This window comes from Crinia signifera, chromosome 8 (genome assembly GCF_055691185.1).
Source record: "Crinia signifera chromosome 8, ASM5569118v1, whole genome shotgun sequence".
In the NCBI taxonomy this organism is placed as follows: domain Eukaryota; kingdom Metazoa; phylum Chordata; class Amphibia; order Anura; family Myobatrachidae; genus Crinia; species Crinia signifera.
Genome location: NC_139224.1, coordinates 52,246,984 through 52,319,072, shown reverse-complemented (window position 1 = coordinate 52,319,072; position 72,089 = coordinate 52,246,984). Strand labels below are relative to the sequence as shown.

Sequence of the window (72,089 nt, the reverse complement as noted above, 5' to 3'; positions counted from 1 at the left end):
GGTGATCAATAAAATTCTTTAACATTATACACCTTCATGTCCTCAATTATCATCAGTTACACAGATTTTAGTCTTTAGAGCACTGCTGAAGCACATTTATATACCTACCTTTAATAGCGCAGGTCTCCAATTTCTACTTATTGTCAATAATATTGAGAGGGTGGCCTCCCTCTTTCTGGAGCCCAGCAGCTGCAATCCTATACCATTAAGTGAGCGCAACCCCCCCTCCCCCCCCCCAACCCTCTACAAGTATAGGTTTGAAAAATGACATGTAGGAACTAATTGGCTGGTTGTTTATTACTCTCCACTTTATCATTTTTTGAAGCTTGATACATCTGGCCCTATGGGCCTGATACAGCTTGGATCCAGTGGCGTATTTATAATGGGAGCAATATGCGCGGTGCACTTAGGCCCTTAAGTCCCTCTCTGCATCTTCTCTTATGTAAGCCTTAAGTAAAGCAAATGCACCCCGTCTGCATTTGTGATGCTGTCACGGTGTGTCCGTCTGCGACTGCAGTCTGCGTAAGGCTAACCTTACTCGGGTGTGCAGTCATAGGATGGTTTGTGCTGTCCTTTACCTGGCCACTCCTAGTGGGAGTCTGGCTGCATGAAGGATGTGAGATGGTGACATTTAAATGCAGCGGCAACAGATATTTGTACCCTTCACCAGCAATTGAATTCCCCCGAAATATTTATGGCTCCTATTCTTTCTTAAGGCCCATACACACTGGGAAACTTTGAGCTGAAAGTCGCTGAAAACAGCATGTTTGAGCAGCTTTCAGCTCAAAGCCGCCCAGTGTGTCTGCCCCGGCGATGAGTGGTGGAAATCTGTTCTTCTGCTGGTTATACAGTACTAGCAGACGAGTGGCTTTGAGGATGGCTTTACATAGCTCTGTGCTATGTAAAGCCCCCCCCCCCCCCCCCCTGCTGTTGTCGCCACTGGTATATTTTGCGCCACGCCAATAGTCCATCAAAGATACAGCCAATGTTGTCTTCAGTCCTTCCTTTATCTCTCAATGTACTTTCATTGCAACAATATCACTTTAGAGAGATACATACTGTATATGGCTTACACAGGTTCTTTGCCTAATTAAAACCTGGTGAAATGTAGACTTCAAGTCCACCAGCCACAAAATCTGTCATTTATATGGGTCATTTATTAGAGAAATAATTGGGCAACATACTGGAGCGGAACGGGCTTCCCAGAAACCCCACTAAGCATTACATTACGTTGTGAGCCTTTATTCCCCATAGAAACGGATTCCTTCTAAAATGCGAGCGCTTAGAGAAGAAAATATTGAGGTCAAAATAGTCAAAATGTTTATAAATGTGTGATCATAGCCGTCATATTGGCTTTACTTGAATGGTAGCATTAAAGATAAATCACTTTCAATAAAATGTAAAATCAACTTTCGCACTGCAATTTGCATGTTGTGTTAAATATGTAATGAGAGCAGGAACGGCAGAGATATTTATATACGTTTTCCTGAGCACGTATTGTTTGATGCACAGATCAGTCACATCGCTGCCTGTGCAAATCAAACATCTGCTTCAGAATCTCCTCTCCCCTCCAGACATTGTAGAAATGATTTGTCTCCAAATCTATGTAATGCTAAGATGGTGACTGGAGGTTCTCTGAACACTGTCAAAATAAATATCAGTCGTGAACTAGCTACAATAATCACAGTCAAATCTAGACCACTGTCAGATTACCAGTGCTATAGGCCTGAAACTGATAACTGGAATTGGTCTGATGAGCTGGTTTGTCACGCTTCAATTTAACTCATTAATAATAGACAAATGCCTTGCCACCTCAAACCTAATGAATTGAAGCTACCTTTCCTTTATGTAAGCTTCCCTTTTTTTTTTTGCTGACCATCACTCTTCCAACAAGCTTTCTTCATATGATCAAACGCTATAGGTGACATGTATCAAAACTGGGGACCAGGAAACAGTAAGGGAGTGCTGACATACATAGCTACAAGTTGGATTCAAATTGCGATTTATTTCAAGGCCATTTTATAAATGAAAGCAAATGTCTTATGGTTTTCGAAGCGTAAAGAGCATCCAGTATCTCTGGGTTGCATTTTGTTTTGTGATCATACATATGCTTAGTCTCCTGGAAAAGTCCAGGAGATGTTGACATTTCAGGGTGTTCTCGCAAGGGCTTGGTGATACCCCAACAGCAATGAGGCTAATTGCATGCTTCTGATATTGACAGGAGGATTGGCAGATAATGTAGAAAATATCATTCTTGCATGTCTTTGTGCATTTGAGGGCATATATTTGACAAAGGAGGCCAGGAGCTGCCACCTAATATACAGGTTGAGTATCCCCTATCTGAAATGCTCGGGACCACAAGCATTCCGGATAGGGGAATTTTTCGGTTTTTGGAATAATTTTTTTAAGGCATACTGACCTGTCCCCTGATGGTGTCTGGTGGTCCCTCGGCGTCCACGCATTGCGCAGGTGTGCGCGCAATCATTGCGTCCACGCATTGCGCAGGAATGCATTGCGCAGGTGTGCGCGCGCACCGGTGACGTCACCGGCGCGCACACTCGCGCAATGCATTCCTGGGACCGCTGGAGACCCTGGAGAAGATGCCGGAGGCCTGCTGTGGACGCCCTGGGACTTGGTAAGTATGAAAAGAGGGTTAGGGGGGGGAAAAAAATTATTTTAATGATTCCAAAAACCACGGTTTTTGGAATAATTCGGATAATGGATGCCCGATACTACCCACATTCATCAGTTTAGTCCATGAGGAGGGTGGGGTATGTCCTGAAATGTCAAAGAATGGTATGTGCAAGAGGTCCCAATATTGATTATTACCCCGTCCAATCAGCTTAGGAGAGGGGGCTGGCTTGTGTGTGTGCGCAGGCTGAAGCAGCAAACCTGCCTATAACCAATAGTGTTTCACCCTCACATAATAAAAACCTGGCATCAGGGTCAGGCTGAAACACTGTGTTATAGGCAGGGCTTCCTTGTCCTTTGACCCCTGGTGCTGTAAAATGATCAGCTGCTTTGCAGCATCACTTTACTGTATCGGGGTCACATCGCAGCAGAAAGCCCGGAGACTGACACCCCTCACCAGAGAAGCGATTCCCGGACCTGGGGAGGTGAGTATGATTTTTTTTTTATTGTTTATTTTTTGTATTTTTTTGTACACTGTAAGCACCATGTTTGTCCGTCAAACATACTCACTGATCACCCTGACCCGGTTCCAGCACAGCGTTTTCTGCCCTGTAATTCGCCAGCTGAGGTCAGCGTTATTATCACAGAGCCAAATGCGATTTTTTTCACACTTTTTTTTTGTAAATTTGGCCAGATCCCTTTTCCCATGGGAAAAACACCCCTTTTCACATTATCTTAGTAAAAATAATGTTGGTAAATGGGGCCCTTAAGGTCAATATTCTGCTGCTGTTTAATTGACAGAATAAGACACCTGCATTTAAACACACAGCCACCAGATGGCAGTGCTTGAAAACTGAAAAAAATGCAAACCCATAGCATACCTCCCAACTGTTGAATTCTAAAATTCGTGACCTGCCGTGCCGAAGGCACTTGTGAGATCACACTGCGACCCATGGAAGGGATGGCGGGACTGTCTTCAACTAGTGGGATTGTCCCACTGTAATCGGGACAGTTGGGAGGTACGGTATGTGCATAGTGCAAATGTTCTTCTGTGACATCAATTTAAATCAGTGTGCAATCACCACATGACTCAGGATATATATGTGTGTGTGTATGTGTAATATATATACAGATGGGGCCGGGCTCTTCTTTGCTGGCGAATCGCCAGAACGTCACCGCTGGCGATCCGCCAGCAGCCCGGCTCGCCATCTGACTGAGACGCGCGTGCATCTCACGCGCGGCTCAATCTCCGTCGGCGGGGCGATGGGAACCCTGTCCGTCTCCGCTTCAGGGAGACGGACAGGATTAGGGGGGGTGCTGGAAGGCGGCGGGGACCCCGGGTGACCGCCGACAAGCCAGCGGTGACCCGGAGGAAGCCTCTCGTGTGCGCGTGTCCCCTTCCTGCTATAAAGATGGCGGCTGGCGGGGATGGCGGCTGGCGTCGCCATCGCCATCCCCTGCAAAGATGAGCCATGCCCCATCTGTACATACACATATATATATATACATACATATTGTGTATGTATATATGGATGTGTGTATATATATAATATGTGTATGTATATGTATGTATATGATTGTACAGTGGCGTAACTCCAAATTGGGCAGCCCCCCACCCCCCCACAACTAAAGTTTGGGCGTTTCCCCCTCACCTCCACCGGAGCCTCCTGGTCTATTGCTGCCCGCCGGGACCAGCAGATCATTCACCTTTTGAATAGACCACACCCACTTTATGAGGCCACGCCAATAAAGGCGCACGCATTTCCATTTGGGGGGGGGGGGGTCTCCAGGAATTACTGAAGAGTGAGGTTGCAACCCTATGTGCCACAGTGTAGATGTAAGCCCCAGGAGTGAAGGGGTTAATGCCAGTGCGACCCGGCATGTGGGGGGTTAACCCAGCGGCCCCATCAGCCTGTGACTGACAGGGCCAGAGCAGTTCCAATTGGCCTGGAGGGAGGAAGAGGCGGATGGGAGGAAGAGGTAGGGACTCACGTGGTGTGCTGAAGCCTGGCGTGGAAGGAGCGAGCCGGGAAGGCGTGGAGGAGAGTGAGCCCAGCAGCAGCGTGCGATGCCCGGCGTGTAGCAGAAGTGCCGCGGCTGAACTGAGAAGAGGCCGGAGAAGCGGGAGACGTCAGCGGTGACCCCCCCGCCGACCCGGAGCACCAGAGGCAGAAGACGCGGCGGAGAGAGACTGCCGCAGCAGCCGAGAGGGAGCGCGGAGAGGCTTGTGACCCCCCGCTGACCTCCCTGCCGGTCAGCCGCGCCGGCCACGCACTGAGGGGGCTGGAGAGGGAAGAATCCCTCAGCGCCCAGCACCCACCAGCCGCATCCGTAGCACGGCAAGGCTGTGACCCCCGCCGACCTCCCTGCTTACAAGTGACACAAGCAGCACAGAGAGAGAGAGAGAGACAGCCTGAGAGGGAGAGCTCCAGCATGACAGGCACCCATCTGAGTGGAAGAGGGGAGAGATCCAGCCGTCCCCAGCAGCTGTATCAACCCTGCAGCCCACTCCTAGGGTGTCAGCCCACTGCACAGCAGCAGAAGCAGCCGACCGCCTGCCAGGCCTCAGTGTGACCTACCTAACCGTGAGTCTGCCCGTGGGGCAACTAATGCTAAAGTTCCCTGATGCAAAGAGGGGGGAACCAGTGTAAGGAGACCTCTCCCCGCAGTATTGACCATATAGCCTGTCAGACTTTCCATCCCGTTAATTCTACTTAGAGGGAACTGCCTTGCTGTTAAATACCTGCACCGTGGTTGGGGAAGCATTCCCAGTGAGATTTCACTTATCCCTCTGCCCCGGTAAGGAAACAAGCCACTATAAGGGCCACGGAGGCCTCCTTGCCATATTGCTAACTAAGTTTCGCAGTGAAGGAGAGGGACTTTGCTTAAAACAGTACTGCCACCCAGTGGTTCATGCACCAAATTGCATCTGCCTATAGAATATACAGGAACAGAAATGAATTACTCTAAGTCCTATGCATAGGCCCTTCCTCGGGACTGACCAGTCTTAAGTATAGGAAGAGTACCCGGGTACCCAGAGCAGGTAGTGCACTGATCCGATGGTAATTTGTTAATACGACTTATTGGTACAACAGTTTGTGGTAAGATTCACTCGTATTCGTCCTGTCACTGTATGCTGTGTAAACCGTGGGCCCGTACGCTAGTCCAGCGGAGAGTAGTATTGGTTCCTTAATTCGCAATGACAGGCTGGGTACGGAGTGACTTAGAGTTACCGGTAGCTCTATAGGCCTTGTATGGTATCGAATGCGATACTGCTGCTTCTGCCTTGTATAAGTTATATTGCATTTATTGTATGGCTATATGGTGAAATTACTGTTATCTTATTCCGTAAAAGAGGTTGATGCTTTAACTGACCGTTTTAGAATAAAAGGTCAAACCATTCCTGTTGTCAAGTGTTCTGTGTCCATTCCTGCATCAAGAGAAGACTCCAGACTGAAATCCGTGAGTTAGGGGAAGCACGACCCCCACCGCATCCATAAGGTAACCCTAGTCTTCGGGTGTTACAGTCTTCTGGTGTCACGAACAGGATATAGTCGACGCGGAGTATAATCCGATCCCAGGATCAACGCACCACAGGCCGGGGGTGGGCAGGCACCCGTTGTGCCCACCAACGCCGAACAACAGGTTGCCGCCCCAGTGGTAATACCTGCACCAGCAACGACACCTCATGCTCCCATCACACTACCCTACTACTTCAGGGCCCCCTGGATGCTGACCTACAGTGGGGACCCCAACAAGGGCGCCACATTCACGGCATTCAAGAACCAGATGAAGTCCATGGCCCAGCTCTACACCCCGAGCGAAGAACAGAGGGTAAAGATCCTAGTCAGCCAACTCACGGGCTCCGCCCTCAGTGAGGTCGAATCATGGGATGACGACCACAAGAAAGACACCGACCAGATCTTGAATCGGTTGGCCACGATCTTCGAGACCGCCACCCTCCCGGAGTTAAAGATGCAACTCTACGGTCGAAAACAACGACCGGGCGAAACCCTCCGGGATTTCGCCCTAAGCCTACAGAAGACCCTGAAGCTCTTACAAGCGGCTGACAAAGATGAGGTGCGTAACAGCGATGAGGCGCTCACTCTCCAGTTCGTGGAGGGAGCATCGAACCCCAACATCAGGACCCAGTTGCGAATCCTAAAGATGCAGATGTCGGGGAAGTCCTTTGCCGACTTTAAGAACGCCGCCATCCTGACCATTGGGAATCACGCCGACCCCGAAGTAGAATATCCGGAGATGGCGGGGTTTCGAGGACCCGTGGCCACGAGCTCTGAACAAGTCGGCCGACTGAAAGACTGGACCATCCAGAGTGGCCAACCGCCAGCGGGAAATCCAGACCAATCCCTCCAGCGCCAGGTGGAAGACCTGGCCCTCAGGATGGCTGCAATGCAGCGAGACATGCGCCAGCTGACATGGCAAACCGCGTCAAACAGCGGGGAGGCCAGATGGAGGACGGAAAGACAGCAGTCGAACCGGAATCAATGGGACCCACCCCAAGAATATGGGAGGCGAGCCTCCGACCAATTCGACCATCAGGGCCAACCCATCTGTCGACGCTGTCAGGAAGCAGGACACGTCGAGAGAAGCTGTCCCTTGTCCGACCATTTAAACTCCAATGCCCCGAGGGAGAGGGCCGAACCTCGGGGAGAACACCGGGAGTAGACTCAGACCTGGAGGAGTGGTGGGCCCAATACGTAGGACAATGCCCGAGGATCAAAGTGTTGATCAACGGGATAGAGACAGTGGCCATGATCGACACCGGGTCGCAAGTATCTATGATACAATTACCCACTCTCCAAAAATATTGGGGAAAAGAAGTACCATTTAGACAGCCCCCCACGCAAGTAAAAGTGGTCGCTGCCAACGGCCGAGAGGTCACCTGCAACGGGTACTGGGAAGCCGACCTGAAGATCGGACGAACACACTTACCCAAACAGGGGTATTTAGTGATCACCTGTGGGGAAGGAAGGGTTTCCCCCATCATCCTGGGCATGAACATACTAAGAAATTGCCCTGAAGAGCTGATTGCGGCACTAAAGCAGGAACAGGTTAACCAAGATCAGGCTCCGGAGGTAACCCTGCAACACATCATCAGCGTCCAGAGGAGTCAGGTGGAGAAGAAAGTGCTGACCACACGGACCCAAGGAACAGTCAAGTGGTTTAATATCCGAAGGGGATATGGCTTCGTTAACCGGAATGACACGAAAGATGATGATTTTGTCCATCGGATGGCCATAAAGAAGAACCACCCGCAGAGGTTCCTGCACAGTATCGGAGAGGGCGAGACGGTGGAATTCGATGTGGTAGAAGGAGAAAAGGGTGCCAAAGCGGTGAACGTAACTGGTCCAGGTGGGGTGCCGGTAAAAGGAAACCAGTTTTTCCCCGACAGGCGTCTTTCCCGCAGGCGTTTTTACCGGTGCCGAGGTGGGCGCTGCCACACCAACGCCGATGCTCCCTCCCGCTGGCCTCTACACCCCCGGAGGGAGAGGTGGAGGATAGCGGGGAGCAGATAGAGGCACCAATTTCCACCAGTCCAGTACCAAGGCATCCACCCTCAGGAGAGAACACTGCCCCCGCCAATAGAGAAGAGAAGCCGGCCGCCGAAAAGGAATGGACACCCCTCCCGAAGTACTAAGGGTACGCTACCAGCCCGATACCTACAACAAATTCCCAAGCCCTAAGGGCCTGTCATTATTGTATATAAATATGCTCTACTATTATTTATGATGCCGCTCTTAATTTACAGTTGTTGTGATGTTACACAATTGTGTGAGAAAGAGACTTTACTTATTCAAGACTTTGAAAGGTTCGGACTTAGGGCTCCCATAGCGTGGCATGAGGACACGACCACAAAAAAGTAGGGATGGATGTAAGCCCCAGGAGTGAAGGGGTTAATGCCAGCGCGACCCGGCGCGTGGGGGGTTAACCCAGCGGCCCCATCAGCCTGTGACTGACAGGGCCAGAGCAGTTCCGATTGGCCTGGAGGGAGGAAGAGGCGGATGGGAGGAAGAGGTAGGGACTCACGTGGTGTGCTGAAGCCTGGCGTGGAAGGAGCGAGCTGGGAAGGCGTGGAGGAGAGTGAGCCCAGCAGCAGCGTGCGATGTCCGGCGTGTAGCAGAAGTGCCGCGGCTGAACTGAGGAGAGGCCGGAGAAGCAGGTGACGTCAGCGGTGACCCCCGCCGACCTGGAGCACCAGAGGCAGAAGACGCGGCGGAGAGAGACTGCCACAGCAGCCGAGAGGGAGTGCGGAGAGGCTTGTGACCCCCCCACTGACCTCCCTGCCGGTCAGCTGCGCCGGCCACGCACTGAGGGGGCTGGAGAGGGAAGAATCCCTCAGCGCCCAGCACCCACCAGCCGCATCCGTAGCGCGGCAAGGCTGTGACCCCCGCCGACCTCCCTGCTTACAAGTGACACCAGCAGCACAGAGAGAGAGAGAGCCAGCCTGAGAGGGAGAGCTCCAGCATGACAGGCACCCATCTGAGTGGAAGAGGGGAGAGATCCAGCCGTTCCCAGCAGCTGTATCAACCCTGCAGCCCACTCCTAGGGTGTCAGCCCACTGCACAGCAGCAGAATAAGCCGACCGCCTGCCAGGCCTCAGTGTGACCTACCTAACCGTGAGTCTGCCCGTGGGGCAACTAATGCTAAAGTTCCCTGATGCAAAGAGGGGGGAACCAGTGTAAGGAGACCTCTCCCCGCAGTATTGACCATATAGCCTGTCAGACTTTCCAGCCCGTTAATTCTACTTAGAGGGAACTGCCTTGCTATTAAATACCTGCACCGTGGTTGGGGAAGCATTCCCAGTGAGATTTCACTTATCCCTCTGCCCCGGTAAGGAAACAAGCCACTATAAGGTCCACGGAGGCCTCCTTGCCATATTGCTAACTAAGTTTCGCAGGAGAGGGACTTTGCTTAAAACAGTACTGCCACCCAGTGGTTCATGCACCAAATTGCATCTGCCTAAAGAATATACAGGAACAGAAATGAATTACTCTAAGTCCTATGCATAGGCCCTTCCTTGGGACTGACCGGTCTTAAGTATAGGAAGAGTACCCGGGTACCCAGAGCAGGTAGTGCACTGATCCGATGGTAATTTGTTAATACGACTTATTGGTACAACAGTTTGTGGTAAGATTCACTCGTATTCGTCCTGTCACTGTATGCTGTGTAAACCGTGGGCCCGTACGCTAGTCCAGCGAAGAGTAGTATTGGTTCCTTAATTCGCAGTGACAGGCTGGGTACGGAGTGACTTAGAGTTACCGGTAGCTCCATAGGCCTTGTATGGTATTGAATGCGATACTGCTGTTTCTGCCTTGTATAAGTTATATTGCATTTATTGTATGGCTATATCGTGAAATTACTGTTATCTTATTCCGTAAAAGAGGTTGATGCTTTAACTGACCGTTTTAGAATAAAAGGTCAAACCATTCCTGTTGTCAAGTGTTCTGTGTCCATTCCTTCATCAAGAGAAGACTCCAGACTGAGATCCGTGAGTTAGGGGAAGCACGACCCCCACCGCATCCATAAGGTAACCTTAGTCTTCGGGTGTTACGTAAGTGTTCTGATCTTTTTTGGCTAGTCCTGATTCCTGCCCCCACTCCTAACCTGTGCACCTCTGACTTATCTCTGCTGCCTGTGGCTGCTGCAGCCTGCAGTGCAGACTCAGTGAGACTGTTCACTGTACAGACAACTTGTCTTAGACAAGGTAAATTTGCACCCAGCCAGCAGGAATAATTGCCATGGCCCATAATAATGTGTAATGGGCATCACGGTGTGTGCCATTCTGTGTAATAGGCATTACAGTGTGTGACATAATATGTAATTGGCAATACAGTGTGCGGCAATGTGAAATGGGCATAATGGTGTGTTCCATGATGTGTAATGGGCGTAATGGTGTGGGGATACCGTAATTTGGTCTACAGCATGATGGTCGACAAGCATTAGGTATACATGTGGATAGGTCGACATGGTTCTAGGTCGATATGGCTTTAGGTCGACAGGTCATTAGGTCGACACAAGCATTAAGTCGACATGGTCTACGTTGACACTCAATAGGTCGACAAAGGTTTTTTGACTTTTTTTTTGAGCCGACGTGCTGACAGGCAGTATTTCATGCCCTACCATCCACTAGGGGCGCGGAGGGAGAATAAAATAGTGTGCCAAGCGTATTGAGGCACCGTGCCCGAAGCATGGCATGCGCAGTGAGCCATGCGAGGGGACGTGGTGGATTTAACCAGTGTGAAAAAGAAGTTGTGTGATCCCTGATGGGGAATTAACCTCACCTGGGTACACAGAACCCGGCGCTCTGTAGATATCAAAAATAAGTAAAAAGTAATAAATGATATTATGTTTTCTTAATCAACTGCTGCATACATCCAGTGAGTAAGCCAGAACTCACAGAGACAAGGAAAAATTGGATTATGTACAATTGGATGATAGTGCGCTGTTGAGAAGAATAATATCTGAATTGTGTCTGCTGAATAGAAATGAGTTCGGACACACTGCTATAAATGTAACAATTTTATAATCAATAAAAAATGCATAAAGATATACAGCACATACAATCAATAAAAAGAAAAAAAGAAAAAATACACATAGTAAAAATGACAGCCAATAATATCAATTTGAATATCTGTTCCCTATAATAAGGGTATAGAAAGTATATGTCTCCTGTTGTTATTTTATAGAACGGTCTCAAGTGCTATGAGTAGCAGCAATGGTTTATATAACAGTCCGTATGACCAATAGTGAATTTGTAACACTCCGGACAATATGTTTCAGATCAAATGCAAACAGTCCATCCTTTAGCATGTAAGTGACACGCAGATTTATAATGGTGCAGAAGCGGACTTGGGTAGCGCAATTAGTATTTGGACCGTGTGTCCACAACTCAATGTCGATTAGTAAGGTGTTTTGTGCTCACCTACTCAGAGTCGGTGTCCGGTTCAGTGTAGTCGGGATGAGAAGCTTTGGAAGCGCCGGCTGCAGGCTGGCTTGGAGAGCCGATGTGTGCCTTAGTAGGTGTGCTCGTTTGTATGAGCCGTCACGCTGGCGTCCCGGGAACCGGACAATCAGGTCCTTGTGCGCTGTGGAGGTCTGGTGCCGCTGGTTGTACTCAGATAGACGGTCTGACAGGTGGAGCGATGTAACAAAGCTCAGTCCGGTCAGTATGGCTCAACAGGAGACAGGAATTGCGTCAACGCGTTTCGTAACCCTTTGCTTGCGGGAAACTTTTTCAAGACAGGTCAATTGGATTTAACCAGTGTCCATGTCAGCCTTTAGAAAAACCACATGTCAACCTTTTGACTGTTGACCTAATGCTTGTGTTGACCTAATTACCTGTCGACCTAAAGCCATGTCGACCTTGACCCATGTCGACATTGAACCGTGTCGATCGAATGCTTGTCAACCAACTAGCTGTAGACCAAATTATCCCATTCCATGGTGTGTTCCATAATGTGTAATGGGTATAATGGTGTGTTCCATAATGTGCAATGCCTCCTTTTTGTGATGCCACACCTCCTTTCCATGAGGCCATGCCCCCTTTTCGCCACACGGCTTTGCCGCGCAAGGTTGCCCCCTGCTGCAGGTTGGCTTGTGTGCTCAAAATGCCAGGACAGATTTCTGGTCCCAGTCCGGCCTTTTTAAACATCATTTACAAAATATACAGCTGTGTGGGTGTAATGCAGTGTGACAGGTGTTGGATGCTTAGACAGTGTGCAACAAAGAACAAATGGGTGTGGTTTGGCAGCCCGACAGGCGGGATACTCACAGTCAGTATACCGACATCGGAATCCTGACCACTGTACTCTGACAGGTGGGTGGGCACTAGGAAGCCCCTTGCGGGCTCCCTGTGTTGACCACATTGCGGGCTCAGGCTCATGGACCGCCGTGAGGGAGAATAGCCCCTATAAGTCAGGATCCTGACTTTCGGCCATTTAAACAGACAGGATTCTGATGTCTGAGTACTCATGCCGTCATGCCTCATTGCTTGCTCTTTGTAAATGACTGTGTATGCTACGTGGACTGTGTGCACAAGATACACTGCTTATCACACCACAGAGGGCATTGTCTGGGAATTCAGTGTGTTTGTTCTACTGACTTTTCTGTCACAATCACACAGTAGAGAGGGCAATGCCCAAGCAGAGCTGTGACTTCAACCCTCTGGTATTTCTCTCCCCCTCATCTCTCATCCTGTGTCAAAAGGAAGTGGTTAACCCTTTCAAGTTTGAGGCATGCAAGTACGAAGCGGATTTACAACACTGAGCAAAATACCATTGTATTACTTACAGTACATATAAAATAGTAGTAAGTCTACTTGAAGCAAATGATGCGAAAGCTACAGTAGTCTGCTACCTTGTGATTGCCTCTATGTTTGTGCACATGTGAGAGAGAAAGAGTAGTAGGGTGCCAGATCACATAATAAATTGCATATATTGGGTGTCTCCTTAACAGAGAGTGGTCTGCACACCAGTTTAAAGACAAAATATCTTTATGTCATAAAAAAGATAAAGCACATGGCATTGCATTGGAATCAAAAGGCAAAAAGTAAGGTGCAGGTTACTTATCCAAAGGGTACCCTTGAGGAAGGTGGTCGCACCACCGAAACAGGCTGTCGGGTATTCATGCTTTGGAGCTGCTGACAGGTCCCCCTGTAACGCTATATCGCTGTGATGGGTTTTGGATAAGTAACCTGCACCTTACTTTTTGCCTTTTGATTCCAATGCAATGCCATGTGCTTTATCTTTTTTATGACATAAAGATATTTTGTCTTTAAACTGGTGTGCAGACCACTCTCTGTTAAGGAGACACCCAATATATATATATATATATATATATATATATATATATATATATATATACTGTATATATTGAGTAGGTGCTATCATCTGTATACTGTATATGTATATATGTGTGTGTGTATATATATATATATATATAACAGTATAGGATCCGGCACTCCCTTCAATATAAATTTGATGCTGTGGTGCCTTCCAAAACCCTTTGCAGGGATAAGTGAAGAGGGCGGCACTCAATCAGACTTGATTCCAATGTGAATTAAAACAGCCTTTATTTCCTACGGCGTTTCGGGGCAACACACCCCTGTTTTCAAGGACAGACAATTTCAACAATGACATGCTTAAATATGTATATCTCGAGGTATTGGTACAGTTAGCAGAAAGAAAGTGGCACTCGGAGACTTTACAATAAACTTTTAAAGCTTGTATTCAAAGTGCATCGTGCATTTAAAAGATCACCAATGTTTTGGGGTACACCGACCCTTTTTTCAAGGTGCAATATTTAAAGTGTCTATGCAGTTTTGGATTCACTTTGAAAAATATGCAATGCAGTTTTAAGCAAGCAGTGCCTGAAGAACTATGTTTGTGCCTAGGGGGACTTTTGTAAGTGGCTCTTTCACTGTTTTGTAAATGGACTCAGAACACGCTGAAAATTAAAGAATATTGAGTGTCAGTTTTTCTGGAGGTGTATATATATTACACACATATGTATGCTGCGCTATTTTATAAGGTATGGGAGGGCGCAAATTTAGAGTTTGCAGGGAGGCGCCGAACACCCTAGCACCGGCCCTGAGTGAGAGACACTCAAACTTCCAACAGCGGTAGTGAATTTGCATGTAACGATTCGGACCAGACCCCAGAAGTACCTGCCAGCCCTTTAGAGGGAACCTCAGGGTCAAAACCACCCCAAGAGGAAGAGGACAGCCTCCCGCCAGGGTGGCCAAAACAAGAGAATCCAGGGAAAAATCGTCGCTGAAGAATCAGTAGTCTACAATTTATCAGAGAGGACCCTCAGAAAGGACGAACTGACGGTCCTAGGCAAGGGTCTTTCATTGGTTCCCCCTCAATCCTTCAACGAATTAAACTGGGGCATAAACCTGCATAAATTCGCAAGAAAACTACGCCTTCAGGAACAATTCCAGGACACCCCAACCCATACATGCTCAGCACTGGAGGAGCTGACAAAAAAGTTTCCAAGCCATTCACAGTATGACCCCCAATCCCAGAACGGCCTCCATCAAGTCGTTTGCCCGATTATTGTACAAATCGGTGATCAAGTACTCACGCGCCTCTACAAGTGTCCATAAAAACTTAAAAAGAGGAAATGGGAAGCTTTGCGGTATCTGGGTAGCTATCGGGATATCGTAATCCACCCCGCAGACAAAGGAGGCGGAATCGTGGTCATGAATCTCAGTGATTACAGGAGCGAAATTTTGCAGAAACTGGCTGATGAGACCACCTATAAGATTCTAAAGCATGATCCCACCAAGGAGTACAAGAAGGAACTAGACTCCGTCCTTAATGAGGTGTTGCGAGAACAAAAGTTCTCAGCAAAAACGGCGAAAGCCTTGACGCAACAGCATCCAATAGTATCTATATTCTTCTCAGTTACAAAAATACATAAAATCCTAGAGAAACCACCCAGACACCCTATAATATCCACCCGTAATTCACTGTTGCAAGCCGGCTGACAACTACCGGATAGCATCCTCCAATCGTTAATACACAGACAACCGGGCCACCTAAAAGACACCACCAGCTTCCTGAAATTGCTCCAAGACACACCACACATCCCAGAAGGGACCATCCTCTGCACCATGGACATCTGCAGTTTATATACCAACATACCACATGAGGAAGGCATCAGGGCAGTGAGGAATTTCTTGAGACAAAATTACGTGGACATTCTGGATCCAAATCTGTTCATCGAACTTCTAGAGCTCATCCTGTACAGATATTACTTCCTCTTTGACTGTAAATCAGCGGGTGTGCCATGGGCAGCTGCGTGTCTCCATCATACGCCAATGTTTTTATGCTGGCAGAGGAACAGGAGATGTTCTTCAGGGATGCAGAGAAAACAGGAAGAATCATCAAATACTGTCATTGCATAGATGATATCTTCCTTCTATGGAAGGGGTCCCAGGAACAACTGGAGGAAGTAGTGGCATGTGCCAATGGTGATGGGGAAGGAGGTTCTGGAGGGGACATGGGGTATGAAGTGACATAGGGGGCCGGGTGGGGGACCCGATTTTCAGGAGCCTCCCGGCCATTCTTGGGGGGTAGGCAAGTATGATTCTACTGTCATTTGCAATCTCCCTGAAACTACTTTTCACTAGTAGGCAAGTATGTATAATACACCTCACAGCTTGTCCACTTAGGAACAGTCTAACGAGCAGTACAGTTTTACCATCTTGTGGGTCATTGTCGGCTCCTGGTTTCTCTCGCTGTGTATGGGGAGCAGTGTTTATATCTGCATAACTCATTACACTTTAAAATGCAAAGAAATAGAGCTTATGCTACTCTATGTATGACGCAGGAGCTTTGGGAAGAAAAATGTATAGCCTGCTGTCACATGATGTGCTTTATTCTGTCAGAAGTGCTAAGCCGAGCAAGTCAGCATGGAAGCAGATCAGCTGGCTTTTAATTGCATTCACTCAAGCGATGAAAGACAAGCTCCAAGAGCTATTTAGCTTTGGGAACAATCAGGTTACCCAGCTATAAGTATTTAAGAGCATCATATCTGCATCAATATACTGCAACAAGTCAATGTAATGACAATGTATTAGCTGATGAATGCAGAATAATGACAGTCAGGATCACCGCAGTGCCCTCATTACACCATACTACCCTACCTGACCCTCTCCATGAGGGAGACAATGCTCTGTTCCTGGACTTCCCAGGTAATGTATGATTGCCACCACCTGTGGTAAAACACCTTTCTTAGCAATTACCTGGCTCCCCACAGGTGATGGCAATCATACATTACCCGGGAAGTCCAGGAACAGAGCATTGTCTCCCTCATGGAGAGGTTAAGGTAGGCAAGTATGCTGTAGAGCAGGGATGGGGAACCTCCGGCCCTCCAGCTGTTGTTGAACTACATATCCCAGCATTTCTTGCAACAGTTTTAGCAGGGTCAAATACTAAAACTGTAGTAGGGCATGCTGGTTCAACAACAGGCATTGGAGGCTGGAGCAACATGGCTAGGCATGTACCCAAACCTTAATTTGCCGCTTGGTAATGCCTGATCCACTTCACAGCATGCATAACATGAATGTGACATTGAGCCACAAAAATCCAGTCCATTTTTTTATTTATTTTTTCCCTTTCCCCATAATTGTGTTGGATTTGCTTATACCTATTTATCTAGGGTCAGTTGTGTAACACACGTTTTTTAACATGCAAATTGCACCCAGAGAGGTCGGGTTTAGCCACATAAAGCAGCTTAACCCAATAAAAGTAAATGGGAACAATGCGAGCAGTCCCGTTTGGGCGCTCATACGGGTCACTTTTTTCGCACACATCAGCTCACCACCTCATGGGGTAGCGAGGTGAAATGCCAGCGCCAGCAACTGGTCGCAGCTGAAATGAGAAATAATTCAATAATAATTCCATGCTCCATTGGGCGCCATATATTGGCGCCGAAACCAACTAGATTCCACCCATTATGACTAGTATGGATATTTATTATAGCTTCATTGTTATTTAGAATTTCTATTTTATCTTTATTAAATTAAGGTGATGCAGAACTACGCCTCCTTGGCTCATTACCCTCAGCTATACAAGCTGAGCAGGGACCCCCGGAGAGGCAGACGCTCCCGGCACCCCGGGAGAGGCAGAAGCCCCCTGCACCCCGGGAGAGGCAGATGCCCCCCGCACCCAGAGTGAGGCAGATCCCCCTAGCACCATGGGTGAGGCAGGTTGCTCCCAGGACCATGGGTGAGGCAAACGCTCCCAGCACCCCGGGAGAGGCAAGCACCACTGGCACCCCTGGAGAGGCAAGCACCACCGCCTCCCCGGATGAGACAAGCACCACCGCCTCCCCGTATGGCAGGTATGCTAACAACAACGTAGTGGCATGTGCCCTCAACAACACCTCTGGTGGTGGCAGCAGCAACAGCAAACCGGACATTTGAATGCATTAAAAGGGGAATGGATTCAAGGGATGCCAATGTGATAGTGCCTCATTACAAGGCATTGGGGAGACCACACTTGGAATATTGTGTTCAGTTCTGGGCACTGCACTTTAAAAAGGACATAAATTAATTGGAACAGGTACAGAGAAGGGCGACTACACAGGTACTGTGGCCTACACAGGTAGTGGCCAACAAATTAATCTCACCTGAGATAAACTGAAAGCAAGGGCTTCCACCCAAGTGGGCTCATGCAGGGCAGGATTACTTATTAGGTGACATACTGTAGACAGTGAGGCTGTGGGAGTACTAACTCAGGGTTGCCTACCTGACCCCCTTTCTTCAGGGAGAAAATGCTCTGTTCCTGGACATCCCTGGTAATGTATGATTGCCATCACCTGTGGTGAAACAACTTTCTTATCAATTATCTATCTCACCGCAGGTGATGGCAATCTTCATTACCAGGGAAGCCCAGGAGCAGAGCATTTTCTCCCTGAAGGAGAGGGTCAGGTAGGCAACCCTGTACTAACTACCTGGGCCCTGGTCTGATGGATGGGCCCAGTGGGGCAACAGCTGCAGCTGCTCTTTTCAACCCAGCACAAGCTGCTGGGCTGCAGTGTATCAATGGAGGTTCTTAAAGTACTATTTTATTTGTATTAGGCCACAACCCTGAAAAGTACCTGGGCCCAGACATGTTCTCTGATGCCCTGACTGTAGACACCTGCCTACTGCTCAGGAAGCATTGGAGTGTGACAAAACCACAGAGCCAAGGAACTGGCTTCACTAATGCTGAGGAGGTGGTGGATTTTACCTGGGGGGCTGCAGTTCTGCAGCCCATAGGTAAAAACCACCACTGGTCAATAGGATGCTTTAAATACTGTTTGGTCATTTGCATACTGCTTGTTTGTGGTCTATGCTGCTTAATATTATGGTTGACATTAGAATGATTTCAGTTGTATATGGTAGTCCTTAGCGTGATCACAACATTTTTGAAAAATTACTAGGACAATCTGTGTACTGCAGGGGGTGGTCACTAGTATGCTCTCTGTCTTGTATGAAAAATGATTGCCACTGTTGATCTACCACTGTTTATTGCATTGGCCTATCCTACTACCAAAGTGGCTAAAAACACTTGTTAACACTTCCCACTTTTGTATTGACCCCATCCATGTTTTGGACGTTTCTTTATGAGGCAACTGGTGCGGCCACACACAGCTCAGGGCCATTGCTGCCTGTAAACGTCAGCATGCAGCCAATTTTGCTGAACCAGTGCCACCAGTAGCATATTTTGGACTCTACAGACATGCATCCTGCCATGTTTACAGCTGCCTAGAGTATTTTTCAGACCCTCCGGGCACTGCTGATGTTCGAGGTGATGGTAGCCCCACCCTTATATATGACATCATAAGATCATGCACAAAGGGGGCAGGACATAATTACAGTGCTGTGTTTTGTTTGTACGTGTAATTTGACAATAGGAGAATAGAATTTTAAGTGACTTTTAAAGTTCGCAGTGGTGTCTCGAAAAACTGCAAAGTGGGCAGGTCTTGGGTAGATGGCCTTTCTCTGCATGTGGTTTAAAACCCAGATGATTTGTAGCATGTATTTGTTTTGTGTTTGTAAATTGGTCCTCTGAAAGCAGGACGTAGGGCTAATGCACATTTCGCCCTGTCAGTGAACTGCCTCTGGAGCCATTTCAGGCAGAAGTAAGCCTGACATAATTATATCATAGTTCCTTAATATTTAATATTTAATAACAGACTGTGTTAAGTTTAATGCATCTGCTCAGCTTTCATATAGCACCAACAATATCTATGAAAAATGTTACTAATTTTGTGAGGATTTCTGTTTTTCATCTTCGCCTCCTATTATCCCAGATAATCTGGGCACATACTGTAGTTGATGTGGTATTTCGGAGCTGGCTTTCCTGTGCTGGGAATAAAAGCTAGACTGTGCTACCAGAGGATTATTCTTTTTTTTTATTCTCAACAATTTTAATAAATATCAAAGTGTAAATGTCCCATGTCCTTGCAGGACAGAAGATATAATATCCTCACTGTGTACATGGAATGTTAGGTAGAGTGTGCCAAAGAATTGCAGAACTCGATAAGGTCTGACTGTGAACCCGCCCAGAATGTAAAATGTCATTGACATACTTACACAAGTATGCGAGCAACTGAAAAAAAAAAAACAGCACGTGAGCGCATGAATTATTCTCCTACCGCAGATAACCACAAAGAGAACAGCACCACTTTTACATCCATCAGAGTCTCTTACATAGGATGATACAGTTGGAACCAAATCAAATATAAATATTTATTCAAAATGTTCATTGTCGGACGCTGAAAATGTTTCCATCTTCATTCCATTCTGAATCCCTTTCCACAGTGCCATTAGCAGGTTGGAAACGTGCGGAGCGTGCCAGGTTCCAAAGGGAGAGCAAAGAAATGCAGCCCTGTAAAGTTGCAGAGACAGAAATAGTTTTTCTTGAAAGCATTAATGTCCACTTCATTTACCGTACTGCGCTTGATATAATAAAGTGGATTTGTGTACGGTGGGCACCTGTTTCATGGAACAGGACCTGAGTGTAAAAGGTGCAAAGTTGATCTGATGAATGCTGACTTGCTGCAAGATTGTCACAGCAATACGCTGGTCTGTGAGGCTTATTCAGGTGCGGTTGGATATGCTATCACTGCTGCGTCCCAGGTTTTTCACAAACCTCATCGCCCCCTTAAAACCCTAATCTTTAAATATCAGATTTTTTTATGGTTAAATAACAGGCAGACTAGATGGACCAAATGGTTCTTATCCGCCATCAAATTCTATGTTTCTGTGTTTTTGGGGAACAAAATACAATATATAACTGATGATGTAGACATCTATAACTATTCTGTTATCCAGCAGGTGCCCGCCACGTGAGGAGCAGGAAAGTAGCCACCCGTCCATTAATTAATCACCCCAGCCGGGCTTTCATAGAAAGGCAAGTGACGGCCGAACCCCCATGGAGCAGATCAGCAGCAACCGCCTGCAACCTGCTACTACTGCACCCGCACCCCCCGGTAATAGCAAACCCACCCCCCTTCAACAGGTCAGTACACACCACACACACCCTTTCCCAGTGGAACGGTCGCGAGTAGTACCAACCCCCCCCATGGTTGAGGTCAGTTGCAAACACGGTGGAACAATTAGGAACAAATACCCCCCCACCCCCCAGAACATGTTAACGATTACCACTGGAGCTTGACATTGGCAGTAGCACACACACACACCCCACCCCCGCACAAAACTGTATCTGTGCCAGGGGCACCCCGCACACCGGCCCTGCACACATTGCACCGGCCCTGCACACATTGCAATGATACCAATCAGTGAGTGAGCCCAGGAGCAAGTACACTCGAACATCTAAAGAGCACAAACTGGTACAAATTCAGAAAGGGGGCATGGCCACGGCTAAGGAGGACTTTACCCTCTTTCCTATACTTGCAATAGGCATTTGGAGACACCAAAAAAGGTACAGAGCATAAAAGACGGTACTGTACCTGCCAGAAAGGTACAGTTGGAGGATATGAATATATAATTTAGGCCCCCCTAATTTAGGTCAACATGGCTGTGGGTGACAGGGAGAGGCAGAAGGAGGCAGTGTGACAGGGGTATCAGTGGGCCCCTTAGTACTCAGGGGCCACAATGCACTGCACCTGTTGAATCAAGTTCACCCCCTGATAATAATCAAATATGTACTACCATATGTCATTAGTATTGCAAAGGACAGTTCTGATTAGAGCTGCCCTTTGGGATTCTAAGTTCTGGTGCCACTGGGGTTGCTGAGAGGGAATTGATTAGATCCCTCTCATGAATAATATGGAAAGAAGCGCATAGGCTATAGGGTAATGCCAGCAAAAGCTGGCGTGACCCTCCACATCGAAGCCCCAGCATCCTAGTACATAATGCATTTTCCCTTTAGTACATCACACCCAATGAGGTTTGCGGGTACTTGCAATTGAAGCGTGCCAATTACACAGCTCCTTGTTAAAACTACATTTGTATGGTGTAAGCACTGGTTCAGAAGAGTACATACATGTTTGGGGATGATGATAAAAGGGGGGTATAATAAGCCTGGATGAGTGCTAAATTGAAGAAAGATAAAGTTTAAGCCATTTAGCCATGTTACGGACTGTGTTTGAAAAATAATAGAAGCTAACTCGCTGGTACTTTATCTCTCTCTACTTTATCACTCTCCATGGCTTAGTATTTCTGCCCCTGTGCCTTAAAACCAACCTTTCCACATTTGCAAAATCAGTACATGAAGTTTGCACACACATGGCTGTACTTGCCTTATGCAGTGCTGCAACAAGTGCTCCTGGAGCCCTTTGCTGGTCCCCACTCCTTTGTGTGTGAGCATGGTTATCTGCAATTCAGACCAGACCTGGCCCTTTTCTGCTAGTTCTCAGAAATCAAACACAATATGCCTTGTATTCATTTTGTCACCAGAAGCTGCAGTGGAGGCCTTCATCCTGCATGCAGGACCAGCATTCTGATTGGGAAAGTCAATATGATGAGCGGCCATTTTTGCGGTCACACATCATTTCGGTTCTTCAGCTTGACCACAGATATTTGTAGGCTCTTTGCTTCAGACTGGTTGGCCATCGCTGATTTAGAAAAACTGAGCTGCTTTTGGGGAGGAAGCACCATCCTGAACCTCTGTTTAAATGATTCATAGAATTTTGGAGCAAGAGGTGGTACCTAGAAGGTGAGGAGGGCTGCGGGACAATCTGTGTCACTGAGGGCAATATTGCCGACATGCTGAGAACAGTTTAGTTGGATACCAGGGTGACCATGGTCCAGTTAGAGAAGGAGATAGGTATCTCAATGTAATCAATCAGCATGATACATCACGAAAAGCTTGGCCTAAGCAGGGTTTCTGCACACTAGGTGCAACATCAGCTGATTTGAGAGAAGGCCAGGTTTGATGGAGGTTGCTCAAAATCTGACTTGGAGATCATCAATGGTGGTGAATCCTGGATCTACAGTTTTGACCCTGAGACCAAAGAATAGTAAATTGGAGGTGACACAGAAATTTTAACATGAGCGCAGCATGGCCAAGCAGGTGGTGGCTGTTTTTGTGTGCCACTCAGGCAGCAGAAAACTGACCCTGGGGACTGGCACACCAAGCACTGCCTGTTGCAAATGCTTTAAAGTATTTCCATGTCATATCCAAGAACTCACACTTATGGTGCCCTTCTCCATCATGGCCATGCCCCTGCCCTCAAATCCAGGTAATTGTTGGATTTTCTGGCCCATGAACTCATCCAGGAGCATGGTTATCTGCATTTCAAACCAGACCTGCCCCTTCTTATAGTTCTCACAAATCAAACATAATATGTGTTGGATTAATTTTGAGTCACCAGAAGATACAGTGGAGACCTTCATCCAGCATGCAGGTCCAGCATTCGGATTGGGACAGCTGCCTCACCAAGTGGCTTGAGTGCATGCAACTTTGCATAGACTCCTCGGGTGAATACTTAAAAAAAAAAAAATGTAATCTTGTTTGTTAGTTTGTACTTCTAATATTAATAGGTATAATAATAATGAGTTACAGCAATAAGTTCAGGATGTACTACAACTCTATTGATTAAAGCCACGTTAAATATTGAATCACAGCATGTGATGTCACAAACATTAACATACTGTAGCAGAAAAAGGAACGAGATTGTAATGATACCAAAATTATTAGTAAAATGTCTCATTATGATATTATTCCTGTATTTCAAACTTAATATAACAACTGTGCTGGTGAAAATGGGGGAGGTGAACCTACAGTATTACGCAAACAAAAATCATTCATCTGCATATAAACTATATACCTACAGAGTCATATGAATTCCATCACTATCTCAGTGATATATGCTTTCTTACGCCAGTGTGATATATCTACAGAGGCTAGACTAGACAAAGATTTAAATAACAGCACACAACGTAGGAGTATAACAAAAACTCTAAACAATTGAAAAACTCTGGGGGATTGGGGTGTGGGAATGCGAGCCAATACTATTGGAACATGTTACTATTGATAAGATAAAAATTGCAGGCAGAGATATGGGCCTGGTTAATAAAATAAGAAGCCCTATACCCTACAGTTACATGACCACTTAAACATTTATAATATACAAGTTAAAACCCTTCAAAGTTATGGCTTTTGCAATGTACTTTTACTTTGAGCTGTGAAAGTTTTTAGCCCACAAATTCACCACCCACCCCCAGTCCCTATCTGCTCCTATCTATAATATGTGTTTTCACATCTCTCTCTCCATATCCAGCAAGTTTGAAACAGATCAAAATCCCTGCAAAAATCGCTTTCATTTAGAAGTCTGTCGAGTGACCTCTAGTGGTTAGTGGCGGTACTTCACCTCACAGAGGTGAGGAGTAGTTAGCCTGTATATGTATGTATATATATATATATATGTATGTATGTATGTATGTATATATATATATATATATATATATATATATATATATATATATATATATATATATATATATATATACAGGTTGGGTATCCCTTATCCAAAATGCTCGGGACCAGAAGAATTTTGGATAATTGATTATTTCGTATTTCGAAATATTTTTATATTTCAATGATTTATCTTGCGGTATCTTGCATTTATGTTGTAAAAACACATCAAACACATGAAATACACACAAATATATTTTATTTGTGCATAAAACAAGGTTTCAAACATGAAACAAAGTTTGTGTACAATCTCAGATACTGAATTTGAATGCTAAACAATCATTTTCCTGCAGATATTTAGTGCCAGTTATATATCATGTTCTCAGTAGTGCCAGTTACAGATGTCTCAGATTTTACAGATGTATACAGATATTTACCCATTTACGGGGCTGTACCCCTGTTGATATATTCCTAAACAGTGTGAGCAAGACAATAAAACGCATAAGATAACACCTTGCATTATAGAATGTTTATTCTTGGTTAGAAATAAAAAGCAAAGCAATTTTTGGCATTTCAGTAGTGGGTAATAAACATATTGCCCACAAAACATACAATTGCAGACTACTTGTGATATTATATTTACTTCTTTGGCATGTTCAGTAGATATATAAAGAGCATACATATAGTTATTGAGCTGCGCAAAGATTCATAGGATCACATTTTTATTTCAAAGGATCGCTTGATTCTAGCTCTGTGATCTCGTCTCTACATAATGGTTAAAGATATAGATCACCTTCTTGACTTTTTCCCTGTAAAATGTAAAGCTGTTGATCAATATGTCTTATAGAACCATACACTGTATACGTGACTCTTGCTGATCGTGTATTCCCATACCTCCCAAAATTGTGTGGCTGGGTGGCAGGGTAAATTTGAAATTCAGTACTTTGTACACAAAGGGTTTTAAAGGGTTTAGACATTGAAGGGGCATTGAGGTTACATCATGCCATTCTGATGCTACAGGTGGAAGGGATACTAAATATTTAAAATCCAGTTTGGTTGGACATCACTTTAAAAAATAGTTACACTGGATACCATGGGTTTCAGATGATAGATCCATTGTCAATAGGACAACATATATTAGGTCAACAAATACAAAAGACTGACATGGTCAAAAGGCCAACATGTATAAACAGGCAATGCTTAAGTCAACAGGTTCAAGAATCAGCGTAAAAATGACTGACACAAGTTATGGTTGACACAAATGTTTTTGGGTTTTCGGGTTTTCCAACTTTATCTTAATTTACTATCCATGTGGACTATGGCTAGAATTAGTAACCTAGTCTGTCGAGCATACACCTTTCCAATAATTAGGGTCACATACTGTTAAACAAACAGAATTACACCCACAAATAAAACAACATTTTGTGTAGACCATTTCTTTGTCAACATTTCAACCATTTTAACCTTTTGTATCTGTTGACCTTTTGTATTGTATACCCTTTATGTTGACCGTTTGACTCAGCCGGTGAATGATGACTTATTGATTGTGGACTTATTTATTGCTGACCTTCTAATCCACACCCAGATGCTATGTGCTGAACAGAGCACCATCTGTGTATCCCTTTATTGGCCATATCACCCAACTGTTTTTGAAACTAACAATAAAGGATGTTGGAAGCATGTCTACAGTATGTCTTTTGAGAAGCAACTACTGTTATGTTCGGAATGATGGGTGGATAAGGGTGTTCCTATGACTAATTATCATGTGATTAATATGCAGTCATCTATCCTGGTCCCTATCATGCTCATATTGATATAAAAAATAGGTTCAACAGAGTGGATGCAGGGCAAACTTGAGGGTTTTGTAGAGTGTTCCCGCAAGGAAATGGACCAGTTTTTAACAACTCCTAAGATGGGTAAGATAAAATGAGTGGACAATTTCTTACAACCAAGCCAGTGGTTTTCAAATGGCAAATTCCAAAAGTAGAACATTTCTATTTTTTTACAGCTACATTTTAAGCTATTGGTGACCTCCTGCCAAAGGTCCCAATGATGGGACTCATATGGAATGAGTCAGTGACATATTTTGGAATGTAGTGACGGCGTTGGTAAACTGCATACTTCCCAACATTCAGAGACAGGGAGGCGGGACAGCTCGCACGGCGCAGGCCGATTTTTTTTGTGTGGGACGTGGCTACCAAAAAGGGGAAGTGTCCTATACCCGTGAGCTGCTGGCTATGCCCCCAGCCCCTCTGGCTCCAAGAATAGATGCTGCGCGCATGAGCACAGCGTCTATTCAGGTATGACAGGAGGGATTCCCAACTGCCCCCCCGCCGCGGGACACTACCGGCCGCGGGAGGGATGTGGGAACGTCCCAAAAAACCAGGACGTTCCTGCGATAAGTGGGACGGTTGGGAGGTATGCTGTAGGTTTACTGTTTGAGCTACATATATGTTTAGGACTTGTGGTCTTCCAGTCCTAGCACTCCCTTTGTTAATTATGCTTTACAGTTCAATCCATGCAGACTTCAGTTTACAGCTGCCATAAATCTAAATGTTTTAATGACAATCCATTGCTGATCACTGGCTCAGTTAGACATGGAACTTGGTGATGCTAGGTTAACACGTTTGTTGTAAGCAAATGTCATCCTTAGATTCAACAATATAACATGCTTCCTGTGCTGGCAGAAAGCTAGACAAATGTGTCTCCTAAACATGCTGAATATTCAACCTGATTGAAAACAACTATTGCCGGAATGACCTTCTCTGTTTGTTGTTGGAAATAGATGTCAAGACCTCATCACACAAATGGTGTTACTTTGGATTGTCATCATCAACTGTGCAAATATTGCTCTAGTAAAAATATGGACCGGCACATTGTTGTCTACAGTATCCTGGTTTTCGCCATTTTTCAATGTATGAAAGATATTACGTTTATTTCTGTATACAGATGACATAAGAGGTCATTGCAAGAACATTGTGCTAGAAAAAAAATCAATGCTATATCCTACCTAAAGCTAAACACCTAATTTCTTGCCTTGGTGAAAAAGGTCACAAGTTGTGTCTACGATGCCTGATGTTGTTGTTTGTTGGATCGGTCAGATGGAAAACAATTTACTAGCGACGTATAACATACCGGTGCAGCTTTTACAGACACTGTATAAAAGGAAATCTACATTTGCTTACCCTTTTATTGTAGATTTTCAGCAACATTTTCCTGTTACTGGAGTGATCATAACTTGTTGACCTTGGACAAGTAGCCCATGAAATCAATTGTCTATGTTGAACATTCTCCCTCCAAGTGAAAAATTTCCATTAGCCATTATGTAATTACATCTATGTATAGTAGCGCACATAATAGACTTGTATACTGTAAGCTGCATTGCTTCTTGAATTTTTTAGTGTTAACTCTTGTGTGAATGTGTATTCCATACATCACATAACATTTTAAGGGAAGTATGAGACCTTGGAGAGAGATAACGGGAAGAGAGATGAGATACAGATGGAGCGCTTCTAATCTTTGCAGGGGCTGGCAGTCGGATCGCCAGCCCGCGTCAGCCGCCGGAAGGGGATGCGCGCACGAGTCACACGCGCATCCACTTCAACCGGAGCTGCCCCCGCCGCCTCATCGCCGGTATCCAACTCCGACCCCCACCTTCCCGCTCCCCCCCTAATCCTGCTCGTCTCTCTGAACCGGAGACGGGCAGGGTTAACGTCCCAGCCCGCACGGTACCTGGCTCGCACGTGCGTGTGGGACGCTCGCGCATCCCAGTCAGATGGAGCGCCAGCTCGCCAGTGGGGGCATTCTGGCAAGCCCCAGCGAGAGGCACTCCATCTGTACCAACCAATTAGCTCCTTTCATATTGCAACAGCCTGTAAAATACAGAAACTGATTGGTTGGTATATTATCTCTCTCCGTGTTGTTTCTTGAAGGTTGTGGGCCATGAAATATTTAACGTTTTGCCTTTCAAATTTAGCCTTTTATTATACATTGCCAGCAACATCTGGGCAAAGTATAAATATTTCTTACTGACTAATTGAATGGAACATTATTGTTATACTAGAGTGGAATGAGCAATATCACCAGAGTGACAGATAATATAGTTATATTGGGATGCAGTTTGTAATACCAACCGTCGGGATCCCGTCAATCAGAAGAGCGACAGTGGGATCCCAGCGGTTGAGTAAGTATCTGGGTTGGGATTAGGATGCCGGCATGTGGGAGGATAGGTTTAGGCTGCTGGAGAGATAGGTTAGGGTTAGGAATAGGGGTAGGGTATAAATACTTACCTGGAAGGGTCGGGATTCTGGCCATTGGGATCACGATGTAAGTCTTCTGTTGGGATCTCGACTGCTGGTATTGTGTACCCAAACCATTATATCAGTCACATACATTTTTTGTCATAGAACAAACAGTAAAACAGTTCATGCTCTTAAATTGGTACATTTATATAGTAACAGTGTGATATTGTGTATATACATATATATGGTATGAGGTTTACATTTATTTTGGAAATGCCTACATTTCTATTTCGGAACCATCCCCAGAGTCCCATAGATCCCCAGTGATTCCCCTGCTCCCTTGTTCTGATCCCGTTATACCACTGTCTGTATCAATCTCCATTTCCTCAGCTATTGTTGCTGGTTCCCAACACACAAGCCCCTTTGGTTCCAGAATATTGAAGTGGGATTGGTTTTCTTCCATATTGTTATTGTCTCTAGTTGTGCTAAGGTAGGATGGGTCATTTTTTGTTGGCGTTATGTTTTCTTCACTGAGGCCACTTGTACTCTCTGTGTCTTTCGTTGCATCTGAGAAGCTAATACCTTCTAAGATCTCACTCATAAGTGATGGACCAAAGTCCATAACCAAGGAATCCATGGAGTCAGAGGGCCATAGACTGCTAGATAACTCCAAGGGAACAGTGCAGACACTGAAGTCCTCTGCATCTGGTAGTCCACAGCTGGCCCAGCCCTCCTCAGGGTTTTGACAGTTGGTGTCCTCTGAGCAGGATACGCGGGGCATGGTGCAGAATCCAGATTGTAGACCTGAGAAGAGAAACAGTTCCAGTGAGTGTTGTTATGATCAGGAAATAAGCATTAGATTCATACAACAACAGAATATAAAAAGGAAACTCCTAGATAGTAACATACAGTACTATTTATGCATACAGTATATTATCATTTAAATGATTATCTTTTATTTATATGGTGCAAACGAGAGTAGCTACAAACAAGGAAAATTACAATTATACATACAAACAATGCAATATTTTTAAAAAGACACATAGGGGGTTATTCTAGTTCACTCTTTCTGACAAATTCCTTCTTAGATGGACAAATCCATGTGCACTGCAGGGGGGGCAGATGTAAAATGTGCAGAGAGAATTTGATTTGGGTTAGTTATTTTGTTTCTGTGCAGGGTAAATACTGGCTGCTTTATTTTTACACTGCAATATAGATCTCACTTTGAAGTAAAACCCCACCCAAATCTAATTCTCTCTGCACATGTCACATCTGCTCCACCTGCAGTGCACATGGTTTTGTCCATCTAAGAAGGATTTTGTCAGAAAGAGTGAACTAGAATAACCCCCATAGAGACAGAGTCGCTGACTGTGAGAGGGAGAATTGGAAACACTGGTAGAGTGAGGAAAAAGTGGGTGGTGGACCTTGTCTGCGAAAGCTTACACTCTAATAGCCATTCTGTATGGATCAAAAATGTTGGTCTTTCCCTGTAAAATGACCATTTGTTATTGCCACATACTGCATAACTGCATGTTATGTTATGTATAAATCTCCAGTCGCCAGGAGAAGGTCTCAAATAATAAACCCTCCCGGTGATGAAAGGTTATCCGGTTGATTGGCCAACAGTGTCTAGGTCAACAGTCAAGAAGTCAGCCACTTTTGATCGACAGGCAATAGGTCGACACATAGAAAAGTTCGATATTGACTAGGTCAGTCATGGCCAAATTGTGACCTCCAACTGTTGTGACATCCCAGCATGCCTTGCCACAGTTTTTGCATTCCCTAATAGCAAAACTGTGGCCAGACCTGATGGGACCTAGTTTGGACATGCCTGGTCTAGGTCAATATTCACAGAAGGTTGACAGATTAAAAGGTTGACATGTTAATGGTCAACACAAAAATGTTGACATGAGTTTTTCATGATGTTTTTTAAAACCAATTTGTTCTTACTTCTCCCTCCTAGAGAACATGGAGGGGGAATATAATAGTGTGGCTAGCGCAGAGGGGTCAACAGTAGCGCAGAGGAGACATGGTAAATTTATACAGTTTCCATGTATTAGTGTACTGCGTCCCCTTGCATGGCTTGCTGCGTTGCCCTGCTTCGGGCATGGTGCCTAGCTGTACTCTGCACACTATTATGTTTTCCCTCTATGCCCACTGGGATGATAAAGTATGATAAAGTCGGTATAAAAAACAAACATAAAAAACTCACGTCAACCTTTTTCCATGTCGAACTTTTGTTTGTCTCTGCCTTTTGTCCAAGTCGACCTAGACCTTGTCAACCTTTTTCATCGACCTATTGCTTGTTGACCAATATTGGTCAACCTGTTGATTGTCGAACTAGACACTGTCGACCTAATGATCCACACCCGATGATGTTAACCCGGTGTTAAGTAATTATTAATGCCATTATGCTTTACTTCCACTTTCACACCTGGCTGCACAAATGCTCATTCATTCCAATTGTAAAGCGCAATGTAATATAGCATAAGAAACTGTAAATAAATAAATACCCACCAAGCCACCCATATGCAATTCCATACATTTATAGTGGGTATCTCAATTCATCTTGCTATATGTAACAGTAGGTCCAAGTAAGCTAATGGTGTTAGGTGCTGCAAGCAAGTTAATCCTTTCACGGCTTGTCACATACCGTCATCCTATTGGCGGGATGTAATACAGTCTGAGGTCATGAGCGGTGCTGCATGCAGGCCAAACTCTGACTTTTTTTTAAAAAAGTGACAATCATTTACAAGATATAGAAGGGTAGGGTGGTATCCGTGCGCACTATTTTACTCCAGAAATATCTGCAGCCCTCTGTTGCCAAAAATAAAGAGTAACACAGACTCTTAAATAGATGCAGAAAAAAGGGGGGTTCAGGTCAACAGGCTAGGTGCAAATATTCTAAAGTGGATATGTGAATAATCTGGACCCACAGTGGGGAATTTTTACCAGAACAAAGATTTATTACACAGGAAATTCACAATTAAAAGTGCAAATGCAAAAACAGAATGTGCAAAGTGCAAGTGCAGCAGCAATACAATATATACCAGGGGTCTTCAACCCATGGCCCGCGGGCCACGAGTGGCCCGCGGGGCTGATCTCAGTGGCCCCCTGCCCGCCATGCACAGGATTTTTTTTTTTTTAAGTAAAAGAAAATGCTGCCGAGGGAGGCAGTGTAATGGAGTCCCCTTGGGTGCCGCCTACCCGATTTCCATTGGCTGCAGGCAGGGCAGAGGAGTGGATCCAGCACGGCTGAGGGAGGAGGAGGCACGTCTGGTCACGAGCTGGGGAGTTGGGACCCGGCGAAGCTGCGGGAGGAGGAGACGCAGCTGGCGGGAGCAGGGGACCCGGCACTGGAACTGCAGGAGGAGGAGGCACAGCTGGCGGAGGGGACCCGGCGAAACTGCCGAAGGAGGCATGGATGGTGGAAGCAGGTGACCCGTCAAAGCTGCAGGATGAGGAGGTACATCTGGCGGGAGCAGGGGACCTGGCAAAGCTGCAGGCATAACTGGGGGCATTGTGTGTGGGGCATTACTGGGGGCATTGTGTGTGAGGGGCACTGCTGGGGCATTGTGTGTGAGGGGCACTGCTGGGGCATTGTGTGTGAGGGGCACTGCTGGGGCATTGTGTGAGGGGCACTGCTGGGGCATTGTGTGAGGGGCACTGCTGGAGCATTGTGTGAGGGGCACTGCTGGGGCATTGTGTGTGAGGGGCACTGCTGGAGCATTGTGTGAGGGGCACTGCTGGGGCATTGTGTGTGAGGGGCACTGCTGGGGCATTGTGTGTGAGGGGCACTGCTGGGGCATTGTGTGTGAGGGGCACTGCTGGGGCATTGTGTGTGAGGGGCACTGCTGGGGCATTGTGTGAGGGGCACTGCTGGGGCATTAGGTGAGGGGCACTGCTGGGGCATCATATGTATAAGCAGGAGTACTGCTGGCATTATGGTCTGTGGCATAATGGGCATCAGTGTGGGGCATAATGTGCAATGGGCATAATTTTGTGTGGATTAATGTGTAATGGGCATCACGGTGTGGCATAATGTGTAATGGGCATTATGGTGTATGACATAATGTACAACAGGTATTACGGTGTGTGGCATAATGTCTAATGGACACTATGGTGTGATGCACAATGTGTAATGGGAATTACGGATAAACAGTGTAACAGCGTATATTGATTTAAGTAGCCTTTCATTGTTTGGGTTTGATCTGTGAGGCATACTATTTCACTGTGTGGGCCTTCATGTTTATATGTCATTGTGCAGCCTTCAGTCAACTTAAGCGTGTGAGGACAACGACCATTCCTGCGGTAACCAATGTCTGGTCATGCAGGTTGCAAAAGTGGTGTCAGGTAATTGTTTTCCTTCTAGTTCACACTCGTTATAATTAGACCACGCCCCTTATAATTAGGTCACACCCATTTTTGGGAGCGCGCCTACGGCGCGTGCAATTTATTCAATATCAAATTATATATGGGGGGGGGGGGGGCATATATTTTACTGTTTGCACTGGATCCCAAATTGGCTGCTTGGCTGCTGATAACTATTAGGGTGTGTGTGTGGGGTTATGTGCTGAATATGGGTGGCTGTGCCAACTATCTATGAAGGACTGTGCTGACGTTATACGATGTGATTCTATGGGGCTGTCCGAAATTCCGTAGGCGATTTTAGTGGCCCTCGGGCTTCACTGGATTTTTTTAGGTGGCCCACGCTGTCTTAAAGGTTGAAGACCCCTGATATATACAATTCCAAAGTGACAATGCATAAATATTTCAAAGTGCATGTACAATGGACACGACGGGGAAATCTGATGCTTTTATCTCACCATTCCAGGGAGCCCACCGCACCTCCCTGGAATGGTGAGATAAAAGCATCAGATTTCCCCGTCGTGTCCATTGTACATGCACTTTGAAATATTTATGCATTGTCACTTTGGAATTGTATATATTGTATTGCTGCTGCACTTGCACTTTGCACATTCTGTTTTTGCATTTGCACTTTTAATTGTGAATTTCCTGTGTAATAAATCTTTGTTCTGGTAAAAATTCCCCACTGTGGGTCCAGATTATTCACATATCCACTTTAGAATATTTGCGCCTAGCCTGTTGACCTGAACCCCCCTTTTTTATGAATCATTTACAAGAAAAAACAATACCTAGTATTTCATTGCTGCTTTAAATAAAACAACTGATTTTGGGCGACATCTTGCACCTTCGTTGACCTTGCACTGTATTACAGAACATCTCCCGCCAGTGGCGTAACTATAGAGGGTGCAGGGGATGCAACTGCTATGGGGCCCGGCAGCTTGGGGGGGCCCGAGGTCCTAGCAGGCAGTCCCCTGCACCCTCTATAGTATTTTTCCATTCTCAGATTTTTGCCCCCTTCCCCCTACCCGTTAGCAGCTGGGGCTCCTCCCAGCTTGACCTTTCTAACAGCAGAGGGGAGTAGGGACCCGTCGGCGGCCAGTTGGGGACTCGGGAGCAGGGCAGTGTCCCAGCGGTGATGGCTGCGCCTGCTAGATGGGGATCAGGCGTCCCGGCAGCGGCCAGCTGGAGAGAAGGAGACCCGGCTGCGACAGTGAAGCTCCGGCGGCAGCGGCCTTAGCGCGGGGAAGCTGCCACTTTTAAAAGAGGCAGCGGCAGCACTGAAGTCCCGGCGGCAGCGGCCCTTAGGCCGAGAACAGAGGAGGCGGCGGCAGCAGCAGCACTGAGCGGGGGAGGAGAAAAACCAGCGGCAGCGGCCTTGAACTTGGGAGCATGGACCTCTGGAGGTACTGTTGAGGAGATCCAAATTTGTTCACATTTTAGTGTATGTGGAGGAAGTGCAGATAGGGTATATTAGAATGTACAATATGCCTTTCACAGACTGGCTCTCTCCCCCCCCCCCCCCCCCAGCACCCTCCTTTATCTCTCTCTCCCACTGTACATTTTTCCCCCACCTCAGTGCCTCTTCTTTCTTTTCCTCCTCCTCCTCACTCTCTCCTCTTTTTTTTCTCCATCTATGCACCTCAAACCCCCTCCATCTCCTTCCTCTTCCCCCCCATCCTCCTACACCCCTTGCGCTCCCTTACTTACTTTCCTCTCTTTTTCTCGATCATGTGCTCCCCCTCCATTTACCCCACTCTCTATCCTCTGCTCTGTATTTCTCCCTCCTGTGCTCGCCCCACCCCCTTCCACTCTCCATTAAGCTTAAGCTCCCTTTCTCTCCTTTTTTTCTCCATCCTGTGCTTTTTGACACTCACTCTTTCTTCTGCCTCCTAAGGGGCATTATAGTGACAATTGGGGGGAGGGGGGGCCCTTTCCAAATTTTGCTATGGGGCCCTCAGAATTCTAGTTACGCCTCTGTCTCCCGCTTTCTGAAATGTTAAATACAGGTGATACTTAAACCTGTCTATGTATATGTGGAAACTGTTGAAGTAGAGTGAGCTACATGTCAGTGGCTGCTCGTACCTTATTGTAGGAGGGGGGCTGCCGCTGGCCCTGATTCTGGCACCCCCCCTGCTGCCGCTCCTCATCCTGGTCCCCGCTGCAGCATTCACTTTCCCGGCACCTGTACTATGATGACAGGTGACGGGACTGGTGCATTCCTAGTACTGACCTCTGTACTGCGCATGCAGCTAGCTTCCATGGGCTGCTTCCGCAACAGCCCATAGAAGGGTAAACACGGTTCTGGCGCCTGTACATTACAGATCACAGGCACCCGGGACCAGCGCATGAGCAGTATTGACATAGGTATTGCGCATGGGCAGACCCCGAATTTCATGGGCTGCCACTCAGCAGCCCATAGAGAGTCGTCCCGGAGGGAGGGAACACCTCCCAATGGGACTGCCTTGGTGACTGGCAGGGTGGACTTCCAATAGGAAGTCACTGCCAGTCAAATTGAAGCCAGTGCAGTCTCTCAGACTGCGTATGGCTTCACTAAAGTGCAGATTTTACCCGGTGGGGGCTGCAACACTGTAGCCCATAAGTAAAAACCACCACGGGCTACTGTGCATACTACTGTACATGTTGTTTATCCTTCAGGAAGCTTCATTCCCTGTACCAAGATTGCTACTACTGAGAATGTATGAGACTATGTTGAGTTTGTGTTACAGTGTAACAGTGGAAGACTAGAGTATTTGACTTAAATCCAGAGAGACACAGATGTGCCTGCAATAATACCACTGTTCCAGCATCCTTCATCACTACCCAGTAGCGACACTCACAGGCTGGACAGGGACATCACTGGGTACAGTGTTGAAAGGATTTGGAGATACTGTAACATGAAAGTATGGGTTGAAGGAGAGGCAATTGTCAAGACTGACTCCTGAGAGTGGACTTGAGGAACAGGTGAGAGGCTACAATTAGGAACAGAAATAAAGAGGTGGGTTGGAAAGGGAATCTTTGATTGAAGAAATGACTAGATGCTCTTTCTTTGAGATATTGAGTTTGCCAATGTTCTGAGACATCCAGTAACAGATGTAAAAGAGACATTTGCAAATGCTATAGGAGAATGGTTGGTGGAGGACAGATCAGGGAATGCTACATAGAATTGTGTAACATAAACATAAAGATGTTTCTCAATGAGACCCACCAAGTTTCATATGTGCATAGGATGCGTAGTTTCACAACAGCTGGAGGGCTAAGGTTGGACCTGCCTGATCTAGAGTGAACCATTTATCATGTAAATAGGTGTGTTGGCCAAAATAACAATTGTGTATCTGAACATTAACCAGGGATGGTGTAATTTATATAACAACAATTTGTCTGGATGGGAACATTCTGTGCTGTTATTTGACCTAAAATGTATATTTTTGCCCTTTTATGTATGGTGGTACAGGAACAAACTAGGCACAAAGAAAATACATATAACTCAGTGGCGTAACTTGAAATTTTTCGCCCCAAGCCAAAAAAGTCTCTAGCACCCCCCCATTAATGATATGTTTTGTTGCTTATTGCCAAGGGTTACATGCTTGTTGCCAAGGGTTACATGTGGTCACATGCTCATTGCCAGGGGTTACATGCTTATTGCAATACTCAGGGCATGGAGGGGGCAGTATATGTGCGCTTCCAGCTGTCCCCCCCCCCCCCCTCCCCCCCCCACCACAAGGTAGCAATCCCAGTGATTAAGGCTATACACAGCACCTTTAACCAAAGGAGCACTACTTTGTGGCATGAGTCTCATGACGCACGCTGCTGGGCCCGGCGCCCACACAGACCCCGATGCCACTCACTCCCCCAAGTGACAGCAGAGGCTGCCTTACAGTAGTTACACCACTGATATAACTAGATAGTGAGATGTAAGCTTACAGTAATTGAAAAAAAGCACTAACAGCACATTTCCGCAATGGATGCAGAACACATCATTGCTGTGATTTGGGATGCAGCACTCATGTGTAGATATGCTAATGCAGTAGGAAGTGTACGTAGGGAATAAATGCTGCCTGCCACCATCTGAGATCCGATTGCTGCGTGTGAAGATTTAGCATCGCATCACCATTAGTCACATTGTTGGTAGCATTGATCATCTGGTAAGACCACCTGAACTGCTCACATAGGGCCAGGAAATCTACATTGAAGTAGGCAGACCATCGGAGGAGTGTGCAACCGTCGGGCTCTTACATCTTAAAATTGAATACCACAGAATTTAAAGTCCAGAGAGCTAGGAAAACAGCAGTCATTTCATTGTGCTCTGTGGTGGAGCAGAATTTTGAACAACGATATGAGGAATTCTGTGCTTAATAATTAAATATTAATTTTAAAAGATGCTGGCTTATTAAAAAAACAACTAATGGTTCTAAATATCAATGTGAAAATACATTCTACAACCAGAGGGAGCAGCTATGCAAATATTACACTTACATCTTTACCCTATAAGTATACTAGGGCCTATACAATTTACAGTCTAAGGGGTCCATTTATTATATAATATGTGCAGCTAATTCACCAAAAACACCTGTTTCTGGGGGTTAGCTGCAAATATTAAGTACCTCCAGAATGTATCATGGAAGGAGAGCAGCAGGAATTGTAGATCCTGCTGCATTCCTTCCTGCTTTGCCTGCAGCCGCTTCCCCCATAGGTTTCAATGGGGGATGCAATGTTGCCCGAATAAATTTATCACATGCAACTCCTCGGGAAGTTGCAGGTAGAAGGAGCTGGGAGCCGGACGGGGTGTGGTGGTCGGGGGGGGGGGGGGTTCATGGAGAGCTGGGCAGGGGGAGCCATGAGCCAGGAGGCTAGCTGCAAACCCCCCCCCCCCCCCCCCATACTAATGAATAGGAAGAGTACAAACCCGGGAGTACTGTATACAGGTAATGCTTTGGCTCCCTTGACAGCTGCTCCTAGGCATGCCCAGGTATCATGGCATACAACACTGGTGAATCACATGCTGCCCTCTAAAATTGCAAAAACCCTGAATCATTAATATATATATTCCATGGAGGTTTCAGTACCATACATTTTCCATTAATAGTCAGGCTACAATGAGAACCACTGGGGTCTGGGGCCAAGATCGGCTTGGCCATATGACATGGATGTGTGTGTGGGTTACGGCTGTGCATATTTGGTAGGCTTATTCTACAATGCTTTCTAACCACTCATATCTACTCTTGACACCCCTATGTACAGTGCAGCATATCCCGGTGTGTTGACATATTGTACATACAGTAGCTAGCATATCATATTGATAATTATATTGGTAGACCGTGTTGCACAGGGATGTTAAGGGCCCACCGTTGGAATGTAGGCAGCGAGTCCAGTGCTTGATGTCATGACGCAACGTGACATCATGATGCAATGTGATGCCCAACCCACATGGCTCCTCTTGGAACGGAGCTGAATTCAGCCTGCAGTCGCCACTGCTGCCGAGATAGTCAATAGCTAATGACTCCCGGTGGCAAAAACAAAGTAATTTTGCCGCTGCCAGGTCCATCAGTAGCGGATGACTGCCCGGCCACATTAACTTAGTAAAAGTTGCCATCAGACCCCGTCCCCTAAAAAAGGGGTGGGGACATAAATCACTCGGGCTCACCGGTGAATCCCCCGGTTCACCAGCGGGCCAGTCCAGGCCTGTTGGTAGAAGCCCCCATAAGTTAGTTGCCTAGGGGTTTCCACAATCCTTTCTCTGGCACTGAATGTTCATACTCTCTCTTAATAAAGCAGTTAAAAACAACAAGTTGATGACATATAGCACAGACAGACATTACACTTATGCTGCACAGATACATTGAGGCACTTAAGGACCAATATCCAAGAAGCACTGTTTCCTAATTAAATGATAGGCTGCATTCCACAATCAGATTAAAATGTTCTGTTCTTTAAGGTAAAAAAATATATGATAAAATGACAATATCATCTAGTACATTGTAAATAGCACAAGGTTCCTCTGGCTTTCATGAGGAACGAAGGTCAAACGTTAAGTTTTTCAAAAATAAACTACACTTGAGTTCCATTATCCCTTAGAATGTCAACTTACCATAAGAGCTCTTAGTCTCAGTGATGCAATTCCAGGCTTCTTCTGTGTTCCCATCTCTGTCGTCATCCCAGTTCTGTTTATTGAGAAGCGGCAGAGACATAGCATTCTTAATGATGGGAGAAACTGGCGGAGGTGGTGATAAGGGATGTCCTGATGATTGGCGTTCAGGGGACATAAATCGAGCTTGGCGTAGTTTTTTGGTGACGTAGTTCCAACGGTTGTGCCTTTGTTTCTCATGGCTTTTGGTAAGAAAGGACGTGTCCCCAAAGACTTCTCCTTTCCTACCTACATGCATTGTGTGTCGGAAGTCCCCCAGAGGGGGGCTGATCATATCAGGTGTTAGTACCACCCGTTCTCGCCTGGATCGGAAAACCAGGTTTTTTATAACCGGGAGGCTGCTCAGACTCATCGTTTCAATTTAATAATACTGTGGTTGACCAAGAAACAGATGCAATGTACATCTACACCATTGTCTTCCATAAAGTCCTACATCCTTGTTATACGATCCTTGCCAAGGCACTCCTGGAGATGTATAGATCCTTCAGGCAATGAGGAACTATAAACCATCAAATCCAGAATCTTGCGGTCATTGTTCACAACAGGATTTAAGAGATTTTAGAACAGTTCTGGAACAGAGGAAAGCCCTAAAAAATAAAAATAAATTATAAATACATTGCAGTAGAACAATAAATTATACTTCGCACTGAGTATATTGTTATTGTCTCTAACATTATTAAACTCTAAAAACATTAAACACTCCAGAAATGCAAAAGATTATTATAATTATGTTTCCAATGAACATACAGTATTAGACATCCATTATTTGTTTTCAGATACAAAATACTGCTAATTGGTCCCCTTACACCCATATACTGGCCTGTGATTTTCGTAAAAGTTAAGCATGTAACAAACTACTGTCAAAAACCATGTCCTTATTTCATTTGTAACATTTTATTCTAATCTAATGGTTATTTACTATTCTTTTGCTTAGGTAACATTTTCATAAAACCATATAAATAAGTCAGACATTTTTTTAATTGCCTAGTTTACTCTAGACAGAAAAAGCTAAATAGTAATTGGTTGTATGCTTTAGTGCAAATCTGCATCTAATTGCAAGAATAACAAATAGCTGTGACAGTTCCTGGCTTGTTTTATACTGTATGTATCTTTATTGGACATGCCCGGAAAATTATTTTCACAAATTAAAAATGTAAGAATTTGTGGGATCTATAATTTGAAGACAGACAAATAATGAATGTTACACAAGAACTGGACAAATGTTGAGACTGAATTAAATCCTAGTTTATAAATTGAAATTAAGCAGATTAGGACAATAGAATTATTTAGTCAATTTGTGTTCCTGTTGATAGATCTCCCGCTAAAACAACTAATCATGCTAATTAGTAATAATCTGAGTCTTCATTATTGGAAGATAGTCATTTTGATTTACAAACCTCTATAGGAACATTTAAGACTTCGTTGGTAGAACCAGGACCCGGGGATATGTAGAATTAATGAATCGTTAGGCAGTCAGTATGTCGAGAATCATGATGTTATTACCAGAATGCCATCAGTTAAGAAGATATTGACATGGATAAACAATGTCAATATCTGGGAAATGTTGACATCTGGATAATGTTGACATAAGCAATAGGCGTAGAAGTTAGGGTTAGGTATTTTTTTGTAATTAATTGATGATTTTACGACCAAGTTGATATTTCATCAGTGTCGACATTCTGAACATGTAAATATGTTGACATTCTCGTGTTGACATTGGGAGTGAATCAGGTTAGTTTTCAAAAGCAAACTTCTTTCATGGACAAAACCATGTACAATTTAGATGGGGCAGATGTATCATGTACAGAGAGAGTTAGATTTGGGTGAGTTATTTTGTTTCTGTGCAGAGTAAATACTGGCTGCTTTATTTTTACACTGACATTTAGATTTCAGTTTGAACACTCCCCACCCAAATGTAACTCTCTCTGCACATGTTACATCTGCCCCATCTGCATAATGGTTTTGAACATTAAAGAAGGAGTTTGCTTTGCAAAACAACCTGAATTACTTTAATTTGGTACTGTTGGCCAAATTCAGTATATCAAGCCCGGCTACACACGACAGTAACTTTGAAGGCTCAACATAGCTGTGCTCACCAAATATGTCGCACTCGCAGTACAACGAAAGTCAGTCGCAAAAATGGCTGTTGTGCATTGACCATGACAAATATGTGCAGTCAACAAATAAACACATTAATGAGGTTTAATGTGATCTGGCAATTCTTCACAGGCTGAAATGCCTGAGTCTGTGTGTGTGTGGCCTTGTCAGTTATTTGCCAATTAGAATTCTGGACATTGATATGCATGATGTATTCAGGATTCAGTAAAACATGGATTTGGTGCATCCTTACAGCATATACACATGGGGCCTAATCACAGAACAAATTTGGTCTCTATATGGGCAAAACCATGTGCACTGCAGAGTGGGGCAAATGTAACACGTGCAGAGAGAGTTAAGCCCTGTACACACACATCGATTTTCTTTTGATTCAATGTTAGATTCGATTTATTTTCTATTAGATCTTTCCATTTGATTTGGCATTAGTTCTGTACTTTTGCATTAGATATCAAATTCGATATACATTCATGGTACATTGTACACATTCAATTTACTAGATCAAATTCGATATTTCCTTAGCTGCACAGTAGATTTTTCTGTTCGATTTTGTGAAAACGGGAGCGCGCATCCAATCGAATGTAGATCGAAAGTGACACAAAAACCATTCAATTTCGTTTAGGATTCGATTCGATTTTGCAAAATCGAATCGAAAATTGGGAAACATCGATGCATGTGTACAGGGCTTTAGATTTGGGTGGGGTGTGTTCAAACTGAAATCTAACTTGCAGTGTAAAAATAAAGCAGCCAGTATTTACCCTGCACAGAAACAAAATAACTCACCCAAATCTAACTCTCTCTGCACAAGTTACATCAGGCCCACCTGTAGTGCACATGGTTTTATCCATTTTGAGAACAAATCTGTCCTGCGATCAGTTCTGAATTATGCCTGGTACACACCAGAACAATCCTGATTGTTAGCAGATCGTGTGATGGTCGCACGATCTGCTAACAATCCGCTAACGATCCGCATCTGAGCCGATCCGAATCTGATCTGAGTCTGTATCCAGTTGAATGGATCTTTTACAGATCCTACCTGCAGCAGGTAGGATCTGTAAAACTACCAAACGACAGCAGTCCCCGGATTGGAATCGGATCGGAATCGGATCTAAACATGCAAAAACATGCCCAATCTACATACAATCTACATCCAATCAATCGGAATTGGATCCAGATTGATGGGATTGAGCCCTATTCGTTCTGGTGTGTACCCTACATTAGACTCATAGTGTATATCACAAGATATTTCCATAATATATTACAACACCCATAATATATGCTTTCCTATGATTACCATATATGCATACAGAATTCTTAAAAGCCAATGTTTTAGTTGATAAAGGTTTCTATATTACTTTTTACCAGCCAATGATATCCAGCTGAAATATGTCTGCTTTGGGAAAGTGGCCCATTGCTGGTCAAAGACATAGACAAAGCTGGCATTATAGTGCGTTCCTAAAATATCTTGTGACAAACAAGCATGACATTCCATTGAGTATAGGAAAGAGCAGTGCAGAAAACGAAAACAACTGTGTAATGAATACAGTGAAGGGGTTGGATACTTTAAGACAATTGTTCCCCTTTGGTAGATTCCTATATGTGAAGAAATTTAGGGTCAGTCCTTCTCTTGGGATCTCAACCAGTGGTGGTTTTTACCTATGGGCTGCAGGTCAAATCTGCCACTAGGTCTGAATAAAAGAAGCCAGATGCAGTCAGCAAGATCGCTCAGCACACAGCGTTGTGTCAGCGCTGTGCACTGAGCAATCTGTCAGGGCCATTGTCCTCCAGTAAGTGATAGAGACACGCAGGGCCACACATTGCTAACACTATGGCCCCATACACACGTAGTGTGCCCCGTGTGTAGGCCCTAACCTCACATCACAGCTTGTGTGTGTTCTCTTATCAGGCCTTGTGTAAACACACTTATCATATGCAAGTCTACATCAGCTGCTGTTCAGAACCATGACCTGTGTCACTGCATAAGTTGGGTTATCAAATGAATCATATACTGTATACAGCATACCGTGCTCCACAGACGTTTAAACAATGCATTAAGTGTTCATTGGAATTTTGTATTCACCAAGAGCTACATTCTCTGAGAATTCCCATGCCGTACTAGATATCGACTGTACGGTATACTATTCAATGTATTTTATAGAGTACACTCTTTGCCCTGCAAATGCATAATACCTTACATACTGTATGTACAAAACACTTTAATTTAATGGAGACATTCAAATGAAGTGATTAACCAGAGATCTTATACCAGTCTGTAGATGGAGCTCATTCCATTTTAAGGTTATACAGTATGTAATTGTAACATTTTTAACTCCTCATACGCCGGGTTGCTAACTCTACTGCCTGGGTTTTCTCTTTCTCTACTCCCTCATTGGTCTGCTGCCGCACCCACCTCTCTGATCTTTTCTCTACCCCAAATCCCCTATGTCTATTTGTCCCTGTCTTCACAATGGCATCAATTTAAGGTCTGTATGGATTAGGGATCATAGAACAGAAGTATCAGCTCCATCAGTCAGTCACTGGGTGTGCCAGCTGTGATTGGCCATACTATTTACATGCAAGAAGCACTAGTATGAGTGGCTTTTCGAAATAAAAACATGCAGAAATATCTTAAAGTACATGAGGCCTGATTCAGGTTGCGATTACTCCTAAAACTACAACACCCAGTACCGGGATGCAACACAAAGATGCCATCAGCGTGCCATATCTGTATAGCTGGTGGGTGTTGGACGGGTATTCGTGAGCATCTCATACGCTCTCGCATTCCACTGCCGAGAATGGGCCACGCGAGTGTCTTGCGTGCTCATGCCCCATTTTGGCAGAAGGCGCAGGACGGTGCATGATGGCAGTCACATCGGGAGCCGCTCTGATGAGAGCTGCTTCATCTGTACATCAGGTCCCTCCCAGGGATGCGATTGCAAAACTTGCAATCACTATTGTGCAAGCGCTTCGCTATACAATGCCGCATTGCCACCCTGTTGCCACCCGCTGTTAAATGCGCAAGCAGTTCAAGGCGTCGTGCACGCATTTTTCAGTGATCTGCATTCTATCTTGAGTAAGGGTCAGATGTATCAAGCTTCAAAAAGTGATACAATGGAGAGTGATAAACTGTCATGTTACAGGCAGGGTTTAAAAAATGATAGGTAGGAGCTGATTGGCTGGTGGTTTATAGCTCTCCATTTTGTCACATTTTGAAGCTTGGCCCTATTTCCCATGGTTGAGATAGTGAGTCGTCTATATTTTGTGGCCTAAGTCTGTTGCAGGAAGGACATTGGAAGCCAATAGTTAGCAACCATTTATGTTGGCTATACAATGAAAGTACTTTTCCCTTCAAATTGTGGGTATTCAATGGCTTTTAGCCATTGGGTGCAGATTTTTCATGCCCATCAGATAGATGGCAGCTGTGGACACCCGAAAGTGTTGTCCACATGTCAGTTGATGTGCTCAATATTTTCATGAATGTGCACAGTAAAACCATTGGTGATTATCCCATGGTTGCAATTCAATGATTATACCATGGTTGCAATGCGATAACATCATTGGAACTGATGTGAGTAGCCAATTAACCTACAAGTATATTTTTGGATTGTGGGAGGAAACCGGAGTACCCAGAGGAAACCCCACGCAAGTACAGGGAGAATATGCCAACTCCACACAGTTAGGGCCATGGTAGTTATCGAACCCATGACCTCAGTACTGTGTGGCTGTAACGGCCCATCCGCCAAGTAGTAGCCGGATCTATCCAATGAAAAGGATTTGCTGACGGGCCGTGTCTGTCCCGTCCTAACATGCCAGTATGTATAGAAAGAGATGAGGGCCTTTCACACACAAACTTTTTTTTGGTGTGCTATTTTAGCTTCAACCCCTAACCTGACATCATCAGTAATCCACAGCCCCAAATTTATGCACCTCCGACTAGTGGATCATATTAAAGGCACAACTGTCAGGAAAAACTGATCAAAACCAGAGTGTGTGTCAGCCTGATGGATATGCCAATTTCCCAGTACAAAACTCACTACTATGACATTTAGTGAACGCTGCTAGGGCCACATCCGTTCTACTGTCTACAATTGTTCTACTGTCTTAGCCTCTACCACCTCTATGGGAGGCTATTCCACTTATCCACTACCCGTTCTGTGAAGTAATTTTTTCTAACATTTCCCCTGAACCTACCTTCCTCCAGTTTCAGTGCATGTCCTCGTGTTCTATTACTTCTTTTCTTTTGAAGAAAATTTCCCTCCTGTACTATGTTAAAACCCTTGATATATTTGAAGATTTCTATCATGTCCCTCCTTTCCCTTCTCTGCTCCAAACTATACATGTTAAGATCTTTTAGTCTTTCCAGGTAAGTTTTGTGATGTAGGCCATGCACCATTTTAGTTGCCCTTCTATGTACTGTCTTTATATTTATATATGTAATGTATTTATATCCTTCTGAAGATATGGTCTCCCAAACTGGACACAGTATTCCAGATGAGGCCGTACCAATGACCTATAAAGTGGCATTATTACTTCTTTTTTTCTGCTACTGATTCCTCTACCTAAGCAAGCAAGCATCTGACTAGCCTTCCTCATTGCTTTCCTGCCTTTAAGTCACTTGAAATAGTCACTTGAAATTGTTTCCTCCTCAGTAGTTTCCATTATAGTACCCTTGATACTATATTGAGCTTTTGGGTTTTGGGTCACAAGTGCATAATTTAGCATTTTTTAGCATTAAACTGTAGTTACCATGCTCTTGACCAATTCTCAAGTTTACTTAGATCATCAGTCATTTGATTTACCCCTCCTGGTGTGTCTACTCTGTTGCATATATTTGTGTCATCTGCAAAAAGGCATACTTTCCCTTCAATACCATTTGCAATGTCACTAACAAAGATATTAAAAAGTACTGGTCCAAGTACAGTCCCCTGGGGTACTCCACTGGTAACACGTCTCTTCATAGAATGCACTCCATTTACTACAACTGTCTGTTTCCTATCCTGCAACCAGGGTCTTATCCATTTAATTGTTTTATAATCCAATCCCACACTTTCAAGTTTATTTAGCAGCCTGCGATGTGGGACAGTGTCAAATGCCTTACTAAAGTCTAGATATGCCACATCTACAGCCCCCCTTCATCTATTATTTTGGTCACGGAGTCAAAAAAGTCAATAAGATTTGTTTGGCATGATCTCTCTGCAGTAAAACCATGCTGTTTTGGTTCCTCTAAGTTGTTTAATTTAAGATATTCCACTATTCTTTCTTTTAATAGTGTTTCCATTAATTTCCCTACTACTGATGCAAGAAAGAGACTGCCCAAAGGCGGTCAGAGGGCGCTGTTAGTGGGGTGTGTGTCAAGTGCAGCTGCTACTTAAAGGGACTGAGTAGGTCCCCAAAAAGTAAATATTGGGAAAAAGAGAGATAAAGTAGCGCTTGCAAATGAGGAATATCAATATAAAAATTTATTACACATATATAAAAAAAACAATATAATGACAAAATGAACAATAAAATATATGGTAAAAGCTCAAGGCCCTCAGTGAACGCCACTGTATAAGAAATGTTAATAGGATCCGTCCTATTTGTGCCGTAGGGTGATGAAGTCCCAATTTGGACCAATAAAGTTCTTTTTGAACTGATAAGGTATTTAAAAGATTTCCACTTGGTTCAAATTAGCGTATTTAGAAGATGGATATATTTACCACTACTTGTCCCTTGGGAGTCTTGTGGCCATTTAGGACTGCTGAACAAGCTGTGATCTCCGTGTAGGGTAATGGGTGGAATCTTCTTAGCTTTGTAATGGCATGTAGAGAGCCAGGTGGAAGGTCTCGGAAGATGATTTTCTCCAAGAGGGAAAATGATGGTAAACGGCTGGTTGGATCCAAAGATGACGCAATGTGGCAATGACAGTGAGGAGCCTATGTGAGCAAGCAGCTTCCAACGCGTTTCACTGCCTCTAAGGGCAGCTTTGTCAAGGATATGCTGCTATCAGTCCTTTAGGGGTATTTATACCTGTGTTTGATAATCAAACTTGCACCAAGTTTGATTATCAAACACAGGTATAAATACCCCATAAAGGACTGATAGCAGCATATCCTTGACAAAGCTGCCCTTAGAGGCAGTGAAACGCGTTGGAAGCTGCTTGCTCACATAGGCTCCTCACTGTCATTGCCACATTGCGTCATCTTTGGATCCAACCAGCCATTTACCATCATTTTCCCTCTTGGAGAAAATCATCTTCCGAGACCTTCCACCTGGCTCTCTACATTACCCTACACGGAGATCACAGCTCGTTCAGCAGTCCTAAATGGACACAAGACTCCCAAGGGACAAGTAGTGGTAAATATATCCATCTTCTAAATACGCTAATTTGAACCAAGTGGAAATCTTTAAAATACCTTATCAGTTCAAAAAGAACTTTATTGGTCCAAATTGGGACTTCATCACCCTACGGCACAAATAGGACGGATCCTATTAACATTTCTTATACAGTGGCGTTCACTGAGGGCCTTGAGCTTTTACCATATATTTTATTGTTCATTTTGTCATTATATTGTTTTTTTTATATATGTGTAATACATTTTTATATTGATATTCCTCATTTGCAAGCGCTACTTTATCTATCTTTTTCCCTACTACTGATGTAAGGCTCACTGGTCTGTAGTTACTTGCTTCTTCTTTGCTTCCGCTTTTGTGCAGTGGAACTACATTTGCTCTTTTCCAGTCCTCTGGAACTGCACCTGTATCTAGTGACTGGTTGAATAAATATGTTAATAGCGCTACCAGCACATCTTTTAGTTCTTTTAGTATCCTTGGCCCCATTGATTTATCCACATTCATTCTTGAAAGTTCTGTTAGGACTTTCTCCTTAGTAAATGTACTTCCATCTACCTTATTTTTATAGTAAGTTGTACATTTATTTATATAGCGCACTATCTCCATGAATGTCCTTGCAACTTAACTGTGGTCCCTTCCCTTCTCCTTCTATAGTGAACACGGAGCAAAAATAATTATTTAGATGATCTGCAATTGCCTTGTCTCCCTCCACCAAATTCTCAGTGTCTATCCGAAGTCTAATTATTCCTCCATTTGATTTTCTCCTTTCACTTATATACTTAAAAAAAGTTTTGCTTTCTTTATCCACTGACTGAGCCATTTTCTCCTCAGCTTGCGCCTTGGCACGCCTGATCACTTTCTTAGCCTCCTTGCGTCTGGCAAGATACACTTCTATTGTTGTTATTTTTTTGAGTCTGCATGTACTGTATGTCCTAAAGGCCATCTTTTTTGCTTTTTCACTCGTTGATACCTCTTTTGTAAACCACACTGGCTTCCTTTTCCTGGTGTTTTTCTTAACCCTTTTGATACAAAGGTTTGTTGCCTTTAGTATTGCACTTTTTAATTTTCTCCACCTCTCCTACACTCCTTTCAAGTTCATACAATCCGCTAATGAGTCGCTTAAACATCTCCCCATTTTTGCAAAGTCAGCCTTCCTAAAATCCAACACCTTAGTTTTTGTGGGACTGGAGTTGGACCCTGCCTTGATACTAAACCATACTGCTGGATGATCACTGGATTCTAGGTTCTCACCCACATATATGTCTGACATCCTGTCACCATTTGTGAGTATTAAATCTAATATTGAGTCTTTGCGAGTAGGCTCCCTCACCAATTGTTTGAGAGATGTTCCCTGTAGGGAATTAATTGCAAAAGATTCACATCAATTTCACATCAGGTAGATAAAAGTCTCCCATGATTATGACCTCTCCTTTTAAAGCCATTTTAGTGACATTAAGCAATAGGCTCCTGTCCAAATCCTGCCCCTGGTGGCCTATAGATTACCCCAGTGCGAAAATGGCTCGCCTTCAAAGAATCCTCCCTCTACTACACATACACATACATGCAGAGCCAGATTAAGGTCTAAATGGGCCTGGAGCTGAAAATGATCAAGGGCCTATTATGCACAATAATAGGGGTTGTGGCCAGCACCTAATAATGTGGGGGGCGTGACCAGTGTTCTGGTTGGGTGGTCTGCTCATGGGTGTGTCTCTATTTTTGTAAATACTTTCAACTAATTATATATGCCTGGAAAAAGCAGGGGGCTGACATAGGAAAAATGCAGGGAGATATCCAAAGGTGAACCCGCAGGATGCCGATGTCCTAAGATACTTGCGGGGTGAGGCGGCACTCCAGTCAGAATAAAATAGTGTGCCAAGCGTAGCAAGGCACCATGCCCTCTGCTTGGCGAGTGCAGCAAACCCGAAAGGGGGAGCGATCCACAGCCCCCCCTTGTCGGCATTGCGGCGGTCGGGAGACCGGCGTCGGTATTTCGACCGCCAGCATATCATACCGGACCCCATATATCCCTTAGACAAATCATGCAACACAATAGTAACCCCTTTATACTGTACACACCCCTTTATACTCTTACACATTATGCCACATGGAATGAGAAACAAATTCACACTGACTGAGCCAAAATTCACACTATGGTTCACGGATTGAGTCAAAATTCACATTATGCCACACAGATTAAGGCAAAAATTCACATTGTGCCACATGGATTGAGCCAAAATACACACTATACCAAACAGATTGAGCAATAATGCACAATATGATTCATAAACGGGCATTGCGCACCAAAGGTGTGCATTAAAAATTACACCATAATATCCATTACATGTTAAGCCACACACCATAATGTCCATTACGTATTAAGCCAAACATCATAATGCCTATTACAGCTACATAAGTGCTGCTTACCTATATGCTCATTGCCAGGGGTTCCATGCTCATTGCCAGAGTTTCCATGCTCATTGCCATGTGGGATTACATGCTCATTACCAAGGGGGAATACATGCTTGTGGTAACTGAGGGACAGCCGCCGCCAGGCAGAAATGACAGCCATTGACAGCGGGACAGAGAGCAGGGGGCTGCCTGGCTGTATTCAGAGCAATGTAGGTCCCAGATATTTGATATAATACCTCTTTCACACCAGAAAATGCAGGTATTTACCCAGGAATATTGACCCATGATCATGCAGGGACATTCCCGGATTGGCCCCTTTTACACAAGCCTAGTTCCAGCATTTTCTGGCGTGAGGAGGAGAGAAAACTACCCTCCCCCCTTTAAACAACCAGCTATATCTTCGGAACCAACTGACCCATTTACACAAGGGATTTGAATTACTTTCAAATGAATTTGGTCCTGTGAAACTGGGCCATTTGGTTCCAGAGAAATCTGTCCTCAAACAACATGAACAACCATGAAATGACATTTCAAAAATGAAAAAAAAAAAAAAAAAAAATCGGTTTATACGAAATATCTCTAGAACCAATGAACCCATATGGACCAGCCTGGTATCAGATTGAAGGCCCAGCAATTTGGGTTAGACTGATATCAACCTTGAGCTTCTGTGATGCCGTTGAAACGAGGTGGGAGTCGGAATTTGTGGGTCTCATGTTATCCTATGGGGAAAACGTTCCAGCTTTGCCTGGCAGTATATCCGGTTCCCGGGGGGCTAGAGACGCGGGGCTGGGCTCGTTGGAAAGCCCTGACCCTCAGCTACAAAATGGGCCTATTTAGAGAGTGGGCCTGGAGCTGTAGCTCCATCAGGCCCATTGTTAATCCGGCTCTGCATACATGGCACGAACGTTCACCTAACCACCCTAATATCACGATGACAAATCCTGCTCTCTTCCTCACTTTCTTCCTCCTGTGTCTCCCCCCCCCTGCACTTATTATTGTTTATGCCATCTCGCTACATTATACAATGAGTATTTTATACTACAGATTTGAATGTATGCATTGTAACCACTGTCATGTATTTGTATGCTCATTTCTCACTTTGCTCAATTCAGGCCTCCAGATGTATTTATTTTCCACCATCCCCTATCTAGGTACACAGAAATGCATTGCTCAAACACACTCAGCCATAGGCCAATATATTTGGAAATGCAACCCCCCCACCCCCAGCCCCTGGAGCTTCCAGATTTAAAGACATATCACCACACATGCTTACTTGCCCAAATAAGCGGCTGGTCATTTCCTCCAGTGGTGAAGCAATGGGTAGATTTGGAGAAGGATCTACATCCTCTCTCTAACCTTATAGATCTACTGTGGATTCTCACACAATGCAGACCCCCAATACAGAATCTCTCACGCACTGTATCATACTCCCTCAAGGCATGGGATACTGTTGTAATCTTTCTGAAAGCCATTAACAGATGAGACACTGGCTAAGGACTAACATCAAGCACTTGGAATGATGTTAAATACACCAAATACCAGTACACTGAACTGAGATCAATTAGTGTGAAAATTCTAAAGGGGCAATATAAAATGGTCCAAAACCACCAAACCCTTCCATTGCAGGGTGTAATGTCTTTTTAAATTATTATTTGTATTTGTTTTACATTATTATTTGTATTTGTATTCATGTCAAAAATTTTAATTTAGAATTTTTAATATTTTGCTGATACTACGTTCTAATCTAAGAATAAATTGTAAAGATAATCTAATCTTGATTGATTTTTAACGCTGCTTATTTGCACATGCACTTTTTCTTGTTCTCTCTGAAAGCCAGAAAAAGCCTTTAGTAGCTCTCACTGGATCGATCCCTGACTTGAATGTCTCAAAATGGGTCTCTTACGGCATTGCTACCGTTACTGACCTAGCCGATGGTTCCAGAATTACTCCCTTCTCTGCATTACAATCTCAATTTAACCTACCCTATAGCAAAATGAGTATGTATTTATGCATTTCACATTGGCTAACTAGCTTAATTAAAGCCTCAAGTCCGCTATCCCTACCTCCTGCTAAAATCATTTCCAAATTGTCTTCCTGTAGCAATAGAGGCTAGATTTTGGTATTCTATATTCCAAGACACCACGATACCGGTGAAATCCTCAGCTCAACCGCAGTGAGAAGCAGATTTAAACTATGTTTAGACAACAGCAATGGGAGGCTATTTATTCATCTTCTCATACGATGTCCAAATGTAATAATCTTAAAGAAATGCACTTCAAACTCCTACATACAGTAGGTTGTATTTTTCACCAGCCAAATTACATATAATCTGGCCTGAACAATCCAAATTCTGAGGTAGGAGACATCTTCCATATATATTGATCGTGCCCAAGGATTTGCCCCCTTTGGAATACTGTCTTTGCATTTGCCTCTAAAGTGCTTAAAACTACTCTCCAAAAGTCTCTTTCTATTGCTCTTTTTTATATTTTTCCCACAAGCGGATTGCTACAGTATGTGTTAGGCCATATATAGATAGCAACTAGGGCTGCAATAGCTCAATACTGGAAGGACCCCTCTCATCCATTGTTGCTCAAAGTTATCCATAAAACTCACATGGCATTTGAAATGGAGACTCAAGGCCTACCCTACTCATTGCATGCAAACTCCTCTTTAGTTAAGTAGTATAGCTGGCATGCTTATTTCGGCTGCCACAAGGAATTTTGGTGCCCGGGACGGATTTCCAGTCTGGGCCCCTCCCCCATCTCCCCCACCATCTCTTTCCGCCCCCTTCACTTACCACCCAACTCCTGCTCCCTCATCCCCTCCTGCTGGACGCAGTAGGTCCCGAAGCACAGGCTTCGTCAATGCAGGACACTGGTGGACAATTCAAATGCAGCACCGGCTGGTGAGAGAGCTCATGTACCGGCAGACACTCTGATTGTGTACGGTACACAAGCTCTGATTGGCTCAAAAGCTGGTGCAGCGTTTTAATTGGTCATAGGCGTTCTGCATTGAAGAAGCCTGTGCTTCGTTCAGTGCACCGAGCACAGCGCAGGCAGCACAGCAGAGGGTTGAGGTGGGTAAAATGAGCTGCCCGGGCCCTTCCAGAGGCCGGGACCCAGGACAGCTGTACACACAGCACCCCCCTGTTGGCGGCCCTGTGCTTATTTTACCTCTCAAGAAGCAGCTGATATCTTGCTTGATACAGAGTACTGACTTCTTATTGTAGAATATCTTACCGCTTGTTAGCCTCCATTGTTATTTCAGCCCATCTGTCTGTGAAAGTTATCCAATTTTTGAGACACCTATTGTATACATCTATGTTATTTTGTATAAAGTATGTTTATGTTAGATGACTCCTTGTTCCCCCTCCCTTCCTCCCTTTTCTTTTTCTGTACCCCTTCCCTTTCCGTGGAAACAGAACAAAAAATTTAATAAAAATGATTGATGTAAAAAAAAAAATTCACAAAAAAGAAAGTAATTTTCTCCCTTGTTTTGTGAGTTTGATAACGTTTTGCAACCCCATAGGAACCTATGGGGATTGTGGCATTTTTTGGAAATGGAAGGACCGCCTTCGATTTTAGTTTGATGGGTAACAGGACCCTGAATAGTGCACTGCAACACATTTGACCAATGCAGGCAGCAATGAAGAGATGTAGGATGTCATGTGACCCGCAGGAGGGCGCAATTGGACATGCACACCTAACGATATGCCTGATTGGCCTGTAAACGAAAAATTGGCCCGATATCATGTGTGTGTACCCACCATAAGTCATGACTTCCTACTGTCCTAACACTTCCAAGGGACTGACCAGTTTTTTTAAAAGTAGGTCACCTCACGTATCTCTCCCAATTCCTAATCAAATGGGTAGGATCGGGGAACAATATTATGTAATTTGCATAGTAGCACCTAGCCTTGCCCCCCCAGCAAGCCCCAACCTGTATAGTCATCAACTGCGCCTCCCCTTCAGGAACTCTGCAGTGGAATATTTTACATTTGTCAAGTATGGATTAAGTACTTCATGGGCAAATTTCACTGGGTATCTTTGGACATGTATTCCACTTTTTCTTCCTTTAGCTAGGCAAATGGAACAAGTAAGGCAGGGGGCATGCAAGTATTGGTTGAGCACAGTAAGGGTATGTTCCTACAAATGCATTGCACACAGATGACTACTGACTGCAGCTACATTGCACCTACTAATACTCTTATTAATAAGGCTGTTGCAGTGTATTCACATGATTTATTAGATATTTGCAATTGATGTGCATTAGCATTTTTGGACCTATCTTTAGATGGTGTTAGCCCACTTTTGCATTAAAGCAGGGATGGGGAACCTTTGGCCCTCCAGCTGTTGTTGAACTACACACCCCAGCATGCCCTGAAACAGTTTAACATGGCCAAATAGCAAAGCTGTAGCAGGGCATGCTGGGATGCGTAGTTCAACAACAGCTAGAGGGCCAAAGGTCCCCCAACCCTGACTTAAAGGATACCTCCTTAGCAGCCTATTATCATCATGATGTCCATTGGAAGAACTGCACTTTGTGTGCGACTGATTTATTTATTATCCTCCTCAATTTAAATATATGTTATTATTTAAAAAATATATATGAAATAATTGCACCATCCATTGCTGAGAACTGCATACATTATGGCTGTATACATACAAAATGTGATTTATTGTAATGTGCTGCCTGTTACAGCCAGGAGGGTTACCACCTGTTTTCAATGCACAGGAGGGATGCGCAACATTTTTAAAACTGCTCAGCAAAATATTAGTCTTGTCCCTTATTATTCAGCTGCATATCTAGCACCATTTTACTGCTTACTTTGGCCTTCAGGGGTCCGTGCCCCCCTCCAGCCACCACCCACAAATATCAGCACACACAAAGATGCGTTTAACTTTTGGAAAAAAAAAAAACATGTTTTGCCATCCCATTTCTAAACCAATCTGCTGGTGAGATCTTGTTCTGCTTTCCCCGTTCCATGGTTATTCATGTGCAAAAATATCCTCAGATGAAAAGTACCATTGTGTTTGTTCTTATAAACCTGTCAGTATTTTACCTCCTGGAAACAGAGGGCATTGATAAATTCTCCTCATTACGGCTCATTTGTCTTGGCCCTGGATCATCTCCAGAATTTAGGGAACTTGGTGTTTGATTCGGTTATTTGCTTGTTTATATCACGATTGGCACAGGTGGAAGCAGCCTGTGTTTTCAGTCTCCGATGTTTAATTCATGCCCTCGCCCTTCCCCTCTAAGCTCCCATTGTCTTCATGCCTTCCCTCTCAATGTTCTGTTAATGGAGGGAAGTTTACATTGCTTTTCCTGTGCACCCTCTGGCCCTAGTGAAATTCTTAGTCTCTAATGTGACTTCCTTCCTTCCAATCTTCAGGAACTAAAAGAAAACCTTCTCTGTCCTTCACTGGAACTTTTACTACAAGATTGTTAGTGCAAGCCTCTTTCAGACAGACACTGATGTACTTCTGTGGAATACAATAAGTTATTAAGGACTAGATACAGTAAGCTTCAAAAAGTTATAAAATTGAGAGTGATAAACAGCTAGCCAATCAGCTCCTAGCTGTCATGTTACAGGCTGGGTACAGGCATCTGCTATGTAAATACTGTCTAGTCTTGGTGGGGGCTTAGTGCCAGATGTATTAACACACTTACCTACTTTCTGGCTGCCCTTTCCGGGAGAGGGCAGCCAGCTCATGGGGAGCGGGGCAGCCGGGATTGAAAAGGGGTGGGGCAGGGATGGAGCCACATGAGTGTCTACTTGTTTGGGGGCATGACCAGAGTGGACAGGTAGAACCTGATTGGCTAGTTGTTTATAACTCGCTACTTTATCACTTTTTGAAGCTTAATACACAGGGTTGCCTACCCTCCCGGAAAGGCTGGGAGGGTCCTGGAAATCAAGTCCCCCTCCCGGCCCCCTGGAAAGAGGAGCAACCCTCCTGGGAAGCCGTCCGGCTACCGCGACCACCCCCACCCCCTTAGCGGGGGGTTCATGGGTCAAATGACACGAATCGCACAGTTTTAGACCCACCCACCACAGTGCAATTCATTACAAATGGCATTGTACCCCGGGGACATGGCTAAAATGGTGCGATCACTCTGGTCATGCCCCCAAAGAAGTAGCCACTCATGTGGCTCCATCCCTGCCCCACCCCTTTTCAATCCCGGCTGCCCCGCTCCCCATGAGCTGGCTGCCCTCTCCCGGAAAGGGCAGCCAGAAAGTAGGTAAGTGTGTTAATACATCTGGCCCTAAGCCCCCACCAAGACTAGACAGTATTTACATAGTAGATTTCTGGCTAATAGGTCAGTCACATGTATACTGTATGACCAACTCACTGACTGAAACACAACTGCCCACACAGCAGTCAGTCCGTGTCAGGTGTACTCATTAACAGGGAGCAACCAATGGAACATAATTAATTCCCCCTCCACTTGGGGCTACTTTCTGAATGACTAATAATCACTAAATGAAATAATTTGCAACTTCTCCATACCAGTGTTTAAGGGGATACGTATGAATATAGTACAAATTCATTTATTACCCAGAGTGCGGGCCAGTGTTTTGTGGGGCAGCAGACATGAGTGGTCTGTTTGACAGCCTGACAGACCATGGTGCCCTAATGAATGTGTTATGTGGCCCGTAGACTACAACAAAAGATTGAACCCCTAATTAGAAATGTACAATGGTGTCTGTGTGCACAGCATGCTTACTCCATGTATGTCAGCATTTTGATTTGACAACACGCAGCAGGACACATTAGGCCACACAATGGTCTGCCTGTATTGAAACCATTTGATGTAGTCACTCCCCAAAATCAGTACTGTTAGCAGTTATGCTGTTGCTAAATTTAGGATAGGGTATACACTATTTAAAAGTACTAAGGCATTCATTTCGGGAGCTTGACCCCGGGAGCGGTGGCGGTATACCACAGTAGCCTATGGACTACTCTATTATCAATTTTGCCAGAGAGGGATCTTAAGGATCCCTCCCAGTTACTATCCAGACATCAATGCATGTGCAGTACTGCAGTGGGGTTCCGTAGCAGAAATTAAAGTGATCACACATGCATACCTCCCAACATGACCCACTCCAGGAGAGACACAATGCTCTGTTTCTGCACTTTCCTCTTAATGTGTGATTGCTGTTACCTGTTTTAAACAGGTCAATGGTCAAGAAAGGTGTTTCCTAACAGGTGATGGCAATCATAAATTAAGAGGGAAGTTCGGAAACAGAGCATTCTGTCCCTCCTGGAGAGGGGCATGTTGGGAGGTATGCATATGTAATAATCACTTTACTTTTTAATTATCGCCCGAACGGGCTCCTATCGCATACTTGCCTACCTGACCCTCTCCTTCAGGGAGAAAATGCTCCTGGACTTCCCTGGTAATGTATAATTGCCTTCACCTTTCTTATCAATGACCTAGCTCACCACAGGTGATGGCAATCATACATTACCAGGGAAGTCCAGGAACAGAGAATTTTCTCCCTCATGGAGAGGGTCAGGTAGGCAAGTATGTCCTGTCACAGTCTTTGGTGACCTCATAGTGGTACATTTAGGCAAATAAAGATTAACACTCACGATTTCAGCGGGACAGTCCCGATTACCGGGTCCTGTCCCGCTGTCCCACCCGCGGCCGGAGGTGTCCCACTGCGGGGGGGGGGCAGTTGGGAGCCCCCCCAATTTGACAGAATAGACGCTGTGCGGCGTCTATTCCCGGCCGAAAACGGGGATTCGGCTCATTTGCATAAACCGTGCCCCTCATTTACATAAACCGCGCCCCCTTTTTGGACGCTTCGCCGCGCGAGTATACCTATTTCTGCAGCTACAAAGTTGGGAGGTATGAATTAGAGTGATTGGGAATCTTTATGCTCAGGGGCCTACCACACATATTAATTCATCTGCCCTTTTAAAAGATATTTGATGGTCTTGTGCAGGGAGATAGCGCTTTATTCTCTGAAGGTGCCTGTGGAACATAACCCAGACAAAGGTATTCTGCCTGATCTAGTTGCTAAGTGAGCATTCATTCCTTATAAAGCAAACTATGAGCCTCGGCTCTGGAAGTGCATTTCATGTCCTTACAATACAGGCATATGTTGTAGTGAAAGGGTTACAATTAAATGCAAGATCTGCCAGAGTGCAATTCTCATGCCCACCAAATACTTTCTCCCCAGAAGTCACTCCCTCGTTCACCCTCACTTTCTCATTCCCTGCTTTCAGTAGCAGTTTTCATCTTGAGGCTGAGCTAAATTTGGTATAATCAGCAGTTTCTTCAGACTTTTTGGCTTTGTTCTGCAGATCCACCCTTGTTTTACCAGAGCAAAGAGGGAAGACAGAGAGAGAGAAGAGTGAAGACCAGTGAATTAGAACAATAAGCAGATTGGAGGAAACAAATTATCCCCAGACAGGAGGGAGCTACAAAGTAAATTGAAAGAGACAAAAGTCTCAAAGTATAATTACAACATAAATTCACCCCAAGAAAAATACACACTCATTTTACCCAACAGATACAGTATTTAAGGTTAATAAGATGATCTAAATTGGAAATGTGGGGGGCCGGTGTGATGTAAATTTATGATCTATCGGGTCAGTGATTTTCCTCCCCCCTGCCCAAAACAATTCTGGTGCTCCCAAGAAGGGGCGAGGTGATGTACTATGGGCACCACTGACTGAGCTGACAGGTGACCCAGGCAACAGTAAGTGCTGAGCTGGTCCTGCTCCGTGCATATCTAATGAACGGGGACCCAACGCAGTGCATATTTAATGAGCGGGTCCCCGCCCCATATGCACGGGACACGGAGACCCACTCATTCAATATGCACTGCACTATGTCCCCGCTCATTAGGTATGTACAGGGTGGGTCCAGCTCAGCGCTCACTGCTGCCTGGGTCGCCTGTCAGTTCAGCCAGCGGCGCCCACCACAGACCCCACTAGCGCCACTCCCCCAAGCCACTGCAGGGTCTGCCACATATGTAGCTATGCCACTGTATGGGGTCTATTGCCTATGTTTTGGGGAGAGAGATAAAGTAGATGGATATAAGTAACAGCCAATCGGCTTGTTACTGCCATATTACAGGCTGTTTTTGAAAAATGATAGTAAAGAGCTTGCTGGTTGCAACTTTATGGCCCGTATTCAAAGCGGCCAGCTAGGGGGTTAAAAAGCGGGGATCTCAGAAACAAGCGACCCTCGCTGTTTAACCCCCTCGCCGGCCGCTCACCCTATTCTGTGTTCCGGGGGAATCCTCGATGTCACAGGATAGCGAGGATTCCCCCAAACAGCGGGGCTCGCTGCATTTAGCTGCGAGTCTCGCTGTTTCTGCGGCCGCATATGCCGATTCCCCCTCGCTCCAAAAATGGAGGGGGGAATCGGCGTATGCGGAGGGGTCAGTTGAATACTGACAGGACAGCTGTGACAGCGAGCCCCCAGCATTGATACACCCCTATGTCTATCCACTTTATCTCTCCCCAATGCTTTAGTTAGAGCCCTATTTTACTGGGGAAACAGGTGAGATCCATGGGCTACAGTATGTAATAATAAATATATACTGCAGTGGATTCAGTATGAAATACCGACGCCGGAATCCCGACCGCCGAAATGTTGACAAAGGGGGGCTGCGCTTGCCACTATATACGTAAGTAAAGTGAAATGGCTTGTATAGAGTTAAATACAGAAGCTTTGGTAGCTAAATGTACTCTTTCCTCTATCAGTAACTAAGCTTTGTCAGAAAGAGCAGTACAGATTAATAATAAACAGTAAAACAAATGTGAAAGCTATTTATACAGGGCAAGATAAGACAGGGGTCAGAACACTGTGGCACACAACATACAGCGCAGCACAGGGGTCATACAGTGGCAAACGAAGAAGTCTATTATCCGCAGGACAGTAAATACAGCAGCAGAATCTTCAATAAGACAAGGAAATATAAGCACTGTGCACAAATCATCCTGACGTGCACTTGATACAAACTTTAAGAAAGTGCAGTAGTGTGAGGGACCTGCCACATAGTACAGGTGGCAGATTAATGGGGTGGCAATAATAGCAGTTAGTTATGTAGCTCTCGCTGTTTGTGGAAGGAGAACCAAATCGAAGGGTAATATTTTAAAAAGTTGATCATGTTAATTGTTACATTCTATTTTTAGATTTCTGACTTCGAGGTCACATGGCCCATCGGGTACTCCTATATACTTCCGAATCAGCACGAACCCACTGATAAGTGGCATGATGATGGCATTGAAATCCATATCATTTCCACACAACTATTCTTTTGTATTATCCTGAAAACATTCACAGAAACCCCTCAAACATCTTACCCATGTTATAGCTGATTAAGCATGCCAGTTATTGGATGTGAGAAACTAATGGCTAATGAAGCTTTAAAAGTTAGCAGATGTTAGAACTATGGTATTACGTCAGTAACTGTTTATAATTCTAGAGTACATGTCAGCACCCTCTGCTAGCAAATGGTTAAACAGTGTTTAGGAATAGCTATATTACAGCCTATGGGTTGTTACGGGATTACCTGCTCTTGTTAGTTCCAGGCTGGGAGTCTGGAGCTTCAGTAGAACACCATAACAGCTGGAAGAATAAGGGTCCACAATGCGTGTGAGAGGTTGCTGGTAAAGTAGGCTGGGACAGACAGAGCAGGGCAGCAGCCTATAGGGAGGGAAGAGGCAGATGAGGTGGAGAAGGGAAGTTAGGAAGTAATAGGAGACTGAATAAAGGAATTAGGTAACAGATAATAGTGAATATAAGAAGAGGGCATAAAGAGATATAATAAAGACGGTAAAAATAAACAGTGGATATAGCAAATAAAGATTATAGATAATATTTCTAAAGGGCTGGTAGAATTGATATTTTGTCATTTGGAGTTATTTAATACATTGAAGAAAGATTTCTCCATTATACATGAAATTTTTTTTTACTTACTAATTTTTCAGACAGGAACAGAAAATATTTTTCAATTGGACCTTTGGGATTTTACGTTTGATTAAGGTTTCTGATTTGTAGCAGGTACATATTTAGGTTCATTCCTCCATTGTGCATAACATTCAGCTTAAGGCTATAGGGCAAAGACAATAACTAATATAGAAATTTGAGCCGTGCAGTATATCTCCATACCTTCTGACATTGCTACTGGACCAATTTGCAGACAGTGGCCCACATAGGCCCTTATTCTGGTTCACTCCCAAAGGCAAATTCCTTCTCAAATGGAAAAAAACATGTGCACTGCATGGGAGGGGGGCAGATGTATTGTGCAGAGAGATTTAGATTTCGGTGAGTTATGTTTCTGTGCAGGGAAAATACTGACTGCTTTATTTTTGCACTGCAATATAGATCTCACTTTCAAATAAAACCCCACCCAAATAGAATTTTCTCTGCACATGTTACATCTCCCTCGCCTGCAGTGCACATGGTTTTGTTCATTTGAGAAGGAATTTGCCAGTGTGATTGAACCAGAATTAGGCCCATAAGTGGTGCTAAAATTAGTTATACCTACCAGACCATATGGGGATTAGGGCGGAGTGAAAAAACTGAAATTGAGAAATTCAAAATCGGCTAGTGTAGGAAAGTTGTGACATGACCTGAATAAGAAACGTGCAAAAGCATTTTGATCTGAGTCAACATCTTCTGTTCTGGCAAGAGTCCTGAAGTTTCACTTTTTAGGTGAAAATGTCGAAACCTATGAAGATGCTCCAATCTAGTTATAATTATGTCAGGATGTCTTAAGCCCCATACACACCAGAAAGATTCATGCAAGATTAGGGTACAATTCGTCGTTCGTAAAGACGGTTGTGCATGAATCTTATCACTATCGTTTGTTTTTTACTCACGATTGTGGTCGTTAACGATTGGATGCGCGCTCCCGTCAGCTCGTATGTCGCATTGGCGGTTTTGCCTCCTGCAGCAGAATCAGCCGATCCGCCCGCAGATTGTGTGTTGATCATATGCACATCGTTAGCACATTGAGTGTGCTTCCGTCGTCGCGACCATCCATCCGATCCGTGTTTTCGCGCGAGTTCCTGGACACTCCTACCGCAGCCATATTGCCCCGTGGATGCAGCAGCGAAGGAGCACACGGCGTCTTCTACTGCGCGCACCTGACAGCAGGTAAGCAGGCCACCGCTGACCTCAACACCCCACCTGGGTCCCCGCTGCCCATACCAGGCCACCGCTGACCTCAACACCCCACCTGGGTCCCCGCTGCCCATACCAGGCCACCTCTGACCTCAACACCCCACCTGGGTCCCCGCTGCCCATACCAGGCCACCTCTGACCTCAACACCCCACCTGGGTCCCCGCTGCCCATACCAGGCCACCTCTGACCTCAACACCCCACCTGGGTCCCCGCTGCCCATACCAGGCCACCGCTGACCTCAACTCCCCACCTGGGTCCCCGCTGCCCATACCAGGCCACCGCTGACCTCAACACCCCACCTGGGTCCCCGCTGCCCATACCAGGCCACCGCTGACCTCAACTCCCCACCTGGGTCCCCGCTGCCCATACCAGGCCACCGCTGACCTCAACACCCCACCTGAGTCCCCGCTGCCCATACCAGGCCACCGCTGACCTCAACACCCCACCTGGGTCCCCGCTGCCCATACCAGGCCACCTCTGACCTCAACACCCCACCTGGGTCCCCGCTGCCCATACCAGGCCACCGCTGACCTCAACTCCCCACCTGGGTCCCCGCTGCCCATACCAGGCCACCGCTGACCTCAACACCCCACCTGGGTCCCCGCTGCCCATACCAGGCCACCGCTGACCTCAACACCCCACCTGGGTCCCCGCTGCCCATACCAGGCCACCTCTGACCTCAACACCCCACCTGGGTCCCCGCTGCCCACTAATAAAGGTGGCCAGATGTATTATGCCAGCCCAGCCGCCAATCTTCCCCTGCGGCCTACCTACCAAATATTATGCCACCACCACTAAATGTAATGTAAAGATGATAAATGCATAGAAATATGATTTATTAAAATTTCTTAAATGTATAAAAACAAAACATTTATTTTTATTAATTATATACAGTTTAATGAAACATATAATTTTAACTACTATTTATATTAACCAAACTATTGACATTTGAAAAATATGTACATAGACTATTGTCAAATTTTTTTTTTTTTTGGCAGGAATGTCCCAGGCACTGGTCAAAGAACAGGAGTTTGTGGAGGCATTCATAGAGAAATACCGCGAACTTGAATGCCTCTGGAAGACAAAGTCGAAAGACTATAGTAATAAAATCAAAAGAGCTCAAGCGCTGCAAGATCTCCTTGAATTTAGCAAGAGCTACAACCCAGAGGCTGATACGGAATGGGTCCGTAAAAAGATCCAGAATTTGCGGACTGTGTTTCTTAAGGAACATAAAAAAATACAGTCTTCCAAAAGGTCCGGTGCTGGTGCAGGAGAGGTGTATGAGACGTCGCTGTGGTATTACCACTTGCTGACCTTCACACTCAGCCAGGAGGTGCCAAGGCGAGGGCTCTGCATGATGGTGGAAGGCGAGGCGGATGACGTGACAGCGGCCATGGATGAAAGTTTCCAGCCGTTATCAGTAAGTACTGGTCCAATGTGTATATCACCCCTTTGCCCCATTTCTTTCTTTCAATCAGTTTTTTGTTCCTTTATCCAAAAAGATTTTAAATGTGGTCTTCCTGCCAGGGGACAGCACCAACACCATTGAAATATGCCTTATATTGGTCCCTGACCTGTTTGGCTCGTGCTGTCCCCCGGTACTGCTGGGCCGGCATCTCCAGGGACACAATTGGGGCAACCTCCCTGGGATCATCTGGGTCCTCCGGCGGTGCTGGTCCTGCCGGGCGATGTGCCCTTTCTTTGCGGCGAAGTAAATTGTGCAGGACGCAGCACGCCATGACGGCTCAGTCAATTTTATCCAGCCGGAGGTTGATGGCTGTGTGGAAAATGCGGAATCTGCTGGCCATTATCCCGAATGCACTTTCCACAAGCCGGCGTGCCCTGGAGAGCCTGTAGTTGAACACACGTTTGTCGTGGTCCAGTACACGCTTGGCATAGGGCTTCATGATGTGTTCATGAAGCCCAAATGCCTCGTCCGCAACAAATACAAAGTTCAGCCCATGCTTGGTTTGTTGAGCTGTGGGCAAGTGCATGGTGTTGGAGGCGAGCCTGTGGTAGAACTTGGTGTCCTTCAAAGTTCCACCATCTGAGGCCCGACCATTCCTGCCGACATCCACAAAGAGGAACTCGTAGTTCGCATTGACCACAGCCATCAGCACAATACTGAAGTACCCCTTGTAGTTGAAGTAGTACGAACCGCTGTGGGGTGGCTGATTGATCCGGACGTGTTTCCCATCGATGGCTCCTCCACAATTAGGAAAGTTCCACGCCTCATCAAATTCAGCAGCGATGTTTTGCCACTCCTGAACGGTGTTGGGGAACTGAAAAAAAGAGAAGGTGATGTTAACTAATTGTTGTTGTTTTCTTTTCCACAGACAACAAGTACAGAGATAGAGGTGGTCCACACCTCAACCCCTAATCCAACCCCAGAGCCACAAGACTCATCGGGAACAATCTATGGAGTTCCGGAAACCCCCACCCCGCCTCAACTATTTGGCAAAAAGAAAAAACGCAGAACCAAGGCAGTTCCTGAACAAGAACCCGATGATATTCTGGTTCGAGCCGAAGAGGTGCTGCGTAGGCCATCTGATGAGTTTGACACCTTTGGAAAGTACATGGCTGATGGCTTACGGAAGCTACATCCGGACCAACAGATGGCGTTCGAATGCGTCACAAGCGAACTCCTGTTTATGGGCCGACAGGGCCGCCTGTCAATCAAAACCACACTGATGGGGCTTCTTCCATTGCACCAGACGCTGCAACAGATGCCTGCCGTACCCTCACCAGCCATTGCATCATTGCCTTTAAACACCCCGCCCATTAGACAATCCTGTACCCAACCTCAGACCCCACCCCGGTACAGTCACATGTATACAACATTGTTGGGAGACAGCACGAACCTGGATGATACACCGGTTTTGCAAGATTTATGACCGCATCCCATAGAATTATTTCGCAGTTGGCATGGAGTAGTATGTAACACGGTGCTTGTGGCGGAGATAATGGCCATGCTGACTTGTTGCATACTTGTAGAACAATGGGGCCGGGACCATTGTATATGCAGTATGCAACAGGTAATCATGAGTCCCTTTCTTTATCTGCGCTCCAAGCGCCGTCTCTCTACTGCTCCATACTGCAAGGCAATGAGGCACTGGTTTGGTTTTAAGTTAAAATAATTTTAGTAGTTATGGCACTTTGCCTATGTTTTATATGCTATGTGTGTTCTTTCTATAGGTCCATGCTTGGAGCAGTATGGCACATGGTGCATGTTGTGCAGACAATGAAAGGACCTTCATGCTACAGTGGCGCAGAGTGCAGAGCAATGGGGCCGGGACCACTACTTCTGCACTATGCGCCATGGATGCATGAGGGTGCTTTTGTTGTCCGCGCTACATGCGTCGTCTGCCATACTGTCCCTTGCCGCATGGCAATGAAGCATTTGAAATGCCTTGTTATTTTTAGGGCACTTTGCCTATGTTTTATATGCTATGTGTGTTCTTTCTATAGGTCCATGCTTGGAGCAGTATGGCACATGGTGCATGTTGTGCAGACAATGAAAGGACCTTCATGCTACAGTGGCGCAGAGTGCAGAGCAATGGGGCCGGGACCACTACTTCTGCACTATGCGCCATGGATGCATGAGGGTGCTTTTGTTGTCCGCGCTACATGCGTCGTCTGCCATACTGTCCCTTGCCGCATGGCAATGAAGCATTTGAAATGCCTTGTTATTTTTAGGGCACTTTGCCTATGTTTTATATGCTATGTGTGTTCTTTCTATAGGTCCATGCTTGGAGCAGTATGGCACATGGTGCATGTTGTGCAGACAATGAAAGGACCTTCATGCTACAGTGGCGCAGAGTGCAGAGCAATGGGGCCGGGACCACTACTTCTGCACTATGCGCCATGGATGCATGAGGGTGCTTTTGTTGTCCGCGCTACATGCGTCGTCTGCCATACTGTCCCTTGCCGCATGGCAATGAAGCATTTGAAATGCCTTGTTATTTTTAGGGCACTTTGCCTATGTTTTATATGCTATGTGTGTTCTTTCTATAGGTCCATGCTTGGAGCAGTATGGCACATGGTGCATGTTGTGCAGACAATGAAAGGACCTTCATGCTACAGTGGCGCAGAGTGCAGAGCAATGGGGCCGGGACCACTACTTCTGCACTATGCGCCATGGATGCATGAGGGTGCTTTTGTTGTCCGCGCTACATGCGTCGTCTGCCATACTGCCCCCTTGCTGCATTCCAGTCAATTAATATAATGTTCTTGCAATATTTAAATAAACAACATTACTATATAAGCATTTAGGATAACAATATTTAAATCAACACAAAGCACTTTTAAAAATTATGTGTACTCAATGTGCTGTATGACACATGGTACTTGTGGTACAGACAAAGGACATGGCCACGTGGCACATAGTGCATATCAATGGTGCCAGGACTATTGCATCTGCACTATGCATCACGTGAGGTGGAGGGGACATGCATTATCTGCACAAGCACCATGTGTCATACTGAGATCTACCTCATGTCCGAACAAAGACAATACATTTGCTTTATATTTTTGATATTTGCATAACTTTTTTGGCAATTTTTATATTTATACTGTAAAAAAAAAAAAAAATTATCAGTATTTGTGAAACTCACAGTTCCATTATTTAAATAAAAAAGGTTATCTTTTCACTACAAGTGTGTGGTATATTTTTCCTTACCTTGCAATACTGATGCTGCAGGACCTTCACGATGGCTTTACAGGTCTCCGGGATGATGAGTCCCAACGCTTGCGGGGAGATGATGGATCCAAACTTGAGGTCCGCCAGCGATCGTCCTGTAGCCAGAAACCTGAGGGTTACCACCAGCCGGTCCTCAGCAGGGATAGCCATCCGGTACTTGGTATCCTGCTTCTGGATGTGGGGGGTGACCAGACGCAGCAGCTCCTGGAAGGTCTCATCGTCCATGCGAAGGAAATTGCGATAATCCTGGGAATTATTCTCGCGAATCTCCATCAGCAGGGGCATATGAGACCGCGCTTGTCGTCCCAGGAGCCACTGCTTGGTCCAGCAGGATCGAGCCTTCCTACGCTGGGCCCTCATCCTCCTCACCCTGAGCACAACGTAGGAAAGCAGGAAATCTTGCTGGAACGAATCCATAATTCAAAAAAGCAAAATGGGGGAAAAAAACACACTTTGTTCAGCAATGCAAAAACAAAGCAGCCAAAAATAGCAATGTGCAGCGTTCTGCAGGAATGCAAAAACAAAGCAGCCAAAAATAGCAATGTGCAGCATTCAGAAGGAATGCAAAAACAAAGCAGACAAAAATAGCAATGTGCAGCGTTCAGCAGGTATACACCAAGCCTCACTAGTCACAAAGCAGAAATGAGGTCCTGCAAAATGGCTCCTAGTCTTGTTACCCTCCTCTGCTAGCCCAGCCCATAATTCTTTGTGTTCTTTTGTCCCCCCCTTGTCTCCCCTCTGGTAGCCCGGCCCTTTATTTACATTCCAAAAACGACCGTGACCAGTGCACTCACGATGCACTCACGATCCGCACATCCGACTGTCGTACGACCATCATGTGCGATGTCGTATCGTGAGTACATCGTTAGTAAATCGTATGGAACATAGAACACGATCGTTAGCACACGTTAAAAGGCCACGGGAGAGCGCCGCAGGAAAGTGCACACAAAATCGTAAGACGATCGTTAGACGATCCTGATCTTTCTGGTGTGTATGGGGCCTTAGAGTGGTTCATTAATATACTTTAGCATAGTAAAAGAGAGTAAGAGTGTGTACACACGGTTCGATGTTCTGTGCGATCCGATGTACGATTCGATGTTTTGTCCGATTTTTACTTTTCCCTTTTTTTTTTTTTCTCTACTCCTTTAAGATATGCCTTAAGATATGCTTAAGATTTTGACTTTTTACCATACAATTTGCTATGCGATTTCCTATTTGATTTACTATGCGATTTCCTATGTGCCTTAAGATTTGCTTAAGATTTTGACTAAGCGATTTTGACTTAACAACAGGATGACTGACAGGGCCCTGGAAATCGTATAGCACATCGTATCTTAAGCATATCGCAAGGCACATACGATGCATGCGATATGCTTGCGATTTGTGCTAGATAGAGTGTGCTGCCCACTCTATCTCCCCTCCGATCTCTCCTTAAACGGGAGCGCGCATCGGGCTAGGAAGCCCTTACAATGCATACAATCAGTATGCGATATGTATGCGATATGGCTTCCGATGTTGACGATATAGTCAACATCGGAAGCCATATCGAACCATGTGTACACACTATACAAGCTTGTCCTAGTGCAAAGTGACTGTCTGGCGGAAAAAAAAATCCCTAATAATTGACCCATTTTCATGGTAACAATTGTGAATATTGTGTGTTTTCTCCTGAACGTGTTTATAATAGAAGAAGCACAAATACTCTAAATGGAATTTCATTGACACTGTGTGAAATATAACACTGCATAATGGCCCTTAATCAGACCTGATCGCAGTACAAATTTGTTCTCAAAATGGGCAAAACAAATGCTGCATTGCAGGTGGGGCAGATGTAACGTGCTGAGAGAGTTAAATTTGGGTGGGGTGTGTTGAAACTGAAATCTAAATTGCAGCAGGTATTTACCCTGCACAGAAACAAAATAACTCAACACAAATCTAAAGGTGGCCATACATCTACAGATCGATTGTCAGATCTGGCTGGTTGGAACAAATACCTGGTAATATCTGAATGACAGTTTTTGTCAGTTTTCCAGCATTTCAAAGCAAAGTGCTCTCATCCATTACCAGTATTTTGTTCCAAACAGACAGATCGGACAATAAATCTGTAGATGTATGGCCACATTAACTCCCTCTGCACATGTTACATCTGCCCCACCTGCAGCTGCATTACAGCATATAATTATGCCAAAGATAAGCCAATATATTAACAGTTAAATACATTTAAGTGCATTATGCTGTAATAAGTATTGCTGATCAATCCTGCCTAGCAGGGCTGTCTTTTTGTATGGGCTTAATGGGCACTTGCCCAGGGGCCCCCGGCGTATAAGGGCTGTATGTTGATAGCTGAGGATCCCCTTTTTCCAGGGATACCAAAATTTAGAAAATCGGCCCTGGGGAACTGCAGATATCCAACTTCAAAGCAGCAGTCCACATCCGACCTGTTAATTACAATTTCCAGTCATATTTCTCAGGTTCTCTCTGACACTAGCGGCTTGTCTCTATCATGCCCAGAACCAGAGATATCAGCCTTCAAGCAGCCGGCCCTGCTCCAGCTTCAAACGTTTGGTGTAGTTTTATATTTTTGTCAATGGATTGCTCTGGCTCCTGATCTCTGATACCCAAGTTCCCAGCACCTCCTGAAAGTTGGGACTCTAGGTTTTTATACTAGGCTAAGAAATCTATTTCCAGATAATGGCGATATCTGCAGTCAAACAAGCTGCCCTTCCACCGGAAAATGACGAATATTAAGCCCACTCCATTATCCAACCGTCCCCTGTGTATAAAACACCCCCTACCTCCCTGGAAGTCATTTACAAGGGACCCTTCATTCAGCTCAGCGCCCCCTTTCACACGTTAGTGTTCACCCTCCCACCACCTGTGCAGTAAAGGAGTAATTAGCAGAAGTTACTGCTCCAGGTCCTACATGTTGAATGGAAGATAGAGCACCCCCTGCCACCCGTGGGACATCAAAGCTGCTGCTGATACCACCCCCCACCCCTAGGAGGGGAGAATGGGTAAGGGCCCCAGTGCATTGCTTTGCCCAGGTGCCCACACTGCTGTTAAGACGGCCCTGCTGCCTAGAAATGAACACAGTGATTGGCATATATGTACTGCTGGACACCACTCATAGAATGATTAACCTGTTATTTTTTGAATCAATGTTCTTGTTTTTTTTGCCCTAAACATTAGATGTATTTGCTTATTTATTTACAGTTTCTTATATAGCGCAGCAGATTCCGTTGCGCTTTACAATAGTAGACAGTGATAAAACAAACTGGGTAATGACAGACTTGGGGGTTAGAGCCCCTGCTGAAAGCTTACAATTTATTACATCATAATACACTTCAACGTATTTAACAGTTAATATATTGGCTTATCTTTGGCATAATTATATGCTGCAATGCAGCCCAATCATGTTCCCAGTATAGGGGATGCAACACTGTTTTTCTGTCAATAAACAGAAGTGATATGTAAAATGATACATTAGACAGTTTACACTGTTACTTGTAATACTTATTGTAACAGTTACTGTTTTTCAATAACAGACTGCAACAGTTATTTCTTATTTATATACACAGGATTGTCTATCTTTGTATATGCACTGCAAAGAGAGCAGCATAAATCCAATTTCATGTATTTCAGTGACACTGTGTGAAATATAACACTGCATAATGGCCCTTAATCAGACCTGATCGCAGTACAAATTTGTTCTCAAAATGGGCAAAAAAATGCTGGACTGCAGGTGGGGCAGATGTAACATGTGCAGAGAGATTTAAGGTGGCCATACATCTACAGATTTATTGTCCGACCTGTCTGGTTGGAACAAAATCCTGGTAAAAGATGAGAGCAAATGACAGTTGACCATTTGCTTTGAAATGCTGAAAAACTGTCATTCAGATATTACCAGCTGTTTGTTCCAACCGGCCCAATCTGACAATCGATCTGTAGATGTATGGCCACCTTTAGATTTGTGTGAGTTATTTTGTTTCTGTGCAAGGTAAATACCGGCTGCATTATTTTTACACTGTAATTTAGATTTCAGTTTCAACACACCCCACCCAAATTTAACTCTCTCAGCACGTTACATCTGCCCCACCTGCAATGCAGCATTTGTTTTGCCCATTTTGAGAACAAATTTTACTGGGATCAGGTCTGATTAAGGGCTATTATGCAGTGTTATATTTCACACAGTGTCACCGAAATTCCATTTAGAGTATTTGTGCTTCTTCTATTATAAACACGTTCAGGAGAAAACACACAATATTCACAATTGTGACCATGAAAATGGGTCAATTATTAGGGATTTTTTCTCCCACCAAAGTCATTCACTTTGCACTAGGACAAGCTCGTACTCTTTTTTACTATGCTAAAGTATATTAATGAACCACTCTAAGACATCCTGACATAATTATAACTAGATTGGAGCATCTTCATAGTTTTCGTCATTTTCACCAAAAAAAGTGAAACTTCAGGCCTCTTGCCAGAACAGAAGATGTTGACTCAGATCAAAACGCTTTTGCACGTTTCTTATTCAAGTCAAGTCACAACTTTTCCACACTAGCCGATTTTGAATTTCTCAATTTCAGTTTTTTTACTCCGCCCTAATGGGGATACTGTAGTATATTATGGGTGACATTTAATAGGATGCGATTTTTAGTAAGGTTCTGAAATCGCACTATATCACATGTTTTCAAATCACACATTTTTTTAAGAAAGTGACAATTTAATCGAATGTGAATTAAGGCATGAAAAATACGATGTGATAAAGTCATGACAACGTGGAAATGAATGCACATGTGCGATTTTTTAGATATGGTAATGTAAGTTTTTGGTAAAAAAAACAGCACAGGGTCCTCCCTCCTGAGAATAACCAGTCCCGGGATCAAAGAACTGGTCCTGGTTTTAGAAATTCAGGGCACAAAAAACATACTGTAGGGGATCCCCATGATTTCTAAAACCAGCACCAGGCTCAAGGGCTGGTGCTGGTTCCCAAAATCCGGGGGACAAAATGAGTAGGGCCCCTATATTTCGACAACCAGCACCGGGCCCAAACAGCCAACAGGGTAATGCCACAGCCGGGGGGGGGGGGGGGGGGGGACTTTTACACAAGTTCCCTCGGCCAAAGCATTCATCCCTGTGGCTGGTCAGCCCTGGCAGGGACCCTGGAGAAGTGGGGACCCCCCAATAAAGAGGTCCCCCCCTTCAATGTTAACCCTGCCCTGGCTGTCCCCGGTGCCCCTGGGCTGTGGGCAATGGGCTGATTGTGTAAAAATAGACATAACTATTTTTTGGAACTACAAGTCCCAGCAAGCATTGCGGGTTTTTTTTGGGGGGGGGGGGCGCATGGGGGGTGCCACTGGGGGCCCAGACTGAAGGTCAGTCCCGGGCCCCAACATTTCTAGTGGCGGCCCTGCTCCGTCGGATGCACATACAGTACCCCCGGCTGCATAAGCTGAGATTGTTTGTTTACAATCTCGGCTCCTCCCATATACCGGGGGATAGGCCAACTCACCAGCCAATCTGCATTATGTCTTCTAAGATGATGAATAATGCATTCAATGCGCAATGCGTGCTACTATATTCCTGTCACTGCATTAATCTC

General features: G+C 45.0%; 2 protein-coding genes across 2 annotated transcripts; one reads left to right on the top strand and one right to left on the bottom strand.

Moving 5' to 3' along the window:
• Positions 1-24,543: 24,543 nt before the first annotated feature.
• Positions 24,544-60,318, bottom strand: CDC42EP1 (CDC42 effector protein 1). Its single transcript, XM_083156367.1, has 3 exons — positions 60,172-60,318; positions 38,724-39,367; positions 24,544-29,074 (listed from the first exon to the last, which is right to left on the bottom strand). The coding sequence occupies exons 2-3, from the start codon at positions 39,130-39,132 to the stop codon at positions 28,548-28,550; spliced, it is 936 nt and encodes a 311-aa protein (XP_083012493.1). The 5' UTR covers positions 39,133-39,367; positions 60,172-60,318; the 3' UTR covers positions 24,544-28,547.
• Positions 60,319-62,715: 2,397 nt separating this feature from the next.
• On the top strand, positions 62,716-64,828 carry LOC146026041 (uncharacterized). Its single transcript, XM_083156366.1, has 2 exons — positions 62,716-63,208; positions 64,125-64,828. Exons 1-2 carry the CDS (start codon positions 62,789-62,791, stop codon positions 64,680-64,682), a joined length of 978 nt encoding a protein of 325 aa, XP_083012492.1. The 5' UTR covers positions 62,716-62,788; the 3' UTR covers positions 64,683-64,828.
• Positions 64,829-72,089: the final 7,261 nt, after the last annotated feature.

Bases quoted from the DNA above. Each gene is read 5' to 3' on its own strand.
- CDC42EP1 (XM_083156367.1), bottom strand. From the start codon at position 39,132: ATGAGTCTGAGCAGCCTCCCGGTTATAAAAAACCTGGTTTTCCGATCC. The intron at 29,075-38,723 runs GTAAGTTGACAT...TTCTCTTCTCAG, and splicing joins TGAGACTAAGAGCTCTTATG to GTCTACAATCTGGATTCTGC.
- LOC146026041 (XM_083156366.1), top strand. From the start codon at position 62,789: ATGTCCCAGGCACTGGTCAAAGAACAGGAGTTTGTGGAGGCATTCATA. The intron at 63,209-64,124 runs GTAAGTACTGGT...TCTTTTCCACAG, and splicing joins AAAGTTTCCAGCCGTTATCA to ACAACAAGTACAGAGATAGA.